Source organism: Lucilia sericata, unplaced genomic scaffold, assembly GCF_015586225.1.
Source record: "Lucilia sericata isolate MDLA Ls3-8-SP2 unplaced genomic scaffold, ASM1558622v1 Contig000421F_arrow, whole genome shotgun sequence".
Lineage (NCBI taxonomy): Eukaryota > Metazoa > Arthropoda > Insecta > Diptera > Calliphoridae > Lucilia > Lucilia sericata.
Genome location: NW_023994438.1, coordinates 126859 through 198947, shown reverse-complemented (window position 1 = coordinate 198947; position 72089 = coordinate 126859). Strand labels below are relative to the sequence as shown.

At 32.6% G+C, this 72089-nt stretch overlaps 1 protein-coding gene across 1 annotated transcript; it reads right to left on the bottom strand.

Annotated features, from left to right (window-relative positions):
* Positions 1-27874: 27874 nt before the first annotated feature.
* LOC119604723 (protein teashirt) lies at positions 27875-41389 on the bottom strand. The gene is made up of 2 exons (XM_037957526.1): positions 41218-41389; positions 27875-31316 (listed from the first exon to the last, which is right to left on the bottom strand). The coding sequence occupies exons 1-2, from the start codon at positions 41268-41270 to the stop codon at positions 28463-28465; spliced, it is 2907 nt and encodes a 968-aa protein (XP_037813454.1). The 5' UTR covers positions 41271-41389; the 3' UTR covers positions 27875-28462.
* Between the last annotated feature and the right edge of the window lie 30700 nt (positions 41390-72089).

Genomic DNA, 72089 nt, shown 5'->3' with positions numbered 1-72089 from the left:
ACTATAGACTAATCTATAGTCGGGACTATAAACTAATCTATAGTCAATACTATAGACTAATCTATAGTCAAGACTATAGACTAATCTATAGTCAAGACTATAGACTAATCTAGAGTCAAGACTATAGACTAATCTAGAGTCAAGACTATAGACTAATCTATAGTCAAGACTATAGACTAATCTATAGTCAAGACTATAGACTAATCTATAGTCAAGACTATAGACTAATCTATAGTCAAGACTATAGACTAATCTAGAGTCCAAACTATATACTAATCTAGAGTCGAGACTATAGACTAATCTATAGTCAAGACTATGGACTAATCTATAATCAAGACTATAGACTAATCTATAGTCAAGACTATAGACTATCCTGTAGGCAAGACTATAGACTAATCTATAGTCCAGACTACTATATACTACTCAATAGTCCAGATAATAGACTGCTCTATAATCTAGACTTTGGAATGCTCTATAGTCTAGACTGCAAACTACCCTATAGTCCAGACTATGAACTGCGATATATGAAACGCAACAACTATATTGAAAGTATGTACGATTTATTTACTACTATTCTCTAGTTATGCCGAGCAACACTTGACAACCCCATAGATTTCCTCCACCTGCATCTTATATACATAATATTTAAATAAAATTTTATTGTTTTCTTAACAAAATAAGCAAGAAGCAACAAATGAACTTTAACAAATTCAACTCCTAACAAAAGCAAAAATTTTAAAAGGATACCAAAATAAGTCTAAATATAAAAATTTACGACTTCGATCTATTTAAACTGAAATAAATGCGAAATATGTGGAAAATTTTCCCAAAAAAAAGAAAAAACAGTGAAAAGTAATAAAGTTTATTAAAAAAGCTAAACTGAAAAAGCAACAATAGAACTTACAAAAAAAATCACTAAAACAACCTTAATATAAAAATGCAACAAAAGAAAAAAACTAACAGCAAATACAAAACGATTAATGTAGCAGTAGCTGTATTTGAACTAAAAAATAAGAAATATCTAACAGCAACACAAGCCCATTAGACGGTGAAAAGATCTTTAGGTGCTGTGGCAGTAATGTGATATTAAACAAACAGAAGCGACCAAACTACAAAAAAAACGAAACATAACTATTTATGTTGCAGTTTCATATAAGCAAGTGTTGATTTAAATACTTGCAACATGGCCATAGAATCAATGCATTGAAAAAGACAGAAGAAGCGCAAGGATACAAGGAAAATGTTGAAGAACCAGGGTTAGACATAAGACTAAATAAATAACATGAACAAGAACGATGGCAACATAAACAAGGTATTAGCATGCAATATGGAATACTATTGGGAAGTTTATATAAAATGAAATTTATACAAATTTGTTGAAACCATTCATAGTATTTAGTGTTTGTATATGATGATAAAAAACCTGGCTGATAGGAAAACATTAACCTGTAACTAACTAACTAACTAACTAACTAACTAACTAACTAACGAATAATAACTAACTAAACTAACTAACTAAACTAACTAACTAACTAACTAAATAACTAACTAAACTAACTAACTAACTAACTAACTAACTAACTAACTAACTAACTAACTAACTAACTAACTAACTAACTAACTAACTAACTAACTAACTAACTAACTAACTAACTAACTAACTAATAACTAACTAACTAACTAACTAACTAACTAACTAACTAAAGCACTAACTAAATAACTACTAACTAAACTAACTAACTAACTAACTACTAACTAACTACTAACTAACTACTACTAACTAACTAACTAACTAACTAACTAACTAACTAACTAACTAACTACTAACTAACTAACTAACTAACTAACTAACTAACTAACTAACTAACTACTAACTAACTAACTAACTACTAACTAAAACTAACTAACTAACTACTAACTACTAACTAACTAACTAACTAACTAACTACTAACTAACTAACTAACTAACTAACTAACTAACTAACTAACTAACTACTAACTAACTACTACTAACTAACTAACTAACTAACTAACTAACTAACTACTAACTAACTACTAACTACTAACTAACTACTAACTAACTAACTAACTAACTTAACTAACTAACTACTAACTAACTAACTAACTACTAACTAACTAACTAACTACTAACTAACTACTAACTAACTAACTAACTAACTACCTAACTACTAACTAACTAACTAACTAACTAACTAACTAACTAACTAACTAACTAACTACTAACTAACTAACTAACTAACTAACTAACTAACTAACTAACTAACTAACTAACTAACTAACTAACTAACGACCAACTAACTAACTACTAACTAACTAACGAACTAACTAACTAACCTAACTAACTAACTAACTAACTAACTAACTAACTAACGACTAACGAACTAACTACTAACTAACTAACTAACTAACTAACTACAACTAACTAACTAACTAACTAACTACTAACTAACTAACTACTAACTAACTAACTAACTAACTAACTAACTAACTAACTACTAACTAACTTACTAACTAACTAACTAACTAACTAACTAACTAACTAACTAACTAACTAACTAACTAACTAACTAACTAACTAACTAACTAACTAACTAACTAACTAACTAACTAACTAACTAACTACTAACTAACTAACTAACTAAACTAACTAACTAACTAACTAACTACTAACTAACTAACTAACTAACTAACTAACTAACTAACTAACTAACTAACTAACTAACTAACTAACTAACTAACTAACTAACTAACTAACTAACTAACTAACTAACTAACTACTAACAACTAACTACTAACTAACTAACTAACTAACTAACTAACTAACTAACCACTAACTACTAACTAACTAAACTAACTAAAACTACTAACTAACTAACTAACTAACTAACTAACTACTAACTAAACTACTAACTAACTAACTAACTAACTACTACTAACTAACTAACTAACTAACTACTAACTAACTAACAACTAACTAACTAACTACTAACTAACTAACTAACTAACTAACTACTAACTTACTAACTAACTAACTAACTACTACTACTAACTAACTAACTACTACTAACTAACTAACTAACTAACTAACTAACTACTAACTATAACTAACTAACTAACTAACTAACTAACGAACTAACTAACTAACTAACTAACTAACTAACTACTACTACTAACTAACTAACTAACGAACAACTAACTAACTAACTAACTAACTAACTAACTAACTAACTAACTAACTAACTAACTAACTAACTAACTAACTAACTAACTAACTAACTAACTAACTAACCAACTAACTAACTAACTAGCCTCGTGCCAATACCTTCATAAAATTAATTGACGTAAAACTAATTCCCTGAAAAATGCTTTATATGCTGTCTAAATGCAAATATCGACCGATCTCCATAAAATTTCGTGGATTTATTTAAATATTTCTTCGGAATTTTATCGCAATATTTTTGTTTATTGGGAAGGGGACTTTTCATGAGGGCTAGGTTCGTTCGACTGTTACGTAATATGGCAGTTTCATCAGTGCTTATAAAAACTATTAAATTTAGTAGTGAGCTCAAAACGGGGGCTAAGTGAAATCATAGACCAAGTTTAACCTTTTGCATAGGCTTCTTCCTATTTTCGTCAAATTATCTTGAACATTGCGACCTGTACCTTGCGCGCAAGCTTAACATTGCTATCCAGCCACTAAGCCGGGCAGATAGGCTTATACTACGAAAATTGGTCTTTTTGTATCTAGTACCATTTTGGCCCTTTCAAAAATCATTGGTTTATAATCGGGAACACACGACCATTATTCTTCGCATATTATAATACAGATTTTCTCGCTTTATTTCTTACCATTTTAGACCTTTCTGGTAGCTTTTAATGTCCGATTTAGCCTTTTAATTCTGAAGCTTCTGACAACACTGTCTTCACAAAAGACGACAAGGATATCAAACAGAAATTATTAGAACATAAAATTTGTTCTACAGTATTAAGTGCCATAGATACAACCCCATTACCTCATCAAAGACTTTAAATCTGATATTTCTTTTGAACTAACTTTTCAACACAACAAGAAGAGTGTCAATGAACAAATAGCTTTAAATATAGTTCCTATGATAGGAATTCTATTTTACTCCGGTTGCCTTTCCTTCAATCATTTTAAAGATAATCATAAAATATTTTAAATCGCTTCTTATTTAGTAGCCGATACATCAATTCCTTCATACTACCAACTCTATTGATTAACTACATGTTCAAACGAAATGCATATTATTTTCCAGCACTTCTTACGAAATCTAATAAAACATAATTTTTCACGTTAACTCGTATTAATAATCCAGTTAAATCATCTAAATCGATATAGCTTTTCAAATGTTGCTACTTTGTACCTTCGCTGGAAAACAACTATCAATTTTGGAGTATGCGAACAACAACAGCAACAACAAAACGAGAACACAGTAGTAAATTATTTTGTGTAAAACAGTTTCAGAAACAATATTCGATCAAATCAGAAAAATCTCTAACAAAAATTCCAAAGCAAAAGGCTTTAACTTAGAAAACACCAAATAGTTTTCTATTGTAATTTTGTTGCCTTTTACGCTGGTAAGTTGCAACTAATTTAATTTGTTTGATACACCATCACAATACTGGAGCAAGTTGATGCTGCTCTTGCCGTTACGAGTACAATAAGTATACTCCACCTCCTTTTGAGGAAATGCACTCGCTAGTGTTCGCTCGCGTATTGAAGAACAATAATCACACATTTAATATTGAATCTAAAACTAAAATCAAACAACTGCAACGACAACAATAACAAAAAAATCTTAAATAAGTACTAAGTAAAATAATATTGTTTTGTAGTTGGAGAAGTTCGTTGTTGATTTGTGTTTTTTTTTTTTTTTTTTGCAGTTTTCTTCTAAAGTATATGTATTTGAGGATACAGCGCCGGTGCCTCAATTTGCTGTTCATATCAGTTTCATGGAACTATGGTCACGATTCTGTAATAATGTTTTCTTAAATATTGCCATTCAACTAGTGTATGGAGTAGTCGAAGTATTGAACTGACTATCTGTCTGTATGTCGATTTGACTGCCTGTTTGCTGCACTAAATAAACCAACATCTCAACATCTTTTTTCATTATTTTTTTTTTTCGCTTAACTGTAAACAGTGTTTGTAGGGAATATTTTTTGGGATCAATCTCCACAACAGCGTAGTCAATATTCTTGACTAAAGATCGGACTATAGAAAATCTATAGTCTGGACTATATATCATCCACAGTCAGGATTATAGATCATCTGCAGTACAGAGCATAGATCATCTGTAGTATAGAGTATAGATCAATCTATAATCTGGAATATAAATCAATCTATGGTCTGGGCTATATATTAGTCTATAATCTGGACTATATATCAGTCTCTAGTCTGGACTATAGACCAGTCTATAACCTGGACTACAGACCAGTCTATAACCTGGACTACAGATCAGTCTATAGCCTGGACTATAGATCAGTCTATAACTTGGACTATAGATCAGTCTATAGTCTTGACTATAGATCAGTCTCTAGTCTGGACTATAGACCAGTCTATAGTCTGGACTATAGATCAGTCTATAGCCTAGACTATAGATCAGTCCTTAGTCTTGAATATAATTCAGTCCCTAGTCTGGACTATAGATCAGTCTATAGTCTGGACTATAGATCAGTCTATAGTCTGGACTATAGATCAGTCTATAGTTTGGACTATATATCAGTCTATAGTCTGGAGTATAGATCATTCTATAGCCTGGACTATAAATCAGTCTATAGTCTTGACTATAGATCAGTCTATAGTCTGGACTATAGATCAGTCTATGGTATGGACTATAGATCAGTCTATAGTCTAGACTATAGATCAGTCTATAGTCTTCAATATAGTTCAGTCTCTAGTCTGGACTATAGATCAGTCTATAGTCTGGACTACAGATCTGTCTATAGTCTGGACTATAGATCTGTATATAGTCTGGACTATAGATCTGTATATATTCTGGACTATAAATCAGTCTATAGACTTGACTATAGATCAGTCTATAGTCTGGACTATAGATCAGTCTATAGTATGGACTATAGATCAGTCTATAGTCTAGACTATAGATCAGTCTATAGTCTTGAATATAGTTCAGTCTATAGTCTGGACTATAGATCAGTTTATAGTCTGTACTACAGATCTGTCTATAGTCTGGACTATAGATCTGTATGTATTCTGGACTATAAATCAGTCTATAGACTTGACTATAGATCAGTCTATAGTCTGGACTATAGATCAGTCTATAGTATGGACTATAGATCAGTCTATAGTCTTGAATATTGTTCAGTCTATAGTCTGGACTATAGATCAGTTTATAGTCTGTACTACAGATCTGTCTATAGTCTGGACTATAGATCTGTATATAGTCTTGACTATAGATCTGTATATAGTCTGGTCTATAAATCAGTCTATAGTCTGGTCTATAAATCAGTCTATAGTCTGGACTATAGATCAGTCTATAGTCTGGACTATAGATCAGTCTATAGTCTAGACTACATTTAATTCTATATTCTATACTATATATCTATAGTCTGCACTATAGATAAGTCTATAGTCTGGATTATAGATAAATCTATAGTCTGGACTATAGATCTGTCTATAGTCGGGACTATAGATCTGTCTATAGTCTGGACTATAGATCTGTATAAGTCTGGACTATAGATCTGTATATAGTCTGGACTATAAATCAGTCTATGGTCTGGAATATAGATCAGTCTACAGCATGGACTATAGACCAGTCTATTATCTGGACTATATATTAGTCTCTAGTCTGGACTATAGATCAGTCTATAGCCTGGACTATAAATCAGTCTATAGTATTGACTATAGATCAGTCTATAGTATGGTCTATATATCAGTCTATAGTCTAGACTATAGATCAGTCTATAGTCTTGAATATAGTTCAGTCTATAGTTTAGACTATAGATCAGCCTATAGTCTGGAGTATAGATCATTCTATAGCCTGGACAAAAGACCAGTCTATAGCCCGGTCTATAGTATGCGCTATAGATAAGTCTATAGTCCAGACTATAGATCTGTCTACATTATGGACTATAGATCTGTCTATAGTCTGGATTATAGATCAGTCTATAGTCTGGACTATAGAACAGTCTATAGTCTGGACTATAGATCAGTGTATAGTCTGGGCTATAGATCAGTCTATAGTCTGGGCTATAAATCAGTCTATAGTCTGGACTACATATAATTCTATAGTCTATACTATATATCTATAGTCTGGACTATACATCAGTCTATAGTCTGGACTATAGATCAGTCTATAGTCTGGACTATAGATCAGTCTATAGTCTAAACTATAGATCAGTCTATAGTCTGGACGACAGATCAGTCTATAGTCTGGACTATAGATTAGTCTATAGTCTGGACTATAAATCAGTCTATAGGCTGGACTATATATCAGTCTATAGTCTGGACAATAGATCAGTCTATAGACTATAGATCAGTCTATAATCTGGACTACAGATCAGTCTATAGTCTGGAATATAGTTCAGTCTATAGTCCAGACTATAGATCATTCTATATTCTGGACTATAGATCAGTATATAAACTGTACTATAGAGCAATCCGTAGTCTGCACTAAAGATAGTTTTATAGTCTTTACTTTAGATCAGTCTATAGTCTAATCTGTGGACTATGGATTGCCGATCAGTCTATTGCTTGCACTATAGAGGGCAGTCTATAGTCTGCAGTCTATATAGATCTGTTCGGGCTATAGCTAAGCTATAATCTGCACTATAAGTCACTTTTTTCTGTACAAATTTTTCGCCTACCAAACCACTGTTATTGAGTATCTTATAAACATACACAATTTATGCGCCATACTCTTGTACATGTTGCCAAAGAAAATTGCATTTAAAGTAAGAAAAAAAAAACATAATAAAATATAAAACTCTTCTCATTTTTGTTAAGTTGGAAATAAATAAAAACAACTACAACAACTATAATAATGTTGGAAAAAAAAGAAATACAGAAACATTCATTTCTGGTGTAAGATTTGTTTAACGGATAAAAATAAAATTGTTCATTTAAAGTAGCTGCTGTTCGATTGGTGTTATTGCTTCTGTTGATAATGTTCAATAGGAAATTTTCTTATTGATGTTGTTGCTGCTGTTGTTGTTCCAGCAACATCAGCAATATTACAGCAACAATAGCAACAACATTATTTCAATTGCCCACCCCCCTTCTTACTTAACACCAACATTATGATTATTTATGAGATCAGTAGCTTTGAATAGTTGTGGTCAATTTTTATTAAAGATTTTTTTTTTTTGTTTTTGGTTTTTTTCTTGATTGAACATAGTCGGGGGGAACGTTTAATTAAAAAAATTAAGTATTTTTGCTGGTATGTCAATCATTTCTTTGTGGTTGTGAGGAAAAGATTATTACAAAGGAAATATGAAAGAATTTTAGGAATTTTCTCAAGAGGAGTTTGAGTGAGGTTACGAAAAACTAACCTTTGTTTTGATTTTTAATCAGTAAATCATTTTCTTGTGATATTTTATATACTCTTCTGAATGATCATACATATGCATCGGATACAAATACTCTTACAAATACTTTTCTTATCAAATAACCTTTCATATCTGATCGATATGATGATGGCTCTCTCGTGATAGCAGTAGGCTTACCACAACCATTTATTCATATCATTTAAATTTCACAAAGTCATAAATTTACTGGCTTATGATCACATAGTGACAGTTTTGGTAGATCGAAAATTTGAATAAGAAAAAAACCAGAGAAAACAATAACAAAAGAATTGTGATTTTTTTTTCTTAAATATTCATGTCATCATGGTCGTTTGGTTACGTTTACAATGAACTGATATTTGTCTCGTTTAAATAACATTGAATGTACAACATCAACGGGTAACTCTGATGCAACATGTAGTCCTGATACACACACACACTTTCAACTATAGAAAGGACTTCTTTTCACAAGCAAAATCGAAAACAATAGTATCATTTTTATTGTTCATTGTCATATATCACCACATTTTCTTATAAGCAAATGTATGTATTTATGTATGTTTGTATGTCTTCGTAAATGTGTGATAGTTTGTGATGTCGACGTTTAACATTAAACCCCTTCTTCTTATTATAAATATGTCTGTCCGTCCGTCTGTCTGTCCGTCCGTCCGTCTCTGTGATTGTCTGTTAAGTCTTGTTACGGGCATCTTGAACAACACAACCCATTGATCGTTATTGTCAACGCGACCCTGGTTTTGTGTGAAAGATTTTTTGTATCTTTCAACTGACACAAAAGACAAGTATTGCACGATCTTTTTTCTCTTCGTTTATTTTTCACCACTTTTTTTTTTGAATTGTGTGTACGTATTTGCAACATTTTGTTGTTTTTTAAGTTTTTTTTTTTTTCGTTAGGTTTTTGAGTGATTTATTTAGTTTGTTGCAATTCTTGAAATTATTTGCAAAACTCTCTTAAAACCTTTATTTAAAGGTATTTTTCCTGATTCCTTGTGGAATATTCATGTAGTTTTTTTTTTGTTTGCATCTTTTGAAACACACATGAAATTTATTTTGATATTGACATTGTTGTTTGCATATCTTAACACATTTTTAAATTCTTTGAAATTTATAATAAAAATTTAACCAAAGTTTGGTTTAGATCGAATAAGCTCGAGTTGTTTAAAGTTTTAGTTTGAAAGATTTATTTATATGATGATGGGTTTTTAGAAATTTAGTAATAAAATCAAATGTATATGTTTGGGGTTTCCACATTCATCGGTATTGACAAGTGATTTATCAGTATTAGCAAAAGTGATATGTTTAGATTTGTAGAGAATTTCAAATAGGAATGAGTAACGCAGAATATTTTATACAAAAAAGCGGATTCTTAGTCATGTCGAAAAAAATTTGGTTTATTTGTTTGAAAGCAGTTGGAAAAATTTAAATAGATTGATTGTTCTTTTGCAAAAACAAGTTCAGTCTTAAATAAGTTTAAAATAAAGCTTAATATAGATTCTAGGTACAAACAAATTTATTATTTTTAAAATATATATGTTTGATTCAGCCGAAATATCCAGCGATCATTGATTACTGCTTAGTGGTTTATATATTAGTTCTTTTAGCAAAGATCTACAATTACACCTAAGCTTATGCTCAATCAATATTAAGTGACAATAAACGAAATGTGAAGTTATTGCTGCTGGATTTAAAAAACAGACCTTAACTTCCAAAGGAAAGGGTCAGAATTCAGTACTACTCCTACTTGGGATCATCACATTTGCGCTTATTATAATACGATACAACCAACCGGTCGTTCTCATTTCCATATAGGGTTTCGATATTAAGCAAATGAATTTTAATAAAATTTATAGCTGAATGATATTTAGAATAACCACCAAACAATCAATCAACCTTATAAGCTTACCAAAGTCTTTGGTAAAGAATGGTATATAAAGGTCCAGGTGTACTTCATTGGTTATGTGAAGCAATCCCGGAAAAAGGGGTGCTACGAATGCTTTCCTTGTTAACTAACTAACTAACTAACTAACTAACTAACTAACTAACTAACTAACTTAAACTAACTAACTAACTAACTAACCTACTAACCTAACCTAACTAACTAACTAACTAACCTAACTAACTAACGAAACTGAACTAACTAACTAACTAACTAACTAACTAACTAACTAACTACTAACTAACTAACTAACTAACTAACTAACTAACTAACTAACTAACTACTCTAACTAACTACTAACTACTAAACTAACTACTAACTAACTAACTACTAACTAACTAACTAACTAACTACTACTAACTACTAACTAACTACTAACTACTAACACTAACTAACTAACTAACTAACTAACTAACTAACTAACTAACTAAACTAACTAACTAACTAACTAACTAACTAACTAACTAACTAACTAACTAACTACTAACTAACTAACTACTAACTAAACTAACTAACTAACTAACTAACTAACTAACTAACTACTAACTAACTACTAACTAACTAACTAACTAACTAACTAACTAACTAACTAACTACTAACTAACTAACTAACTAACTAACTAACTAACTAACACTAACTACTAACTAACTAACTAACTACTAACTAACTAACTAACTAACTAACTACTAACTAACTAACTAACTAACTAACTCACTAACTAACTACTAACTAACTAACTAACTAACTAACTAACTAACTAACTACTAACTAACTAACTAACTAACTAACTACTAACTAACTAACTAACTAACTAACTAACTAACTAACTAACTACTAACTAACTAACTAACTAACTAACTAACTAACTAACTAACTAACTAACTAACTAACTAACTAACTAACTAACTACTAACTACTAACTAACTACTAACTAACTAACTAACTAACTAACTACTAACTAACTAACTAACTACTAACTAACTAACTAACTAACTACTAACTAACTAACTACTAACTAACTACTAACTAACTAACTAACTAACTAACTAACTACTAACTAACTAACTAACTAACTAACTAACTAACTAACTACTAACTAACTAACTAACTAACTAACTAACTAACTAACTAACTAACTAACTAACTAACTAACTAACTAACTAACTAACTAACTAACTAACTAACTAACTACTAACTAACTAACTAACTAACTAACTAACTAACTAACTAACTAACTAACTAACTAACTAACTAACTAACTAACTCAACTAACTAAACTAACTAACTAACTACTAACTAACTAACTAACTAACTAACTAAACTAACTAACTAACTAACTAACTACTAACTAACTAACTAACCTACTAACTAACTAACTAACTAACTACTAACCTAACTAACTAACTAACTAACACTAACTAACTAACTAACTAACTAACTAACTAACTAACTAACTAACTAACTAACTAACTAACTGACTGACTGACTGACTGAACTAACTAACGGGTGGCCGGTTGCCCGAAGGTCAGTTGATTTAGGTTCCTTCGGGGTTCACGTGGTGGCTGTGGTTTAAAATTCGCGGAAAGATTAAGTTGCGGAGTGACTGTGGACTAAGCCCTGGTAATGAGTTGGTGCTAAATGTATATAATAAGGCGGAACTAATCCGCCCGTACACCTAGTGTGTGCAGATTTGAATAGTGATGGATGAAAGGTATCTTATACAAGTGATACCATTGAATTTTCCTTCCTTGTCCAGAGTAAACTCCGTTTATACCAGATTTACCACAGTGCGTCCTCTGTATGAACTCTGTAAGAACTTATTTGATGGATTTTTACTTCGGTCTACCGGTTATGTATCTAGGTACTGTTGCCGACTCAAAAAAGGCCATCTCATCTGCGTGGTTGTAAACGCAAGTGATGTTTCTGCATCTCGAAATTTAAGTAACGAGACAGCAATGGTCACAGAATGGATAGCTCAAGTACTGGAGCAAAGTGCATGTATAATGGACCGGATGTTCCTTATACGTAAATTGACACCTGCGTGTGAGAAGCACAATTGTGTGGAATCGTTTTATGGGTCGATTAATCCATGTCCGTCTAGCTGGCAGTCAGTATAAAGCTTTTGCCCAAGGTTCAGGTAGCAATTTTCAAAATAATTGAATGAAATTTGCTCCAGGGCCAAATCCTATTGAAAATGGTTAAAATCGGTCCATTTTTGCACCTAGCCCCCATACAACAGCACCCCCGAAAGAGGCTTTTGAGCTCATAATTGTATTAAATATACTTGTATGCCGATAAAAAGTGGCAAAACTTAACTTCATACAAGTCTTGATGACTTTGCTAAATTACAGAAAGATTGGATCTCATTTGACCCTAGCTCCCATACAAAGTCCTCTTCCGGAAATGACTTAAATGTCCAAAATTTAGTTATCGCAATGTTGTTTTAATTTAAATTTTCGTATTACATTATTACCACCATCAGTGGTGATAGAGGGTATATATAACTTTGTCATTCCGTGTGTAACACCAAGAAATATTCATCTGAGACACAACAAAGTATATATATTCCGGGTCCTTATGAAATTCTGAGTCGATTTAGCTATGTCCGTCTGTCCGTCCGTCCGTCCGTCCGTCTGTCTGTCTGTCTGTCTGTCTGTGTAAAACACGCTCACGTTAAAACGAAGCAATATAATTTAACCAAATTCACCCAAAATATTCATTATTATCCGGTACAGTTTGGTATTGAAAATGAGCAAAATCGGTTCACATCGGGAAAAGTTATGAATCAAAATTTAAAACAACCTCGAAAAAAATAAGCATTTTTTACACATTCTAATGTAATTTTCTCCAAAACTATGCAAGATAATTCCATGAAAATCACCATACATTCGTTTCTACATAAGATCTTGAACCGTGCAGATAATTTCCAGAATCGGTTCACAATTTCATATACCTCCCATACAAAAGTACATATTCCCGGAAAACGGGTTTTTCGTTAATAACTGCCATCACAATCTAGATATCTTCACAAAATTTTACATATTAAAATCTTATGTCAATAGAATTCTTTCAGAGAAAAATTTTCTGGATCGGTCCATAATTGGACATAGCTCCCATACAAGGTCCCCTCCCGAAAATCACTTAAACGCGCATAACTCATTACTAAATTAAGATATCCATATAAAATTTGGTATAAGTATTGCCCATATGCATAGAAATATAACTGTGAAAGTTTTTTCCGATCGGTCCATAATTGGTCATAGCTCCCATACAAGGTCCCCTCCCGAAAATCACTTAAACGCGTATAACTCATTACTAAATTAAGATATGCATATAAAGTTTGGCAGAAATATTGCTCATATACAGAGAAATATTACTGTGAAATTGTTTTCCTATCGATCCATAATTGATCATAGCTCCCATACATGGTCCCTTTCAGAAAAACACTTAAAGGAACATAACTCATTACCAAATAATGATATTAATAAATATTATTTTTGTTCATAGATATTATTTTGTAATGCAAGAAACACTTAATGTTATTTCAAAATTTTTTCACGATCGGTCCATCCTTGGTCATAGCTCCCATACAAGGTTCCTTCCCGAAAATCACTTAAACGCACATAACCCATTACCAAATCTTGATATCCATACATTTAGCAAAAATATTGCTCTTATATACATAAATAACACTATAAAATTGTTTTACGATCGGTCCATATTTGGTCATAGCTCTCATAGTAGGTCCCCTCCAGAAAATCACTTAAATGCACAATATTCATTATATAAATACAAAATTTTGAAATTTTGTCTTTTTATACATAATTGGTCATAGCTCCCATACAAGGTCCTTTTACGAAAATCTCTCACATTTCTCATTACCAAATAAAGCCATTGATACAACATTTGGCACAAATAATAGTTTTGTATACAAAAATTATATTTCAAGATTTTTTCTCGATAGGTTCATAACATGGTTGCGGTGGGTCCCATGCAAGTGTCCCTTCAGAAAATCACTTGAACACACATTACTTATTACTAAATTACGATATAGATACAAAATTTTACTGAAATATAGTTTTTATGTACAGAAATTTTGCTTAAAGAATTTTTACGATCGGTCTATATTTGGTCATATCTCTCATACTAGGTCCTGCCCCTAAAAGCGCTTTAACCGTATTTAACTATTTGCATTATGAATTTGTGTAGAACAAAATTATATATATGTATGTATTTTGAAAATCCTTAAATCTTTCACACACATGCATACATGCAAATACTAAATATCGCTAAAGCATATCTTATGGCGCTATAAAAATTTAAAAGAAAGTGGCGTTTCTAATGTTCAATAAATCTTGGAATTGTAATAGATTTAAGCTGTTTAAATCTTGGGATTTTTCTATTTAAGACATGAGAAAACTTATTTCTACAAATATTTTATTAATTAATACAAAAGTTGCTGGTGGAGGGTATTTAAGATTCGGCTCAGCACTCTAACTTGTTTTTGTCTTCTTTCTTTATGAAACATGCATTGTTTTGATAGAAAACAGGGATGTTTTCTGTATTTTATATGGCAACACTGCAAATTTTGAAACGAAAATCATTTATAATGTGCGTGTGGTCTATATTTCATTAATAAATTTTATTAAAACCCCGACAAAATCTTAAAAAATTATACATAAATTTATCAATTTTCTATATAAAACACTTCGACAAAATAATTTTCTCAAATTGATCTACACCTTTAATCTAAATTATTTTTGAAAATTTAATGCACCATAGAATATGCATTCAATTTAAAAATATTTTTCGCATATAGAAACACGAATAATTTCAGTTTTTGCAAATCACGATTTTTCAATAATAAAACCAAATTTTTGGCGAATGTTCATTCCATCTTGCTTCCGTTTATGACATTCAACATTCAATATGTTTTCAGAGTTTTTTCCCTCTTGCTAACCAAATCGCGATATCAGGGTACTTAAACAAATTTATTGTATTCAATGCGCATGTGCAGCAGGCATCTATAGCAACCAGCAACAGCAACAACAATATCTCGTTGAACATAGATTATGTGAAGTTTTCGTGTTTTTGTCATTTTATCCATTATTACTACTAAATATAATTCTATAGGAAAATTTTGTTGTTGTTGTTGTTGCTGATATTGTTGTTATTTTCAGTTTTGTATAACGTTCATACATGTTCTTTTTCATGCCTGTGTCTGTTAACTTATTGCCAAGTAATATTATGAAAATTATTGCTAATGTTGCCAACTCTTATGGCCCAGGAAAAAAAAACATAACGTTGCAACAACGAGCTGGAAAAAAATTAAACTAAATGTATATGAGTTTTTAAAAGAACACAAAGTGCATGCAACAAGTTGTTGTAGATAGAGCAACAGAAAATAGAGAAGAAAAAAACAAAGTAGCAAACATTATCATGCCTCAAAAATCTTTAGTAATTTGACGACTTTTGGCTAAAAAGGCGTTTAAGTATTTCATTTTTACAAAATTTCAATTTATTAGCAAAAACAAAGTTGCCACATTTGGGAAATCTATAACTTGCTTAATTCCCCCACATTTAAGGAAAGGAAAAATTCCAAAACTTTTTTGAAACTTAACTTCCAAACCAACATCTGGCAATCCCTATACAGCTCACCTCATTATCATACACTCTTACTCTTGCAGTCTCATCTTTCTCCTCTCTACAACAACTCAACATTTGCAAAAAATTTCATCCTGTGATCATTAACCAGAGAAAAAAAAACGAATATTTTTGCGCGCTCAATGTTCAAATGACAAAACTGTCAATTGAAATTGTTTAAAAGCAGATGCAACAAACCAACAACACCCAACACATTGAGGCAACATTTTTAAACACATTTTAAATTAAAACGAAAAACGATATAATGCATTCTTTAAGAGAGAAAAGGAAGCTGATATTTAGAGAGAAAAAGAGATACAAAAAAAAAAATTCAAATAAAAATGAGACAGGTTAAACCCTTTTTAGCACATATTTCACATTGACCGTAGAGACAAACATATAAACGAACATAATGAACAACACAACCATGATTGTTCAACCAAAAACCGATCAAATTGATCATGAAAGATGTGTGTACGACAAAAAAAAATACAACAACGAAAATAAAAACTAAAGAAAAATGGTAGAGTTGATATTGATGATCATGATGGTTGGGTTGATCATGGTGGTGGTGGTAGTAAATTTAGGTATTTTTTGAGTGTGTTGCGTTCAGTGTTGCCTTCTTGTTAAGAAATGTTAACAGAAAAACGTCAATTTAAGAAAGAGCGGAAATCATACAGATTGTTGATTTCAACAGATCAAAATTATAGAGAATAAGGTGGAATCGATGTGGAATGATTTGATCATTAAAACTTTGGTATATCCAAAATTGAATATCCAAGGGAATGGTGTGTCAATAATGGTCAAAATGTATCGTCATTGGATTTGCATCGGAATGGCACATGCCATTGATTGTTAACATACCAACACCTTTGTATATGAACCGAAAGTTTCCCAAAAGTAGAGACCTTCTAAAGTCTCACCTGTGTCGAGATGTAACGAGAGTTTACACTGACGACTGCAAAGAGAGTGGAAGAGTGGTTGGTGGTTTTTTCATTAACGCAGTGGAGATTTTATCATCCTCTTTAACTATTGTAAATTTATTTAGATTAAAATATCAGACAGCAAATCTGTTATTAGTAATCTATTGGGTTCATTTAAGTTAATCATAGAATGCCGGACATTGTAGGATTATGCAAATGTTGCTTCCTAGGTTTAGCAAGTGTCAATAATGGTCCGAAGTTGGATAAAGGAATCGACGTCTTTACTGGGAACTTTCTTACAAATTGTAAGTTACTCCTTCAAAATTAACTTTATGAAGAAGACCAAAGTCATGTGGTTCAATGAAACTACCTCGAAGTCTCAAGTCGCCGAGAGCAGATGTTGTGATCAGTAATTGAAGGACACTCATGCCAATTGATTAGGTCCTGTAATACAATGAATAACGCAGGAGGTCTAACTGACTGACTGAGGAGGAAGATGGGACAGTTTTCCATCTACTATATTATTGCCCGACATTTACAGAATAAAAAGACCATTACTTTGGAACTAACTTTCTGAATTTCATTAAAATTCTCAGTACATACTCCTGTGACCACTAAGGTATCAATATGGGATCAGTTGATCAAGTAGTTAATTTCCATTGAATCCAATATTATCTAAGATTATCTAAGAGTAGTGAATCTGTTACGAAACAAGATGTTGAGGATCTGATCAATTATCCAGGAACGTCACGATAAAGGGTGCGAAACCATCTCGCGGTCAATCTGGCTTTTATATGAAGCTCTCAGAAGAAGATTACTTATTAGCTTCCGTATAGAGCAGAGAAGAACTCTACGTGTGGAATACAATGAACGGGAAGATGAGACAGTGTCCCGTCCACTAAGCTATTGTCCGACACTTACTGAATATAAAGAGCATCACTTTGGTACCCACTTTCTGTCAGGTATTTTGGAGCTATCTGGGATGAAACTGAATCATCTGCTAAATTTTATTAATAAAACCGGGTGGCTTTATTCTGGAAGCAGCGAGTAAACATTCCTACAACCACTATTACAATGAGATCAGAAATTAAATCGACCCAAGTAAACTGCTGACGGATTGGTTCTTGTTACCTAACGTAACCTACTTTCTTCCAATAATAGCGAATCTGTTACAATCATAAGAAGTTGATCCTAACATCAATGTCAAAACGGAGCTCCTCGGTGTCCCTTCGACTCTTATTCCAGCGTTCAAGAAGATTACAAGCTTCTCAAAGCCACGGTGATTTGACGACAAATTAAGGCTTCCAAATGCGATGGAAATTTCAATAGAAATTAAATCAATTTAAAACATGCCCTTTGGAAATGATAAATTGGTTCTCATTTCTTCCATAAGAATCATAAAGAAGTTGGGATTGTCAAAGAACTTTAATACCTGAACTTCCATATATTCCGAATAAAAGAAATTTCTAACGAAAGCGCGAGTAATAAAAGACACTAGAATATCACGGTTTGGGTTTAATAGACCTAGACCAATTCACTTGTTACAAATATCTAAAAGAAGTTTGTTCTCAATATAAACCAAGTAGTATACGAACTTAATTGCTGATTTCTATATCTTTTTAAGGCCGTAATTTGACCCTGATGTATTCAACACCATATTAAAAGGCTTTTAGGATTGATATTAATCTTTATTAAGATTATATCCATGATAGACATCACTTGAGAGTATATCTAGTTCTAAGTTCTTTAGACGCCTCAGTCGAAGTTCATTTTTATCGTTCTTTATTGGAGTGTAATTCTCAGCCAAAGTCATCTGCTATTGGAGTATGATTCGAAAGTGGAAAGCATTAAAGGGAGTGCTAAAACGCACGTTCTGTGAAGAACCTTATCGAGATAAACACTAATCCTACATTTAATAGGGAATTCAGATTTAAAACGATTAGCATCTAAAAGATGCAAGGTTTCAAGTGTCTCAGTTTTCACGGAGCAGTTTTATAGCTCACGACTGATCAGAGTTTCAATTTGAAAGAGTCCCCTATTTGTCGAAAGACTTGCCCTCTTTTGGTTATTGATGAAGTGTCTTTGGGTATTGGAACGGATTTTAACTATTTGGTTGATACCATCTAAGATCGTTTCGGATCGATTATTGATGCAGAAATATATAATGAATAAAGTTGAATATATTTTTCTTTAAAACACAGTATAGCCCTTTTCCCAAAATATTGTGTGATTTTTCATTAAAACGATTGTAAGATGAATGTGTAGCGCACCAACCATAAGTCCAAACACTATCATGATATCTGGCAGTTTCCACAGCAACAGTTAAAAGTGCATGGTATAAACACATAATCGTTTAAAAGCAAAAATTAAATAAACGTAGTTGCAGTCCGTTGCTGCCGTTTGATCAGTTGCTATTTGCTACCTTTACGCCATTAATGTGAAGAGTGGAAGTGGAAAACAAAAAGAAAATTATTATTATGGTGGACAACATGTTATGGCCAAAACAAAAGCTTATAGGTTTTTGTTTCAGCAAGTCACGTTTTCTTTTTGCAACAAAAACAAACTACTATACATAAAAGCGGGCTCTAAAAACCCAAGAACATCAATATCATTTACAAGTCATTTCAACCAATACTAAGTATGTGTGTATGTATTGTCGTATAAGCAGAATCTTGTTTATGAAAATGTTCAATGTTTCATATATGTATATGAAATTGATGTTAAAGTCATCATTTTCATCATAACGATTTCGTTTTTCTTATAAAGACACAATACATTTTTCTAGTTTTCTAAACCCTCTTTAAGTTATCACGAAAACCCTTTCTTTACCACTAGCAACAATACAAACTATTACACAATTGTCGGCAATTTAAACACAACAACATTGATATAGCAGCAACAGCAATAACAACATTAACAAACACATTAGTAGGCATCATCAACAGGCTGAATTGCTTATTACGAACATTACACCATATCAAATACATACATGCATACACACACACGATTACACTTTTACTCATAGATACAAATAACGTACTTGTTTTAGTTATTAATCGGTACTGAGTAATTTGTGTACTTTAGTACTATTTTTAATTTCATGAAAAGTACTTTTTTTCCTTTGGGGAACTAAGACACTACCGGGCTTGTTGAGCGCTCCTTTTCAAAGAAAATGTTGGTGGAAAGACATAATCGCCTAATGTTCAAATTCTCAGTTTCCTAGATGTAGTTCCTTAGCATTTTCCCATCAGTGTTTCTAAAGGATATAATGCCTGAAATAACATCGCTTCCAAATTAGATTTTGAGGAAAACTTCGCAAGAATTATCTTCTTTCGTCTGAATGCGGTCATAGGCCAATTTAGTGTAGAGGTGTTATTCAGCTGATATTGCCCCAATTTGCTTCCTTCATTCTGCTCTCGTTATGTTTACCCTTTAGGATTGTATTGATCTGCATTAATTTTCTCAATCTCCGTTCTCTTTATATCAGCTGCATTCGCTCTTTCCGATTAGATCTAAGTGGACCGGCATTGCTGGAAAAGTATTCGGTTACTATCCAATATTCAGCTGATATTGTCCCAATTTGCTTCCTTCATCCTGCTCTAGTTATGTTTACCCTTAAGGATTGTATTGATCTGCATTAACTTTCTCAATCTTCGTTCTCTTTATATCAGGTACATTCGCTGTTTCCGATTAGCTGTAAGTGGACTGGTACTGCTGGAAAAATATGCGGTTACAATCCAATAAGTTCTTATTCAGTTGATATTGCCCCAATTTCCTTCACTATTCCACTGGATATTGTAATGAGCGAAGTCTGTCTAAAGAGGGAAAAAATTACACTCCTACATGTGCATATGGATTACCTATATAATATCTCTATCTACTTGTGAGATCTCTGGACCCTTTACAATGTTTATTCTCATGTCATAGGTTTTCTAAATATCTCAACATTATCATTCCAGATCTTTAAATCTCGTTTGTATGTTGAAGATTTTGGAAAAAATCAATAAAGAACATTCTACTACGAGACTCAAGCCAGAGGCTCAAAGGAAGTTGAAAGCATCATTCGGGCTATTGCAATCAGTATGAAGAAGCTCGCAATCCAGCAGAATCTGGTTCCTGAGAGAGATCTTTTTCAGCAACAGGGATCTCGGGAACATAAACTTAATCAATAAGGAAACGGCCAATCACGATGATGACCGAATGGAGAATTATCAAGGCTTTTCAAGTCATGGTTGACCCAAGACGACCTGAAGATACACTATACTCCAATAACATAAACAATTCAATCTTGGAAAGAGGCTGAAATAAGATCATCTAACCGAGTAAGTTAGAGATGATTTGTGCAAGCCGTCATATGCTTGCAAGATCGGTAATGGAGAAACCTATATATGAGTACGTCCATAACTTTAACAATTCAATCTTGGGAAGGGGCAATCCAGCAGAATCAGATCCCTGAGAGAGAGATTTTGTTCAGCAACAGGGATCTCGGGAACATAAACTTAATCAATAAGGAAACGGTCAATCACAATGATGTCCGAATGGTGAATTATCAAGGCTCTTCAAACCATGGTCGACACAAGAACACCTAAAGACGCGCGATACTCCAATAACTTAAACAATTCAATTTTGGAAAGAGGCTGAATTAAGATCATCTAACCGAGTAAGGTGGAGATGATTTGTCCAAGCCACCATATGCTTGCAAAAACGGTTATGGAGAAACCTATAAATGAGTACGTCCATAACTTAAACAATTCAATCTTGTGAAGGGGAAATCCAACAGAATCAGATCCCTGAGAGAGAGGGATCTTTTTCAGCAACAGGGATCTCGGGAACATGAACTTAATCTATAAGAAAACGGTCAATTACGATGATGTCCGAATGGTCAAACGATCCGAATGATGTCCGCAAGGCTTTTCAAGTCATTGTCGACACAAGAACACCTAAAGAGGTACTCAATCTTGGAAAGGGGCTGAAATAAGATCATCTAACCGAGTAAGGTAGAGATGATTTGTGCAAGCCGCCATATGCTTGCAAGATCGGTAATGGAGAAACCAATCTATGAGTACGTCAATAATTTAAACAATTCAATCAGATCCCTGAGAGAGATCTTGTTCAGCAAGAGGGATCTCAGGAACATAAACTTAATCAATAAGGAAAAAGGCTGAATTAAGGTCATTTAACCGAGTAAACTTAAGATGATTTGTCCAAGCCACCATATGCATGCAAGATCGGTAATGAACAAACCAAACTATGAGTACGTTAAAAATACCTCCAACTTTAAGTTCGATGTTGGACTATTGACATAGACCAGTGCTTTAATTTAACCCAAAAAAGGTTTAAAGTGGTAAATCCCGATCCACATATTTACAGCGTAGTGTTTAGGCAATGTTAAGCTATTTCAAAATTTTACACATTGAGATTATGAGGTATCAATTGACATTGGTTCTAACACCAAACAACAAATCACGTTGACTATTCCCTTTCCTCTTCAAAATCTTAATATAACTACAATTTCCAAAATTAATTACCCTTTAAAAAAGGTACCCTAACTCAAATATAAGTACCCAATTAACATCTCCAACTAAAGACAAACACACACCAACACAACATTAGCTTACACATGATTCATAATGTGCGCCACCTTACAAAAAACAAGCAACCACATGGTTGCCAGAACAACATTAATTTAGTCTCCCTCTATCTCTCACTCCGCCTGCCAAACAGACAATTTAACTGACGAACTAACGGCCTCCCTACACTGCGCGCCAAATAAACAGCTTCAAAAAAAAATGAGAAAAAAAGCGGAGACTTACAAACATAAAACGCCTAAGTTTAGTTTTAGGGAACAGGTATGTAAGTGTTGTTGTGTTGTAGCTGTTGTTGTTTGTTTAATATTATTGTTGTTATTATGTATTTGCAATTTAAACTTATTTTACAGGTTTTTCATTTAGCTGTTGTGTTGTCGTAACTTTTTTACACTTTACCGTCGGCAAATTGCATTCTTGCCCGAGCTTTAATATCACAAAAAACAAGTTTGCCTTTTTCAGGTATTTTGTGCTAAAGTTTGGTTGTTGCTGTTGCTGTTGTGGCTCTTTTGCAGTTTCGTTTTCTTTTAAAAATGTTAAAAACTGTTGCGCTAAAATATTTAGATTATTCAATTAAATTGATTAAAATTGAATTTTTCTTAAAATTAAATTCAGCGATAAAAAATAAACCACAGAATAGTAGTAGTTTGACGTTGCCCCAATTGAATGGTGGATCTCACACAGCGCCTTTTTTGTTACATTGATGTGCCCCAGACAGAATGGAAAAGTTTATGTTAAATTTAGCAAAACATCAATTTTAATTGGTTGGACATGATGTATGGACGAGTGTGTATGTGTTTAGAAGAGTTCAAAGGAATTTTGAATCAAGAAGGTACAATTTTTGTTTAATGAGATCTTAAAAAGTATTTTAGCTAGATCATAGTGGACTTTCATAACTAGAGAAGGATTTTTTAAAACAATCAAGGAGTTTTATACTACCCGACCGACGACGATTCTATTAGGTCCCTTACAAGATCGATATGAGCTTGAAGCACGATCAATACAGCAGATCTGTACTTTAGAATGATAATCATAACCTCAGCAATATAGAATGTACAGCAAGCCTTTTTTGCCAATTTTAGAAGAGGATTCAGTAGTGGGAATAAGACACTTGTCTAAAGGTCTGAAGCAAAACAAGAGCCCAATAAAAACCTAGAAGATTCAATGTCGGTCAATAGTCATTACTTCAGTCATTTGTCTGTGGATCGATTCTTATATAAATATACCAAAAGATAACGGCCAATCGCTGAACTGAAAACAACATTGCCTTAACTCAACGGTGATATATTGAGCTTTTTCATGAGTCGGCGGACAAAAACGTTGCTTTATTTCCTTTGAGAGCTTTTCTGATAGCTGTGTCCAAGGGAAGCAGAAAGTATTGTTTATTCCTTTTAAATTGAAATGAGCTGAGGATCTTCAAAGATCTGGGATGATTACCCCATAGACCCTTGATGTTATGAATTCTTATTACAAAGATGTAGAATCTGGATATAGACAGATTTCATTCTTCCAATTCCTTAGATCCTAGTAAGATCTAAGAAGTATATCAAAGGAAAGTTTTAGTGGTTACTGAAGGAGATCTGGTGTTGAAAAAATAAGACTTTTAATGTCGTATCTGTGTAGAAATGAAGTCAACAAAACGATATTTTCAAAATATGATTTTGTGATGATCACTCTTAACACAATGAATATAGTAAATTTTGAAGGATATTTCTATCCGATTAATCGATATTGGCGATTGATGAACGATGCCTTAGAAAAATATGTTCGATCGCTTCTGAGAAATGAGTAACGTGAACATAATAGGATTCAATTTCAAACCTTTGATTCATTATGTGGATCACCAAGATATTAGGTCTTTGGAGACTAGAACTCCTTCTGGGCAATGTATTTGGGCTAGATAAATAGCTTGTGGAAGGGAAAAGTGTTTGTAGAAGGAAACTAGAACTCATACGGTGCAATGTGGTTTTTGAATTAGAGAAATAGGTTGTGGAAGAAAGCGGTGTTTCTAGACATTGCGCTGATCAATTGACCTCAAATTAGTGTGTCCATGATGAATAAAGCGGTTGCACGAAGGTTAGAACTTTGTTTGAGAACATTTTCCCTGCCTTACATTATGCAATCCACTGATTTGTAGACCTCAAATGCATGTATTCTTGATGAAACAGGATTATTTCATATAAATCTGTGAGAATCGGCCATAAATTCCCTTATTTTTATACGAACAAATTCGAATGTGATATTTTTGGAAAATTGTGAAAAAAAACTACGAATCGCGCGGTAAAATATGAAATGAGTGTGGGATATCCTACTATTTCTTATAGATATTTTCGCCTTCTTCTTGCTTATTGGATATAGTTGGATATCCAACTGTATTTATGGGTGGCAAGTCATGAAACCAGAAAAGGTCTTAGTGTCCATGGACATAACGTCCATTTTCAAAAGTGGCATGATGACCATGGACTTTATGACTTTTTTAAAACATACAGGTATTGGAAAAGTTGTTTAAGGTTTAAGAAATCGATGCTGAATAGAATTGCTCCTAGCTTTGGGGTATGTTATATTTAGGATTCTCTTAACAAAGTGTGCTTGATAGATGCGCTTTGGCCGGGCGCAGAGTTTTTAAATTCTGGTGTAGTTCTAATACTGGTTTCGCTATATTAAGACTTTCCACGATAAATTTGAAATCTATGGACTTTATGCCACTTTTCTCATGGACATTGTGACACTTGGAATGTGTTCTTTTGAAATAAGGCAATTACGTTCAGAAATTGGTACAACGTCATTGTTAAGCGAATTGCTCAGGTTTTCTCATAGCTTGAGTCAAAGGGATTTTCCGTTAAGTGAATAAAAAGGAATCTGATTATATTTAGGATTCACTTAAGAATGTGTGCTTTATAGATGGGCTCTGGCCGGGCGCAGAATTTTTAAATTCTGGTGTATTTCTAATACTGCTTTCACTATATTTTTTCATAGACATTGTGACACTTGGAATGTGTTCTTCTGAAATAAGGGAAGTTGGGTTTTGGTTTTGTTTGGGACAACGTCATGGTTGAGCGAATCGCTCAGGTTTCCATTAAGTGAATAAAAAGGAATCTGAAATGGAGTAGTTAGATAGGGTTGGAAGTATTGACCAGATGAGATATATAGTACGAGAACTTTGCGAGAACCATGAATTCCTTCTATAAAACGATTCTCTAGTAAGTTCAATATAATTCGAAATAATTAATTACCGACATCTGGCCACTCGTTTCAACGGCAAATGGATTTCCGACCCGGAACGACCCGATTTTCAATCTCAAACTCAGCAACAGCTGGTTTGACAATCTTTGGTCGAAGTTTTATTCCCCAGGGAAAAACGTCCAATCACAGCCAATCTGTTGCAAAAACAACAACATTATCTATCTAGTTAGAGATTGGTACATGGTCTTGGTTAAACGTATTGTTTATGAATTACCTCATTGCCTCTAGCACCAAAAAGGTTTCTTTTCTTTGCATAAAAAGGATTCTCGAAAGAAGAGATAGATAGGTTTTACTTGGAAGATCAAGAAAAGAAATAGAGCAGTTCTCCTACTTGTTCTTCTACTTGCACCTGGGACCAAAGCTGGAAAAAAACATGGAAAATAAAAAGATAAAAGTTACGGTGCAGGTCCTAAATAACCCAGTACCGGCGGCAAGTGTTTATCCACTCGCGAGTCACGTGTCGTCGTCATCCTGCAATCGTGAGCAAAATACTACTACGGAGGTGGGTACCTTGGCCTCCGTGGCGGACAATGCGTCAAGTGTACAGCATGCCATTGGCAAAAATATAGGGGTGAAAGAGAAGGATGTACTCGGAGAGAGCTCTAAGCTACCTCAGCCTTTAAACATAGGTGAGGGTTCCGACTCTGAATCCTCAGATGATAATAAGAACACCATTAAAGCAAATCCCAAGAAGGATGAAGTAGAGCAAATGGTGAAAGAGGTGAGTGATAGCATAGCTAAACTACCTATTACTAAGAAAATACTATCTGGAGCACAGAGGAGGAAATTGAAAAAAATGCTGCAGGATATCATAGTTTAGTCAATCCCATGGCACTCCTAAGGAAAAATCGTACTCTCTCACAATATCTGAGGCAAGAGGATCAGGTCGAAGAATTGACAACTGAGAATAAGCCTAGGAAGAAAAAGAGCTCCCCGTCTTTTCATACACAGCCGAAGCCAAGCCATACTTCACTCAAGTCAGAATCCTGCGAGTAAGGTTGACAACGCCAAGCCAGATATTTCGAAGACGAACACGTCGGCGAAACCAACCTCGAAGGTAAGGGTATCTCAAAAGAAGCCCCAAAAAACGAGGAAGGAGAAGCTAGACGGTAGAAAAGGAAAAGAGCCGCCATCTTACGCCAAAGTTGCAAGAACAAGACACCGGGACGATCTCTGCTATGCAGTTTACGCTGCCGGTAATCCGACAGGCAAAATTCCAATAGACCAGTAGAGTAAGGTAGAAGTTCTGGTGAACAATATGATAATGGACCACGCAATCGCTTCAAAGGGCAAACAACCAATAGAGAGCGTAAGCTGTGAGTCCAGCATGACCGTGATGTTGATGAGGTTGGCATCTCACCAATGTGTTAGCACCCTAGTAGTAGTGAGTTACACAAATATTTAATATCTCTTTATCTGAAACATTTGGTAGCCCTGAAAAGGGCTGTATTTTTTTAGTTTTTTTTTTCTTTTTTTTTTAATTTTTTTGTTTTTAATTGTTTTTTTTAGATCCATAAAATTGTAGATTTAATTTTTTTTTTTTTCATTAGAACATCCAATTAGATTGTGGCAAGATTATTTTCATTTTGTATGATCGTATAACTGATTAATTTAGGCATCCAAATTCTTATAAATTTAAAGGTATATAACAGCAAACAAAGGCACAAGTTGAGTTATTCAGCAAACGGTAGTTTTTCATAAAATGCTAAAAAGAGAAAGAGAGAGAGGGAGAAAACTAAAATTAGTAAACAGTTTAAAAAGGAAAACAAACATATTCGCGAAAAAAAATTAAAGAAATCTAAATGATAATTACCTTGTGTCTTTGAAGCTTAAAGCTTAAGTGGTTTTAAGTCTTGTTGTGGGTTTCTAACTATATTGAAATAGCTTTATTTGATTCTTTCTTTTCAGTTGTCATGCTTAACGAAAGCCTTTGTCAAACCATAAAGACGGTTTTCAATATCCAGTCTCTTTTCTTAATTGTTTTTTGTAAAGTACGCTTTTTCCTAATACCTCCTTTTGAAAAGCTCTCTCCTTTAACTAGCTCTCTTATGCTTACTCGTATGCATTATTTGGCACTTTTACGAGTTTCTCTTTCCGTAGTCGTTAACTTTGCTTCGGTGGCGTTGCAGCAAAGTTCTTTCGCTTTCAGAACTTTCCGGTTTTTACTCTCTCGGAAGTTGTTTAACACTCTTTATTATAAAGCAAGCGAGCTTTATGTAGTTGGTGTTTCGAAATTTTATTATTATTATTAAATTTTTGGTGAATGGCGGCGAGAATTTATTTTTATTTTAAGTTGAGTTTAAAATTGTTTTTTTTTTAGTTAAAAATCATAAATTATTTTAAGACACACGCTTGTCTTGCTGGCTGCTAAAGAGCGTTTATTTTGTTTGTAATAAAACAGAAATCATAATTTCGCGGCTCAATCTCCGGCTAGTGAGACGCGAGACGAATACCAACGAAATTATATAGCAAAAACAAAAAATATGTTTTCTCACTGTTTCCATAATAGAAATGAAATAAAAAACGAAATAAGACGAGAGCGTTTTTAAGCGGTTTTCTCTTTCTTAATGCAGAATTGACGTAAAGCGGCTAACGAATTGGATGTGGTGAGATTTTCGGGAGAATCGATTTTATTACTGAGCACAGCGGTATTTTGGGGCTGAGGACGATTACTGATGGTGGAGGAGTTGGTAGTGCTGCCCAACGAATCGAACATGGAGGAGAGGGCATTGAGTGAATCACTGGGATATTTCTTTTCGCCACCATCGTAGGATTTAATGCTGGAAGCTGGTGATTTGGGTGTCATGGAACGATGACTATCGGTGGGGCTGCGTGGCGGCATTACACGTGGTTGTGGACTGTGTGCCTTGGGTGATTGAACATTGCATTCTTTGGTGTTGTTGTTGTTATTGTTGGCATAGTCATTGCCATTAGTGGTTACATCACGTTCTCCACTGCCTGCTCTAGGGCTATTGCCTTCATTTTGCTCTTGCTCATCCTCTAATTCAGCTTTAATTTCCATTTTAATATTAGTCATTTGCTCTTCACGTTGTTGTTGTTGCTGCTGCTGCTGCATTATGGGTGAATGAGTCTTTTCCATTTCTGGTTCTTTCTTAATCTCTACATCATAATCCATTTTATGGGGATTTTCCTCCATTTCTGGTTTATCCGGAGTAGGATTTTCCATTTTCCTAGAATCATTGTGGGTCTCAGCACTACATTCACTGGCACTACGCTCACTGCTGGTGTAGCGATAATGCTGGTAATAGGGATCATTGGTGTCGATCAATGGCTTATTGTAGTCTACATTTTCATCGATACCCAAACGTTTGAGTATGCTAGAAGCCACAGGCGAGGTATTTTTGGTGGACGAATTGGAAGGACTGGTCGCTGGCAGGGCAGCATGTCTAGTGGGTGTATCGAAACTAGTGGTAAACATTTGTTCTATGGCACTTAAGACTGAGGAAGAACCCTGAGCTGTTTTGGTGGCACCATTTTTGGGAGATTCCATTAATTCGGGCGATTTTGTTTTGCTGAGTTGAGCCAAGGCATTCATATTGTTTTTGGCAGCTTCATCGGACTTAATGCCCGATATATATTGACGCATACGTTCGGCAAAGAGAGCCGCTTCGGTTTTATCCGAACCAGGTCCCATGCCGGGACGTTGCTGCATTTTTAATTCCATTTCAGAGTCCACTTGATCCTGGGCACCTTTCATTTCTAAAAGCTTTCTAACGGGCAACGATTTCTCACGCTTTTTGGGAGCTGGTCTTTTGCGATTACCCGCTGTACCCATAGATTGCATTAAAGGTTCAGCATAATGATTGTTTTTGGCCATATGATTACTCAAATCACCCAGAGAATTAAAAGCTTTATCACACACCTTACAGGTGAGCACAGCACTGAGAGTGCGGCTTTCCTCCGAGCTTAAACTGTTTTGTCCCTCTTTATTTTCTCCTGTATTGGAGGATGATTTCATTGAGATCGTTTGCTCTTGTGAGAGTATATTGGTATAATGCTGAGTCTCCTGCATGTGTTTGGTCATTTCATTTAACGAACGGAAGCTTTCACCACAGCGCATACATTTCAAAATTTGCATGGCCTGTTCGACACCCTTGCCCAGCCAAACATTTTGTCCTCTTACCAGTTTACGTGGCAAAGGTGTGGGTGGATCACCACGATATTGGAATGCATTTTTGGCTGCCTGAGAAGGTCCCGAATTATTGGATTTATTCGATTGTTGTCGATGATGTTGAGGACCTGCCGGAGCTGGATTTTGCTGTACCTGAGGTCTTTCATTAGCTGTGGGCAAATTGCCGAATGGCGGTACATTTACACCACAATGTTTGCTGTCTTTCATGTGGGTAGTCAAAGCTTCTAGGGTAGCAAAACTTTGTTTACACCACACACAGCGGAATACTGAACTGGCTACACCCTTATTCTGCCAATGAGATTGCCATATGTTGTGGCGTGTCTTGGTGATGCCCTCATTCGAGGCAGGCAGAGGATTATTGGCCACTGGAGCTGGTGGTTGGGGATTTATGGGTTGTGTTGCTGCTGTTGGGTTATTGTGTTGTTGATTCATGGCATTGCGGCTAGATTTCTCTTTGCGCGGTCCTTTTACTATATCGGACATTTTCTCTAAAGGATCTACCACTAAATCACTTTTACCATTCCAATCGGGAAATTGCCCAGATCTAAAGATATTGGCGGCAGCTACTGCGGCCAAATAAGGATTAACTCCTGGCATTAAAGGATTAGGAGGAACTTGTGTAGCGGCTGGTGGTTGAGCCACCAAAGGAGGACTGTCGGATTTGAAGATTTTCTTAACCTGTATTTGACCGATGCTGGAATCAGGCTCCGATTCATCATCTGCTGAACGTTTGCGGGTGCCCACTGATAAATCCAAAGGATTATTGGCATCATTGGCCTCTTCTTCTTCCTCCTCCTCCTCAGAGCCAGCAGGTTCAGCAGAACCCGAACGGGCAAACATATTAGTACGAAAATCTAAAGCTTCCGAATGATTACTAGAAGCGGTGGGTGAAGCTTGAGGTGGTAGTTTAAAAGAGGCGGCCGCTTCTGTGGGTAGAGGTAAGGGTAAACGAGGTCCAGCGGCGGCTGCCGCTGCGGCAGCACCCAAAGGAAAACCATATTGTTGGGCAGCTGCAGCCACCATATGCAGATAAGCCTCCATGGAGGGTGGTTGACCGGGCAAATTTGGAATGCTGGGAAAAGCTGCACTGGGTGAGTTGGGCAGGGGTAAAATACCTGCTGGTGGATGATTTATGGAATTCTCACGATGTTCTTTGCCATTTTCCGATGAATTCGATTCGTGTGAAGGACAGCGCTCACTGGAATTGGCCGATTCTGTAGAACGAGGCCTTGCTGTGGGTAAAGCCCTAAAAAGAAGAAGAAAATAAACAATGATTAAATATTTATTTATAAGATTTAAATCGTAAAACAAAATAATATAATAAATCTTAAAAGCTAAATATTTCACTCCTACTCTTAAAAATGGTTCATTAAAAAAAAACTAAACTAAAAAATTAAAAAAAAAAAATAAATTTATAATAAAAAATTGAGCCCATTAAGTTTTGAAAAATGTTTTCTATCATCACTAAATGATTTCAACTAATCTTAAAAATAGCTCACAATATGTCAACGTTTTTATTTGTTATGCAAATCAAGCGAAACGAAATGTTAAATAAAAAACACTACAATAACAACAATAACTATATAATTTTATAAAGTATAAAACAACAACAAAACAAAATTTTATTAATCTTCTTTTTTTATGTGTTTTAGTTTTTTTTTTTTTTTAAATTTTTATAAAAAATTTTAGAAAAAAACGTGTGGCTGACAAGACCCACAGTGCTTCTAAAAGTATTAAAAGAAAACAAAAATTTTAAGTTTTCTAAGGTCTCTTGAAAACTTGTAAACTTTCAATATGATTTTGTTTTATTAGTTTAATGAGAGCTTTTTTTCTTTGTGCGGACCCACTGTGTTTGTGTGAGTAGGTAATTAAAAATTATTAAACAATAGAAATAAATTTATAAAAGATCAAGTTAACAATCAATAAATATGGCACACAAAAGCAAACAAACAAATATTTTCGTTTTTGAACTGAACAAATTATTGTTTAAGGCGAACAAAACGAAACAATGACAATAAATAATTTTTAGTACAATTTATTTAAATTTGTTTAAATATGCTTTTCTTTTGTTTATACCATAAAATAGTTTTATATTAAAACGTTTTGCTTTCGTCAATTTTTTAAATACCTTGAAAATTTTAAAGCTTTTTATAAAAAGCTTTTTTCTTCATTTGTTTGAGAAGGTTTGTTGAGGAATATTTGTGGAATGTTGTGTTCACACTAGAGGTGAAAACTTAGAATTCTTAGAACAAGTTTAAAAAATTTAAAGCTTGAAAATTTGAAAGCTTTTTTCTTCATTTGTTTGAGAAGGTTTATTGAGGAATACTTATGGAATGCTGTGTTCACACTAGAGGTGAAAACTTAGGAGTTCTTAGAACAAAATTGAGAATGAGGCATGAGGTATTCTCAATAGAGGTGAAATATTCGTAAAGTTATTGAACTATATTAAAAGCTTTTAGATAAAATTTAAAACAAGTTGTAAAAGTTGGTTATAATTGCTACAAAAACCTCACAATTTTAATAATATCGTAAATATATCACTATTTATCACTTAATTATATCAGACATTTGTAAACTCCAGATTTCATAATAATAACATTTTATATGAATTCAATTAAAAAAATTTTATAAAAAAAATTACATTACAAAAACATGTGTTAATGAAAGCTACTCTACTGTATAAGAGAGATAATTTTTTTTAAATGAAATCAAGTTCAAACAAGTATAATAAATTCTAAAAATTCTAAATTGGAATGTGTAAATTAAATGAAATCTGTTTTTTTCATAAATATTTTATTATCAATACGCATCCATAAATATTTAATAAAATATATTGTTGAATATAGATAATAAATAAGTATTTATCTATATATTTGAAAAATAAATATAGAAAATTAATTGTAATAAATAGTATTCTATTATAATTAGTACTCTATATGAAGTAATTAAAGCTTTAAATAGGAGCTTTGGTTTGGCTATACTAAAGCTTGAAAGGATAGATCTTGTATAACCGTTTAAAACATCTAAACATAAGAATCTAAAAAGGAAAATGAAAATTTTTTGAATCCTGTTAATGTTAAGCTTGAAAGCTTTTTATATGGCAACACTAAAGCTTGTTAAAGGGAAAGCTTAAAGCAGTAAATAGATCTTTACAAGTTTCTGAAGGAATAAAAACTTAAAAAGCAGAGTATTTACAATAGAGGGAATCTTGTTAATATTAAAGCTTCCAATCTGATAAGAAAGTTAGTAAAAAGCTTTATTTTGGCAACGTTAAAGTACGGCAAAGCGAAGCCTAAGAAAGCAATGAAAAGATCTTAACAAGTTTTCTTAAGGACTAAAAGCTTTAAAAGCAATTTAAAGCTAACGAAGTGGATAGTTTTTAAATTTAAGGCTGCAAAACTAAATGAAAAGATCTTTAAAAGCTTTTTAATAGAAAATTTAAACTTAAAATAACAATGGAAAGAACTTTACAAGCTTTCAGAGACATCAAATCATTTGAATGTCAATCTAGAAGAAGCAACTTCCAAATAATTTGAATCTTATTAGTATTAAAGCTGCAAAACTTACGAGCATAACTTCAAAAGCTTTCAAAGGAATTAAATCATCCAAATTCAAATCTTTAAAAGTTAAAAAGCTCTCTCATGACAACACTAGAAGCAGCAATTTCCAAATAATTTGTAACTTGTTAGTATTAAAGCTGCAAAATTAATGGGAATAACTTCAAAAGCTTTCAAAGGTAACAAATCTTCAAAAGCTACAAAGCTTTTTCATGACAACACCAAAGCTTGGCAAAGACAAACTTATAATAATAATAAAAATGCCTTTAAAAGCTTTCAGAGGAATCAAATCATTAGAATTGAAAATTTAAAATATTTCGAATTTTGGTAATCTAACTGCTGAAATGACCATATTAAGAACAAAAGAAAGCTTTTAAGGGCAAGAACTAGCAAACCCTTTTCTATGAAATCAAACTATAACAATTCAAAGTGTAAAAGCAATACAAATAACAAGTAAAGCTTTTCAAGAAATCAAAGCTGATGAAAAGCTTTAAAAGCTAATTCTACACATATTGATTAGGAGTTATATAAGTACCAATAAACAATCCTTTAATTAAAACATTTTGAAACGTTATCTTTGAAACTTTAACCTAAAGCTTTTCTCTTTCTTAAGCTATATTTTAGTAAAAGTAAAAATTTCCTGTATTTATACTTTCTATGTAAATAACAAGGAAAGCTTTCTAAGGAATCAAACTTCATATTAGATTCAAACATGAAAAAGCTGTAATAATAAAGTTGCAAAATCAATAAGAATTATATGCTAGTAAAGCTTTTTAAGGCAACAAAGCTTTAATATAAAGTAAAGCTTTAAAAGCTTTTAGTAAATATATTTATGTTAAGCTGTTTAGGGACCAATAAGCAGCCATTTTTCTATACTTTTATACAAAATATTTTGGCTCATATGACCAAAAAGACCACGCCCCCTTTTCCTCTCTAACTCTTGGAAAAAGCTTTTATAGAAACTCTATTTTAAAGTTGCAATTTTCTGTTGTTTTTTCATATTTTTCAATTTTGTCTTTTTTCTTGTTTTGCTGTCTTTAACGTTTTCTTATTAATAAATCATTTTGGAAATTTTGTTGTTGCTAAATATCATATGTCTCGTTATTACTACTCGTTAGTATTTAATATTTAAAAACTAAATACAACAACTAAATAATATGCTATTAATAAATTTATTGGTTATAAGGTCAGACGAAAAAAAATATAAGATTTTTATACAGAAAACATATCAAATGTACATATTAGAGCGAAAAAATAAAATTCCAAAACTCCTATAGATAGATATTTATTGATTTAATGGTTAATAAATTAAACAACTAAATCATAAATTATAAAGTGCAAAAAAAAGCGTTTACTTATAAAGAAAACATATTCAAAATAGTTGGACAAAAACGACTATTAGGAGCTCTATAGTAATGCAACAGAGTTTTAAGCAAATGTCTTAGGTTATGGGTGTGGAAATAAGTGGGCGTGGTTGATATGGGTGGGCGAATTATATAATTTTAGCTGGAATGTAAAACATTGTACTTTTGTGAAACTAAATTTGGACTAAAACGACTATTATGAGGTCTATAGTAATGCAACAGAGTTTTAAACAAATGCCTTAGGTGATGGGCGTGGAAATAAGTGGGCGTGGCTGATATGTGTGAGCGAATTAAGTCATTTGAACTACAGTGCATACCATTGTACTTTTGTGAAACTAAATTTGGACTAAAACGACTGTTATGAACCCTATAGTAATGAAAAGAGTTGCGAGCATGTGTTATTAGGTTATGGGTGTGGAAATAAGTGGGCGTGGTTGATATGGGAGGGCGAATTAAGTCATTTGATCTGGAATGTAAACCATTGTACTTTTGTGAAACTAAATTCGGATATAGGAAGAACCTTTAATGATCTGATTAAGATCGTTAGAAATCAAGGGTTTCGAAACTTTGGGGTATATAGATCTCTTATATAATATCAACTAATGATTATATATTAAAATATAATACAAAATAATGAGAACAAAACTACTGTTATGAGCCCTATAGTAATGAAAAGAGTTGCAAGCAAATGTGGGCGAGAAAATAAAGAGGCGTGGCGGATTGAGAAGGCGAATTAAATCATTTTAGCTGGAATATAAACCATTGTACTTTTGTGAAACTGAATCCGGAACTTTATTAATACAAATAACGCCCAGGGTAAACCCTTGATGATCTGATTATGATCTTTAGAAATCAGGGGTTTCGAAACTCTGGGCTATATACAACTCTAATATAATATCAACTAATGATTATATATTAAAATCAGAACAAAACAACTGTTATGAGCCCTATAGTAACCAAAAGAGTTGCAAGCAAATGTGGGCGTGGAAATAAGTGGGCGTGGTTGATATGGTTGGGCGAATTAAGTCATTTTAGCTGGAATGTAAACTATTGAACTTTTGTGAAACTAAATTCGGAACATTATCTATACAAATAAAGCCCAGGGAAAGCCTTTAATAATCTGATTAAGATCGTTAGAAATCAGGGGTTTCAAAACTCTGGAGTATATAGAACTCTAATCAAATAGCAACTAATGAGTATTTAGCTTTTTTTGTTGATCCTTATGAATCATTTGCTCTCGTTATTATCTTTCAAATCCCGATTTGTATTATAATTTATAATAAAATAACGATTAATCGATTTCTAAATAAAAAATAAATTCTCTATAAATAAACTGACTCCCAAATAAGAAAAAACTACACAGATATGAGTAAACGATTTGAGAAAAAACAAACCAACAACAAAATACATTTTTCAAAACCCACCCTATAATTATTTCAAATTATTTTCAACTGACAATATGGCGTACAATTTCATTATTATTATTATTTTAATGTTGTTATTTCTTTTGATGGTATGAAAAAATAAAATATAAAGAATATTTATAATGATGACGCTGATGATGGTGGTGGTGGTGGTTATAGATCAAAAAATATATATATATGACAGTTTTTATATGATGACGATGTCTGTTTGTTTGTCTGTCTGTATGGCAATGGCAAAGATGATGATGATCTATATGACCATAATAAAACTGTCATTTATTTAGTAGAAATATAATGATTTGTTTATGAGAGGGACTCAAAAGCTTCCTATCTAAATGATGTATAGTTAAATTGAAATAATTATAATAAATAATGAACATTTTTAAATATGTTTATTAATTAAAGCTTTATAATAAAAAAAAATATTAAAGAAAACAAAAAAAAAAAAATGTCCTAAATTGTAAGATAAGACTAATAGTATGTAGAGGAAAGTTTGGGGTGTTTGAAAGAAAAGTACTAGGTACCAGATTAAGAAAGATAACTATTAATAGATTATATTGCCAAGAGCTTTAAAGCTCATTAGTAAAAAAACCAGTTCAATGACCTGTTTAAAAGCTAACCATTACAATTACAGCCGGTAAGTAACCCTTTAGAACCAGTTACTGCACTAGTTCTTGCTTAATTTCCTTTCCCTCTTTTCTACTTATTTTTCCTACAACTTTTTGCTTTGTTTTAAACAATTTTATTACTTTTGTAGATATAAATTTAATATATATTACTATTTAATTTGTTAACAATATATTTATATCATATTTTCCACCATTTACTAATTAAATTGCATAAATTATTGTTTTTCCTTGTTTTACTTTAAGTATTTTCTTTCATTCGCCTCGTTTGGCGGTGTGAAGAAGTGCAATTAATAAATTTTTCAAGAATTTGTCTTAGCGTGTGAATATGTTTAAAACAATGCATATAATAGAATATAATTAAATTCACTTAATAAATATTTATAAAACAAAAACAAAAAACATACAAAATTACAAATTATAATGACACTTATGTGTGTTAAACATGAAAATAAACAAAATGTTATTTTTTGGGGGAAAAAAGTATTCAAAAACAAATTTTAAGATATTAGAAAGGATTTTATAGTAACTGGACTAACCAATAGGCCCCATGGTAGTTGGCAGTGGAATTGTATTAGTTAAACCTTTCAGCTTTAGGGCCCCAACTAACAGCCAATGATAGCGTGCTGCTACTTTAATCTGGTGGTTTGCAGGCTTATTATCGCCTTAGATTTAGGTGATATATCATTTTACTGCAACAGATTTATAGTTTTAATCTATCTTCTTTGTTTTGCTTTACAAACTAATTCTACAATTAGAACTTATCGGTTTTAAAAGCTTTAACACTACTGTTAACTGTTGTAATCTTTTTTAACTTTTCATAAGTGATAAATTTTTAATACATTGCCAACGTTTTAACATAATTTTACGCCTGTTAAATAATTAATCTATTATACTTAAACTTAAGCTAATAACTTAGCAACTATTTTCAAGCATAAAAAGTCTCAAAGTCCAAATTTTATAAGCAAAATCAGTTATAGGTCAAATGATTCCTTACTTGTCCCAAATTTCTTTGATTCATTTCAACACAAATTTAGTAAAATATATGAATCAATCAACATGTGTCACTTTTTGTCATAACCTTCAATTATTTATACGGAATCATGGGTTTGGGAACTTATATGTTTCCCTGAAGCAAATTTTTATCTCCCTTAAACTTTAGAGAATGATTATAGAGTATTAATCGCTTGACAAGTTCAGTAAAACCCGAGATAAACTTGTACTTCAACTTAGCCTATGATTTCCATTCCACCGAGAGAATGTTTACAGTTGCAATTTCCGTATAAATATCCAGTCAAATTTTTCAAAAGTTTTGGAAAAGTTTTTCAGATGCATCAGCAGAAACAGGGTAAGCCAGATAAGAGAGTGAATCTATTTTCTCTTTATAAATGAAATACTTCTTTTAAGTATCTAGACCCGGTGCTACTTTAAACTGTTATTTGTATCACATTATCTTCATTCTGCCTTCTTCACTTCTTCCTTCAATTATCTTTTAGAACTTTATCTAGTTGTGATTAAGTTGGACCCAATCAGCGTTTGATCCAACCATCGAAAATGTGTATATTGTATTATGTTTTAGTATCTTAATTCCCTTAAAAACTGTAAACTTTGCTTTAAACTTTAGTCTTGAGTTCCATGGGACAAATAAATTCTTTCTCCTCCATTTCATTGTTCCTGTCATCTTGTCCCACCTCTTCTTTGAAATTTCTTCTAGAACTTTATCTAGTTAAATTTTTGGACTTTACTCGCTTCAAACTTTCTTAAAGTGCGTTTTGTCACTTTAGATTCCATGGAACTAATAATAACTGCAAACTTTGTTAAAATAGGTTTTGTCACTTTAGGGTCCATAGAACTAGGTACTAACTTCTTTGTTGTAGTATGTTTCGTTACTTCAAGTTTCTTAGCTTTATGGATTGAATTGAAATCGTCTGCTTCTTGGTTTTAAGACCCCCGAACCTTTTTATTTTAAACTTCTTATCGCTTCATTTACAATTATCGTAAGGCCGATTACATATTACTTCTTATGTCTTATAGGTTTCATCCGATCATACCTCAAGATCTGTTTTTCTAGGTTTTATCTAAATGACCAAAATATTATTCTAATCTGAATATCAATTAGGAAACAGACTCGTTATTTTGATTTCTGAACTTCTTAATCAATTTATAATGCTTTTCCTTACCGATTACCTTTTTTCTGCACTTTATAACAAGACCCAAGAAGTGAATGCCAGTAATCGTAACTATATCTTTTCGGATCATTTATTTGCAAGATTAATTAATTCTTAATGGCTTTTCTTGCACATAATTGAATACTACTTGGTCCGATTTCCGGAATTTTCCGGATATCACTTTTCTGATTTGCTTCTTAACTCATATCTTATCGATTTTTTACAAATATCTGCTAACAATAACAAACAATTCGGATGTGATATATGGGGACCTGTGAAACCCCTTGATACGGTTTTAAGAGTTTTATCATTGTCTAGTAAAAATTCGTTCTAAAATAGGTGTAAATTCTCAAGGCTGCTACTGTTTCCCAGCTAATTTATAATCTTAGCCGACATTATGGGTAATGTTAATACTGGTTGACCTAAGTTACCTGCAGAATGTCGAAGATCATGTGACCAATATATAACCCACTTCTATCACAAGCCTAGTTTAATATTCCTAATGGTCACTGGCCTTTATGGCTATATATCAGAAGATGGAATCGTTCATGAATCGATTTCTGCAGACGTTGATCTGTCTTAATGGAAGTCACAAGAGGAACCACTGTACGGCCCTAGCGGAACATAGGTTTAGCAGCAGCTAGATAACCATTTTCTGCACGACTTAACGGATTTCTTAGAGATTTACATGGAAAAGATAAACTCCTTTATTCATGATACAAACTGGTTTGTATGGGATCCACAGTATTTAGCTCAAAGTGTACTAAATACGCTGACCTATTCTCTTTACTCATATTCACAAAGGAATCAATATGATGGCGCTGAGAGTGTTAGTCCAGTGATGTAGACACTTGAACAACCTGCTCAACTAACTCAAGACGATATTATACATATATGTGCATGGATTTTCTTTTTAAACCCCAGAATTGCTTCTTTTCTATATTCTATAGATATTTTTGAGTAAAGACTTTGCTATACTTGATACTGATTACTAAACAAGCCACTGTGGGACAGAGAATGGAGTAGTGTAGTTGTATTTTGAGTTTAAACGAATTCTTAGAACTTCAAGTACACATTTTTGATTTATGTTTACTTTTGTGCTTTAACTCTAGAAGTGATTAAACCCCTTCTCTTTACTGTTATCGCAAAGGAATCAGTATGATGGACCTTTATAAGACGATATTATAGATATTGATTTTCTTTTAATCAGATCAGATTCTGTAAATTATATACAATTGATTCTCTTTTGTAATCTATAGATACTTTTGAGTAATGACTTTGCTATACTTGATACTGATTACTAAACTAGCCACCGTGGGACAGAGAATGAAGTAGTTTGGATTTACTATGAAAGTTTACTTCCTTGGGTAAGAATTTTGACTTTAGTTTTTCTGCATTAAAACTTTTTTATTGCGGGGAAATGCTAGAACTCTGGTTACTGCTCCAGCAACGTTTAGGTAGTGGATGGTGTGGTGGGGGTTTGTTTGCAGAAATTTGAGTAGTGTTGCCTTATTTTGAGATTGAACGATGTTTGGCAACTTCAAAGCCCAGTTTTGACTTAATTTTATTTTCCTTATTCCAGGACGTGATTTAACTCTAGTTACTGTTCTAGCCACTGTTAGACAGATAATGGAAAGGTGGGGTTATCATTTTAAAATGTCTTCCCCATTGGACTCCTAAAGGTTCCAATTTTCACATTAAGAGTTTCCAAACTTTAAGAATTTGGAGAAGATTGGATGTTAAAGTGTTAGAAGATCTCTTTAAGGTTTGAGTTCGCTTTCAAATGGATTTAACTTCTTGATAGCCTTGACTCATTTGAAATTTAATCACTTTACAAAATTTCAAACTGAAAGTAAACAGGTAACTCTGGGTTTGATTAAGGCATATCACTAGTAGCCTGGTATCATAGTTTTTAAATTTGTTACAACTGTTTTTAAGAAATACTTAACTTAAACTAAAGTAAAACTTAAACTGCGTTTAACTCTAGGTTTATACAAATTTAACTTACCCAGCATTTAAGGCCTGACGATAGATTTCTAACATTAAAGCTTCGTGCAACATTTTGTTTATGTTTTTATAATTTTTAGGATTTAATTGTTGTTGTAACACTTAACACTTTATTTTTTTAAGATTAAAAATTATTAATTTTTTATTAATTTTAAGAGATTTTTTTTCTTTAAACAAATATGGGTTTTAGCAGAAAAAACTTGTTTTAGTTTAGTTAGACAAGATTTTCTTTTTTTTTAATTTTTAATTTAATAATAAATTATTGTTTAATATTTTGTTTATAATATATTATTTTGCACTATGTACGCGTATAATTTTTGTTGTAATTTTAATTTTAGTCGTATAATTTGTTGTATTTTTTAGTTTAGAAAATATTTAAATATATTTTTTTTTTTTTTTGTTTTATTTAAGGAAAATTTTATAAATTTAAAGTTGGTTTGTTGGTTGTTAATTTTATTAATAATTGCAGTGAATCGTATACATTAGGTTATTTATGTATTATAAATTTAAAGGTAGTGGAGATTTGTTTTTTTTTTTAATTTTTAATAATTTTTTTTTAATTATTAAAAAAGATGAGCAATTTTTTTTAAGGTTTTTTGTTTGTTTATGTAGTTTTGCACTTTTATGTTTTGTTTTTTTAAATTTAATAAATATTTTGTTAAATTTAAATAAGTTTTATTTGTAGTTGTTTTACGTATACTTGGTTAACAAAATTTTTGTGGAGTTTTTGTTGTGATTTTGAGGTTATTTTTTTAAATTTAATAGTTTTTCTTTTTTATTAAGTTATCATCAGTCTTGATTTTTGTTTTTTTTTTAAGTAAATTTTTCCATTTTTCTTAGATTTTTTGTAGTAATAGTAGTTGTTGTTGTTTATGTGGATTTGGCTGCCAAATTTATTTATTGTTTAAACATTTGACTAGATATGAATCCATTTTGTGTGTTTTTTATTATTAAACTTTAATAAATTAAAAATATATTTTAATAAATTTATCACATCAACACTTTTTTGTTTTGTTTAATGCTCTCAAAAAAAAAAAGAATATTTGTTTCTTTTTTTTAAATATAAATTGCCGTTAAATTACAGGAATTTTAAATATTTTTTTTTGTGTGTTTTATTTTGCCGTTATATTAAAGTAACCGTCGTTAACCGTTTGAGAGTCAAACAGCGAATGTCGTCACTTAATCACAGAAATTGTACAATGCTGTGCTGCCTGTGTTATTATATTGTGCTGCTGACGTTGACGTCGGCTCAGGCTGACGTATTGAAATGTTTGTGTTTTGAATGTGTGCTATATGAATGGTATCAAACTCAACTGTCATGTGTTGTACTCAAACGGCCAACAACAAGCAGCAAAAACACACAAATGTTTGTTTGTTTGGCTGGATAGACAGACGAATGGATGGATAGATGGATGGATGGATGGTTGGTTGCTTGGTTGGTTGGATGAGTAGCAGAAAGAAAGAAGCAACAACAATAACAAATACTTGTGCTTTAAGAAGCAAACGAAGAATAAGCATCAACAAAGCAGCAGCAGCCAAACATCACTACCATACGTCTCGTGTATGTATCTTTTTTGATGAGTAAATGATGATAATAATAAGAGTGATGCTTTGAGTATTTGCTCTGCTTTTGCTTACTCGTCAATTTTCTGCCTTTGTTGTTGTTGTTGTTCTTTTCCTCAATGTTTATCACCAACAACAAAACTCTTGCTTATGCAGACTGTTAAATGTTGTATGTTTTGTTTTTCTTCTTTTCAACTCTTCTTACTCTTTGTGTTTTGATGACACTGAGCTGTCTCCCGTTACGTTTGTGAGTGCGTGTGTTGGTGAGTGAAAGAAAAGAGCATTTAAGCACGCGTTTTTTTGCTTGTTAGTTGTAAAGAGCTTAAATTTGTTTTGTTGTTGTGTGTTTTGAGGGGGAGTTGGGGTTTTCAGCCCAGTGTCAATATAATTTTTAACATTTCTTTGACAAAAGCTAAACTTAAGTTAGTTATCAATCAAAATATTGTTAGGAAAAGAGTAAATAACAAAATTCTAGGGAAATTTAAATGAGTCACTGGACCTTTGGGATTTTGTAAATTTCTTAAGAACAAATTTTAAAACAAATTTTTAACAAATTTTTGTTTTTTAGTAAAAAATTTATTAAGAAATTTTAATAATTTTGTTAAAATTTTAAAAATTTTTAGGGGTTTTCTTGAAGATTTAAAGTTTTTCGTTGATTTTTTTTTTAATAATTTTTAAATCTTTTTTGTGTTTTAAAGATTTTCTTTAAAATTTAACACTTTTTGCCGATTAATTTTAATTTTAGAGTAAATTCAGAAAGTGTTTTTAGGCAAAATTTCAAAAAAATTTCAGAATTTTTTAAATTTTTTAAAAAATTTTTCCAATTTTTAAAAAATTTTGGAATTTTTTTTACATTTTTTCTTTATTTTGTGTTAAATTTAGCAAAAGTTTTTCTTTAAATTTATAAATTTTGAAAAAAATTTCCTATTTGGTTCATAAATTTTTATAATATAGGATAAAAATATGAAATTTTTAAGTTTTTTATGATTTAAAAAAAAAAATTCATAATTTTAACGTTTTTAACAAATTTTTAACATTTTTTAGATTTTTAAAAATTTTTTAAATTATTAAAATTTTTTAGATATTTTTGGAAAAAAAGTTTTATTTTTGATTTTTTTCCAGTTTTTTTAATTTTATTTGCCATTCACGTGTTTGTTTTTCTTTTTGAAATTTACGTTACTTTTTTCGTTATCTTCCGTCTTTCGATATTTACGCTTTTTCTTAAATTTTCTCAAATTTCTGTTTAGTTTTCAGCGTTTTTATCACTTTTACATCCGCCTGGTTAAACGTACGCGTGATGTCTGCTTATTAGTACTTGTTTTGCCAAAGCTTGTTGAAACAAGTTTATGCACGTTTTGCGTTCAATTACACTCACAAAATGAAAACAAACACTTAACTGCGCTTACTCCACAAATTGAAAGAAAGAAAGAAAGAAAGCCCCAAACGAAAAAAAAACTCTTTAAAATAAAAATTTTACTTCATAAACCTTTGCTACTTGTCATAATTACATTTATCACTCTTGCTCAGCTCTCTTCTATAAGCATAAACACTCTTATCACTCTGCTAAACAATTTCTAATAAAAAGCTTTAAAAGTTTTTTTTTTAAAGAAATTTCTTTCTAAAATCAAATTAACGGCGGCATTTATATTGAAATTTAAATCATAACCATTAAACCGCATTGAAATTTTATAAAATTATCCACAATCGCACGTTTAAAAGGTAAAATGCTAACTAAACCACAAATCAGCTGTAAATTTGGTTGAAAAAACATACTTTTTTAGTAAATAAAAGCAAACAGAAACACTCTCTCTCTCTCACTTTCAAAACATACCCCTTAAAAATCTTATTAGAATTTCCTAAATTTCAACAAAGAACTCTTAAATTCCTATAAATCTCAAAGCTAAAGCTAATTTCCCCTTTATTTAGTAAATAAATTCTCTGTTTCTCTTTTAATAACAAAAACTAACAGGTTTTTTAACGCTCTCTTTTTAAAAATTTCCCTTTGCTTTATAAAATAAACAAAAATTTCCTTTATTAAACTCTTTTCTAAAAGGAGAGTTTTTTTGCTTCTTCTCATTAATGTTCTCTTTCTCATTTCATTTCATTCCGTTTCATTTTGTTGTTTACTTTTTGTTAGCACTTTGTTGTTGTTTAGCTTGTTTTGTGTTTTCTTTGATATGAAATTGACGAACTGCTGTTAGAGTATTATGGTATTGATGCTCATTTAAATGTATTAAAAAAAGATTTAAGTTAGACAAGGACAGCCTTACCAAAACATGAATATATTGTTCTCTTTTCAACATCAATCAAATGTTTAACAAAAGCAAAGCCCCTTTTTTGTCTGATGATGAACTCTTCAGCAAAAACAAAAACAACAGAAAATTAAATGAATTTATCAAACTGACAGTTAAAGGAAAATTCAAAAAAAAAACTTGTTAAACAAATTTTAATTATTGTTTAAACAAATTTATTTTGTATTGGATTCCCTCCTCATCTCCACTTTAAAAAACTTGTTGTTGTTGTTTTCTTTTTAAATTTATTTTTATTTTATTTCTTTAATTCATCATCTCCAACTCTTACAAATTAAGATTTATGACAGTTTTAAAATCGTCAACAACAACAGCAAACAAATCAACTAAAATCCCTCCATATATAACAAATAAAAACAACAATAACAATTCAACAAATATGTATTGGCTTGCGCTCTTTTATTTAAGCTATAGCTTTCCTTGTCTTTCTTTATGTTATCTCTTTTCTTTATTAAATAAATTCCCATATGACAATAAGCTCTCCTTCAACAAAATGCAGAAATCTCTCTTTCTCTTCTTAGTTGAGTTGTATTTGTTTTGTTTTTTGGTAAACAAATGTCATTTGCAAAAACAGAAAAAAAAACAAGTAAGAAATTATAGTCGGGCGAGGCCGACTATATAATACCCTACACCTTTGACAAAAATATAATGTGATTTAGTTGCCATAATAAAGCATTTAAGTTGAATTGTACCTTGCATTAGATATACATACTTAAGCCGTTTATTGTTGAATAAAATTGTGGACATTTAAGTGAAATTTTGATGGGGGCTTTTCATAGGGGCTAGGGTCATATGAGAACCTATTATTATGGATTTCGTGGGGGTCATCAAGTCCTGTATACAACTTGGTTATTGCAGCTTTTTGTCGAGATATGAGTATATTAAACATAATTATGAACTTAAAAGCCCTATTCGGCGGGTTCAGTTGTATGGGGGCTAGGTGAAATAATGGACCGATGTAAACCATTTTCAACAGACTTCATCTACGGTACCAAAAGATCAAATTTCATTGAATTATCTCCAAAATTGCGACCTGTAGTTTGATTACAACTTTTAAAAGCCCTATTCGGGGGTTCAGTTGTATGGGGGCTAGGTGAAATAATGGACCGATGGTAACCATTTTCAGTAGGCTTCGTCTACGGTACCATAAAAGATCATGTGCCAAATTTCATTGAATTATCTCCAAAATTGCGACCTGTAGTTTGATTACAAGGATTACAAGCCCTTTTGGGGGGTTCAGTTGTATGGGGGCTAGGTGAACTAATGGACCGATCTTAACCATTTTCAATAGGCTTCGTCCCTGGCGCAATAGAAGATCATGTACCAAATTTCATTGAATTATCTTCAAAATTGCGACCTGTAGTTTGATTACAAGGTTTACATGGACGGACGGACAGACGGACGGACAGACGGACGGACGGACGGACGGACATAGCTAAATCGACTCAGAAAATGATTCTGAGCCGATTGGTATACTTTAAGGTGGGTATAGGACCAATATTATTGTGCGTTACAAACATCAGCACAAACCCAATATACCCTCCCCACTAAAGTGGTGTAGGGTATAAATAACAACACAAATATACACTTCCTCTCACTCACAATCAGGAAAATTTACTAAACAGGAGATTTTATTGTTGTTGTTTATATTTTGTGTTTTTTTTTTTGTTTTCTTACTCATCATGTTTTTGTGTTGTGTGCTCATCAAAAATAAAAACGCACAAGTGTTTGTTGGCTGCTGCCAGAGTTGGCAGATGTGGCCATTTCTTGCCAAAACTGGCGATTTTTTAATGAGTTTACAGACGTAATATTGCGTTGGACTAATTCCGACCATCATTGGTTTCTAGTTGTTCTGCATCATTGGTTTCTAGTTGTTCTGCATATTGCCTCTTAGATCTACAGGGCTTAAACTAGCGGAGACCCCAGTGTCTTCGTCACAGTTAATCATGAGTAGAAGAGATGAATCGTGTATTATTTGAGTAGACGTCAGTTGTTCGTAAAGTTGTGATACCAATGCTCAAAACTAAGGTAGAGTTCCATGCCCACTTTTGTTTAACTTCGACCTCTCTAAACTCTCCGCACCTTTAAAGGAATGGATGTAATTTCTGATGCTACCATGGCGATGAGTCTCAACGTTGAGGAACTAAATGATCTAATGAACGGTTATCTCAAAGAAAACTATCAGTTCTTTACAGCGCGGAACCTACAACTAACACCACCTGGACGTTGGAACTAAAATTACAACTATGCCAACGCTTAAAATCTTATAGAGCTAAACAAGGTGTACCTCAAGGTGGAGTTCTAGCTCTTACTTCACCTTCTCAATCAGTAATATCATGGTCTTCATTGCGCGTAACTTGAAATACTCTTCATCACCCGGACGAAGATAATTTATGGCGTCCTAGGCTATAGAGCGAAAATTCCGACTACAATCGCTCAAAACCTCGTAGAGTTAAACAAAGTAGAGATGAAGTTCCCGGTTGTGGTATCATATGCAGAGAACTGTATTATCATTGCGACGGGCCTCCACGTTGATGAATCATGAGATGATGTGATGATAAATTCAACCAAATACATCATTTCATCAATTTGCGAAACCTGCAACTATCTCCGACGAAGTCATCGGCAGTCATCGTCATCGCCACCTGGATGAAAGAAGTAAATCTTACTCTATGCCAGGCAACCATCCACAAAAACTTCAGGGCATACTTTTGACAACCTCTTTTCATCCTCAATTTACTTTAATCAGGCACAAATTTCGGAGTAGAAACAAGGTGATTAAAGCGCTAGGCAAAAGCAATTGAAGACATTGTTAAAGAAAGTTCGTCAGCTGCCAAACTGTGGCCATAAGGACTTCAACAGGCTGCTTAAAATTTGCCTCAGAACATCACCTACAGGAGGAAATGATAAATAGGATGAGTCATTCCAACTCAAACAACATAAAGTTGATACTTTTCCGAGACATTTTCGAATATTTTTTCAAGTATACGCGAAAAAATAAGTAATTATGTGACAGTGTGGTTCCGTGGATTAGTGTTCTAGTCTGTTAGAACGGAAGTCATGGGTTCGATCACACATAGACCGAGCCGTTCCTACCAAATGTCCATATCGTGATAAAATATACGAAGTTATGTAAAGGATCCCCAAGATCAATCCTCGTATACATCAGCTTTGAACGACATTTATAGAGACGACATCACTAGCGTGGTCGCAGGATTACGCAAACATTAGCAGAAAATCTGTCTCTGAAAACCAGAGTAGGTTAGGTACGTTACAGCTCGACTTGGGTGCAAAATATCCCATTGTGCTTGTCTGTTAAAGAATATGAAAGAGATATATGTAGAGGGGAAGAAGTATAGAGAAGTAGTAACAACCAGTAAAGAATGAATGAGAAGATCAACAGAAGCAATCAAGTAGGAAAATGCAAACAAGAAGAACGATCCGAAGAAAGATTTTAGATGTGAAGCGTTAAGTCTCTGTTAAGTATGATTTTATCATCGAACCCAGTTGGATGCATTCGAATAGAGCAATCGAACGCATCAATTGAACAATCGATAGATCAGAAGAAAGGCCCCTTTCCAATGTTTGTTCACGATCCATTCCCAGAGCAGGACAATTACATAGAAGATGCTTTATCGTCTTCCAATTTTCCTTATGACAGCTCCTACAGAACTCATTATATGGAAGGTCTAAACGTCTAGTATGATTGTCAAATCTACAGTGAACAAAGCACCTAACTAAGACCTTTAAAGACGTATAATATAGAATGTTCAGATCATATCATCATATCCATTCTAGACTATAAATACCTACAATATTTCGACATAACCGGATTAATAATTACTGGTCCTGTATAGAGCGAGCCGTCCCTAAAGAATGCACACTTTGTATTCAAGGTTCCCATGGTACCCAAAACATATGCAACTGCTCATTGTCGAATGGTATAATGGATGTACACCGTTGAAATTTTACAATTATTACGTCCGGACATCGAACCCGCCGATTTTGGTTACATACATGTATATATGTGGAGTATACATTACTATATCGGATCCATGAAGTATATACGAAGACTTAAATTGAGTTAAAAAGCCAAAAAAAAGGCGCAATAGTAAAATTTTTAGGCCTGGACTTCGTACCCGCCGATTTTGGCTACAAATATGTCTGGAGTATATACTTTATTACATTAAATGGAAATTTTTCTTTGGCGAATTTTAAATCTTACTGATACACAATTTGGCGAAGGATATTGAAATTAATACGGCAACTCTGGTTGCTGCTGCTACAGGACTATAAAAATGAGTGTATGTGCGTGCGTGTGTGTGTGTACGTTAAAATATTCCTTGATGTCAATTTGAGTTGCCGTCGGTTGTTGTTGTATTTTTTTATTATTTCACTGCAAATCGTTCATTGTCGTCATTGTTGTCCTCTCGTTAAATGTATGTATGTTGCTGTTGTTGGCTGTATGAGTTCGGGGCATGTTGCTGCTTAATTTTGTTGTATTGTGTGAGTGATATTTTTTTTTTTTTGTAATTTGACGTTTTTCGTTGCTGTTTCTTTGTATGGTGAGGTGTGTTTTAAAGTTGTTTTTTACTTTGTTGGTATATTATGTATAGTGTTTATATTTTACTGCTCAAAAATAAGGATACATTTCTCGCTCTCTCTCTCGTTTATATCAAGGGTTTGATGAGTTCTTGCTTTTTTTTGTTGCTCTTCATGTCACTAAACGTTGTTGTTATATATTCGTTGTTATTGTTAAGGTTTCATCTCTTCAAAAATTATATAAACTTTACAATTAAATGAGCATGTTTATGTTTTTTATATCTTCTACTATAACAAAGTTTAGAGGTGTGAAAAATGCCTTCCACCCCAACTCCTTGCTGCCTGCTTAGACAGCATATCCTTATATTATATACCCTTTTTTATTGTCTCGCTGTTTATAGCTCAGCTGTCAAAGAAAAAAAAAAAAACTTCACTGTCTACAAATAATCAATCGATTTTTTTTGTTATTTAAATCGTTTTTAAAAGCTTTTCTTTTAACATTTAAAAATACTTTGTTTTTTTTATTTACAACTTTAAACTAATTTGAATTTAATATGAATCGTTATTTATCAATTGGTTTTTTATATATTTTTTTATTACCCTGAGTTGTCAACAAGTTGTGCTGTATGAGTCATGATGCTTGTGTGTCTGATGTGAGAAATTAAAGAAATTTCAATTAAGATTGATTTTCCCGGAATTGAAACTTGTTTGTTCTGTATGTTAATATGACTGGATTTAGTAGTAAATCAATTTCATTTTATTAATCAAAGTACACCTTTGTAATGTGTTAATAAATAGTTAATTTGTATGTGTAATTACATATTTTATATGTCTGACTTACACTCGAGAAATATAGATGGACATTCGGCTAAATTAAGATAGTTTATATATTCACAGTATTAATTTGAAGTTAGAGTCACGGAGCGTTCAGTTGGGTTTATCACTCATCTTATTTTTCGATGAAAAACATTTTCTGATATGACTCAAAACGACATTTACAGGAAACTTGTCATAAAACTGACCGATAACTGGAAAATTAACCGAACTGATTTTAGTGTTTCCATCTGAAAGTGAAAAGCAATCAATGTTAAAAATTTCACAGAAAAATTTAATCAACAACACACTTAGAACAGCACGAAGACAGCGTTTTACGTAGTTCCAAGTTTTACAACCGTACAGGACCCTAGATTTTGAATAATGCAACTCTAGTACGCAAAGTTAGAGAGGGTGATGTCCAAATAGCTGGTAGGCGGCCAAATGCTTGACACATCCCTGATGGACCCCTATTCAAACTCTCACCATCCCATTTAACATTTGACATCTTTTATGCCGCAAGAGGCGTATGAGTTTGGGAGCGATTCTCCTACATTCCAGTTTAGTTTATCGAACACATTCTCGAAGCCTATGAAGCATAGATATAGTGTTGGGCGTCACTCAACCGATTGTTCCCCAATAAAATGTAGACTGTTCGACCATATAGAGTTGTGAGGTCTGAATCCAACCTGTTTCTGCATTAGGCAATTAGTTATTAGGGAGGAGGAAATGATGATCTTACACCTTTTCTGAAATATTTATTATTACACCCTCAGTCAGCTCATTATTCAGATTCTCGTTATCTGAGGAAGTCCGAATTTTTGGCAGTATTACTCCAGCATTCTTATATGGATCGACTTCAAAAGCTCAGCATAGTTACCATCAAGACCCGGAGATTTGTTTCCCTTAAAACTGCTAATTGAATCCGGCTATGTTGGGATATGTGGGGACAATATATACATAGGTCATCCGTGTGCTAACTTATTAGGTTTAGTAAGATCCCCTTTTTCCGGGATGTTTATTCAGAATCTCCTTTTTCAAGAAAGTCTGAATTATTGGCAGTATTACTCCAACAGTCGTATATGGATCGAACTTCAAAAGTTTAGCAGAGATTCCAACAACACCTGGAGATTTAAGACTGCTAGTTGATTCCGAGATCTACTTTATGGTGGGACCTGTGGAGACGATATATGTGTCATTGACATGTAACTCACATACACACTGAATCCCTAGCGGACTGTTATTACACGAGAGTGACTATAGGTGACCTCCCATAACTCAACCAATCATAATTTTCCTCAGGAATCTATACATATCGCCTGTACAAACTCTATTAAGGTAAGATTTTGCATTTCCGTAGTCAGGTTACATCGGAGTTCCACTACTTACGCTGACGTTCCTTATGGCCGAGAATTCGAATGACAGGTTACATAAGCAACGACTTCAACCTTTTCCATTCCATTAGCTCACCCTTTTGGCAAGATCCAAATGGATTTCTTAGCACAACGGAATATAAAGCCACAACTCCAGAAACCTTCAACTTATGTACGTTTATAGGAGGCTTGATGTCCATGTTGCCGGTATGTCGGATAGCTGATGCACATCTCTGCGACTAAAAGACACTGATCGCTAGTCATATCTGCACCCCTATCACTACGAACATCTAAAAGAAAACCTTGCCATTTAGCACTTTTCGGCACTTAGACAATTTGATTATCCATTCTTTAGTAAACATGTTGTCTTATGGGTTCTTGTATAATGGAATAGAGATCAGATTGTTCAAAAAAGTTCACCATTTAAGGTCTTGCGACCAAGTGCGTGGGTTAATGTTATCAGGTCTAATATTTTATCTCTAACTTGGAATATAGGAACAGCGGGATCGATGAAGGTCATGTATAGAACTATAACCCAGATAGAGAAATCCTCAATATCTTTCAAAATCATCTAACATATAAAAACTTACATATTATTTTCATCTAAATCTTTATGACAATTACACACTTCCCATTTAAAGCTGCTAAGTAACAGTTCTTAAAATCAATACATTTTGCATTGGCACCCACATAAAACTCAATCTTCTTCCATTAAAAAGTACGATGACAAATATTGATATCATTATTTATGAGGGAAATTTTTTTCTCCCCCAAATCTTAATAAAAAAACTTAAATTATATGTTTATTCCGCATTTTATTGCCGAACATTATTTATAAATTAAAATTTAATTTTATGTATATTTTTTACGATTTACTTTTTTATTTTATTAAATCAATTAGCAAATACGTATAATTTAATGTGAAGTGATTTCCTCAAATATTACAAACATTTTAAGAGGAATTATACAAAAATAACAAACATAAAAAAATATTTATACTGGAATTAAATATTTGAAAACGAAAATAATGAAACAAATAAATACTTGAAGTACAATAACAACAAGAACAGCCTTAAAAAATAAACATAAATACAAATATTGACTCATAAATCTTTCACTTGTTGACTCAATATTTTTTAATTGGATTTCATTTTGAAACGCAACAACAACATACACGAGCAATTCAAAAGTTTTGGATTCTTTAGGAAATTAAAAAAAAAACACAACCAGAGCATTTGCTTTTAATTTCATATAAAACAATAAAAAAACATCCAATTGATTCTTTAGCCAATTGATGTATTTGTTTGTTAAGATTTGTTTTATTTTCTTTTTTCCGTATGGGGGGATTAACTTTTTACCCATACTATTAAAAAATACACATACTTTGGCATTCACACTCTCATAGATACAAATTTTAAATTGTAGAAAAGCACGCATTTGCCACAAATCAAAACATCTGTCATTCAGCAACTTAAAGACCTCTATTTGAACAAAATGAATAAAACAAAAGCAAAATAATTGAATGGATAAATAAATAAATATTGCATTGCAAGTATTAATGAATGATATATTACAGTGGGACAACAAATAACGAAAAGTGGAAAAAAATTTACGGAAAACTCAACATCCAGACTTTCTAACAATCGTTAAATCTATAGTCCAGTGTATAGTTTAGTCTATAGTGTAGTATATAGTCTAGTCTATAGTCTAGTCTATAGTCTAGTCTATAGTCTAGTCTATAGTCTAGTCTATAGTCTAGTCTATAGTGTAGTATATAGTCTAGTCTATAGTCTAGTATACAGTCAAGTCTATGGTCTAGTCTATGGTCTGGTCTATAGTCTAGTATACAGCTTAGTCTATAGTCTTGTCTATAACGTAGTCTGTAACCTAGTCTATAACCTAGTCTATAGTCTAGTCTATAGTCTAGTCTATAACCTAGTCTATAGTATGGTCTGCAGTCTAGTCTATAGTCTAGTCTATAGTCTAGTCTATAGTCTAGTCTATTGTCTAGTCTATAGTCTAGTCTATAGTCTAGTCTATAGTCTAGTCTATAGTCTAGTCTATAGTCTAGTCTATAGTCTAGTCTAGTCTATAGTCTAGTCTATAGTCTAGTCTATAGTCTAGTCTATAGTCTAGTCTATAGTCTAGTCTATAGTCTAGTCTATAGTCTAGTCTATAGTCTAGTCTATAGTCTGGACTATAGTCCAGTCTATAGTCTAGTCTAGTCTATAGTCTAGTCTATAGTCTAGTCTATAGTCTAGTCTATAGTCTATAGTCTAGTCTATAGTCTAGTCTATAGTCTAGTCTATAGTCTATAGTCTAGTCTATAGTCTAGTCTGGTCTATAGTCTAGTCTGGTCTATAGTCTAGTCTATAGTCTAGTCTATAGTCTAGTCTATAGTCTAGTCTATAGTCTAGTCTATAGTCTAGTCTATAGTCTAGTCTATAGTCTAGTCTATAGTCTAGTCTATAGTCTAGTCTATAGTCTAGTCTATAGTCTAGTCTATAGTCTAGTCTATAGTCTAGTCTATAGTCTAGTCTATAGTCTAGTCTATAGTCAAGTCTATAGTCTAGTCTATAGTCTAGTCTATAGTCTAGTCTATAGTCTAGTCTATAGTCTAGTCTATAGTCTAGTCTATAGTCTAGTCTATAGTCTAGTCTATAGTCTAGTCTATAGTCTAGTCTATAGTCTAGTCTATAGTCTAGTCTATAGTCTAGTCTATAGTCTAGTCTATAGTCTAGTCTATAGTCTAGTCTATAGTCTAGTCTATAGTCTAGTCTATAGTCTAGTCTATAGTCTAGTCTATAGTCTAGTCTATAGTCTAGTCTATAGTATAGTCTATAGTCTAGTCTATAGTCTAGTCTATAGTCTAGTCTATAGTCTAGTCTATAGTCTAGTCTATAGTCTTGTATATAGTCTAGTCTATAGTCTAGTCTATAGTCTAGTCTATAGTCTAGTCTATAGTCTAGTCTATAGTCTTAGTATATAGTCTAGTCTATAGTCTAGTCTATAGTCTAGTCTATAGTCTAGTCTATAGTCTAGTCTATAGTCTAGTCTATAGTCTAGTCTATAGTCTAGTCTATAGTCTAGTCTATAGTCCTAGTCTATAGTCTAGTCTATAGTCTAGTCTATAGTCTAGTCTATAGTCTAGTCTATAGTCTAGTCTATAGTCTAGTCTATAGTCTAGTCTATAGTCTAGTCTATAGTCTAGTCTATAGTCTAGTCTATAGTCTAGTCTATAGTCTAGTATATAGTCTAGTATATAGTCTAGTCTATAGTCTAGTCTATAGTCTAGTCTATAGTCTAGTCTATAGTCTAGTCTATAGTCTAGTCTATAGTCTAGTCTATAGTCTAGTCTATAAGTCTAGTCTATAGTCTAGTCTATAGTCTAGTCCTATAGTCTAGTCTGTAGTTAGTCTATAGTTAGTCTATAGTCTAGTCTAGTAGTCCTAGTCTATAGTCTACTCTATAGTCTACTCTATAGTCTAGTCTATAGTCCTAGTCTATAGTCTAGTCTATAGTCTAGTCTATAGTCCTAGTCTATAGTCTAGTCTATAGTCTAGTCTATAGTCTAGTCTATAGTCTAGTCTATAGTCTAGTCTATAGTCTAGTCTAGTCTAGTCTATAGTCTGGACTATAGTCTAGTCTATAGTCTAGTCTATAGTCTGGACTATAGTCTAGTCTATAGTCTAGTCTATAGTCTGGACTATAGTCTAGTCTATAGTCTAGTCTATAGTCTGGACTATAGTCTAGTTTATAGTGAATAGTGTAGTGACTGGATCTAACTACAGCCTGGACTATAGTAAAGTTTACTAAATGACTGGTTAATTACAAAAAAAAAAAAAAAAAAAATGGTATGCCCCACTGTGCACTGTTCTTTGTATGTAATACTTATACAATTTTCATATTTCTAGTACTATATTGTGAGTGTATGTGTGTGTCTATGTCACTGTTGATATACAAATTATCTGTTATATGGATTTTTTATTTCATTTTATATCTTGTAAAGAAATAAAACAATTTTATTGAAGTCACAGTCACACAGTTTGTTTATGTATGTATGCTCTCGTATATATTTAACAAAAAGATTAAGTTTTATTTTCTTTAAAGATCTCTAAGTGTTTTATGGTGATATATTTGTTATTCTATAAAACACAAAAAATGCTTATTTGTGATTGGATAATGTGATTTGTTGTACTTTAGTATTAACATGCCACATACCACATGCTATAAGTAGATGCTGTTGTAGCAAACACACATAAATATGTTTAGCAACGAACATAAATATATATTTGGAACATCAATCTTTAACGCAACCAACCCCCAAACTGTTTTTGTTGTTTTTGGTGCTTTTTCATTTTCTTTGGGGTTTTTTTTGCTTTGGGCGCCGTGGTGAGAGATTTCAATTTAAAATATAAAATTGACAGATTTATCAGGTATTAGCCGACATACTCGTTCATATATGTTTGTTAACACTACCACCAATTGATCGCCAAATATTTTAAAATGCTCAATTTCATTTAAAATTATTTTTTGGTTAGTTTTTTCTATTGTTCGTTGTTTATTTGTTTTTTGACTCTTATATGTTTTGGCTGGGTGTTGGATTTATCGGTATGGAAAGCAGACGTTAAAGGTTTTAAGGTTGAACATACATAAAATGTATTTAATCCTACTAAATTTTAAAAACATTTCAGTTCACCCTCGTATTTCAGTGTCTCAATTTCTTCGTACATATATATGCATATGTGTATGCTTTCAATTATTTGGCTAAAAGTTGCTACTGTGTATTTCGGAATGGATATAAATTATATGAGTAACAATTAATTTAAAACAAATTGTTTTTATTTTTCGCTATTGTTGTTCTTTTGTTCAGTTCCAATAGAATGTGATTAAACCCTGCACTATACTCGCACTTATCCATCTCCAAGCAACACATACTGTTCATTTTAAATGCGATTTTAATTTATGTTTCTAATAAAAATAAATAATTGTATTAATTGAATAATACCACACAGATTTGTAGGTGGTAAAAGATTTTAAAGAACCTTAATAAATAAATAATTCATTGATTTTGAAGTAAAAATTTATCATAAGAAATGAAAGAAATTGTTTTTGATTAGAAATGTTGAATTTTTGGCTTCGTGAATGATGTTTGAAATTTATGACTGTCGACAACCTACAGTCAATCTTTAGTCTGGTCTATAGCCAATCTATAGTCTGGGCTATAGACAATCTATAGACTGGACAACCTATTGTCTGGGCTATAGACATTCCATATTCTGGACTATAGACTATCTCTAGTCTGGACTACAGACAATCTATAGTTGGAAAGTCTATAGTCTTGGCTATAGACAACCTGACAACCTATTGTCTGGGCTATAGACAATCCATAGCCTGGACTATAGACAATCTATAATCTGGACTATAGACCATCTATCGTCTTGACTATAGACAACCTATTACCTGGACTATAGACAATCTATAGTCTGGACTATAAAAAATCTATAGTCTTTACTATAGACAATCTATAGTCTGGACCATAGACAATCTATAGTCTGGACTATAGACAATCTATAGTCTTTAATATAGACAATCTATAGTCTGGACTATACACAATCTATAGTCTGGACTATACACAATCTATAGTCTGGACTATAGACAAACTATAGTCTGAACTATAGACAATCTATAGTCTGGACTATAGACAATCTATAGTCTGGACTATAGACAATCTATAGTCTGGACTATAGACAATCTATAGTCTGGACTATAGACAATCTATAGTCTGGACTATAGACAATCTATAGTCTGGTCTATAGACAATCTATAGCCTGGACTATAGACAATCTATAGTCTGGACTATAGACAATCTATAGTCTGGACTATAGACAATCTATAGTCTGGACTATAGACAATCTATAGTCTGGACTATAGACAATCTATAGTCTGGACTATAGACAATCTATAGTCTGGACTATAGACAATCTATAGTCTGGACTATAGACAATCTATAGTCTGGACTATAGACAATCTATAGTCTGGACTATAGACAATCTATAGTCTGGACTATAGACAATCTATAGTCTGGACTATAGACAATCTATAGTCTGGACTATAGACAATCTATAGTCTGGACTATAGACAATCTATAGTCTGGACTATAGACAATCTATAGTCTGGACTGTAGACAATCTATAGTCTGGACTATAGACAATTTATAGTCTGGACTATAGACAATCTATAGTCTGGACTATAGACAATCTATAGTCTGGACTATAGACAATCTATAGTCTGGACTATAAACAATCTATAGTCTGGACTATAGACAATCTATAGTCTGGACTATAGACAATCTATAGTCTGGACTATAGACAATCTATAGTCTGGACTATAGACAATCTATAGTCTGGACTATAGACAATCTATAGTCTGGACTATAGACAATCTATAGTCTGGACTATAGACAATCTATAGTCTGGACTATAGACAATCTATAGTCTGGACTATAGACAATCTATAGTCTGGACTAGAGACAATCTATAGTCTGGACTATAGACAATCTATAGTCTGGACTATAGACAATCTATAGTCTGGACTATAGACAATCTATAGTCTGGACTATAGACAATGTATAGTCTGGACTATAGACAATCTATAGTCTGGACTATAGACAATCTATAGTCTGGACTATAGACAATCTATAGTCTGGACTATAGATAATCTATAGTTTGGACTAAAGACATTCTATAGTCAGGACCTTATACAATCTTTAGTCTGGACTTTAGACAATCTATAGTCTAGAATATAGACAATCTATATTCTGGTCAATTGCCGATCTTTAGTCTGGTCTATAGACGATCTATTGTCTGGTCTATAGACGATCTATTGTCTGGACTATATACAATCTATAATGTGGACTATAGACATTCTATAGTCAGGACGTTATACAATCTATAGTCTGGATTGTAAACAATCTATATTCTGGACCATTGCTAATCTTTATGAATGTACTTTATTGAATCAATATTCAGAATGACAGTCAAACTGTTATATGACCTGCAGTCACCTAACTTAAACCGTCACATTTCAAAATATTCAAAATTTAAATTTCCCTTTTTCGATTTAACAAAAGTGTCTCTGGAAGCTAAAAGTGCTTAATTAATTTCAAAAACCTTCTCCTCTTTAACCTCTTTTTACACTCAACCTTATGGTTTCTTACACCTTGAAGCGCCATCAAGTCTTTGATTAACTTATCAAATTTTTGTTTTGGGTGAATCCATGAAATGTTTCAACAAAGACTGTCATTGTACGTGCTAGTTTAGTTACTACATTCATAATACTATCAATCAAAATTTTATTTAAAATCACACACATATATTGAACTTAAACTTATGGTTAAATATAAATATTACGAATGTATGTATATTTATATCTGAAGAGATATGAGTTAAACAAATTAATTTAACTAAAAATTAACTGACTGACAAACTAAATTAAATGATTTCTTTGGCGTTACGTTCATAAAACTTATAGAAAAAGTGAAACACCACAACTAGAAATAAAAAATCATATAAAACTGATGGATTGATTGGATGAGTGAGTGATTGATCGTTTGTGGCCACAAAAAAAAAGTTATTGTTTTTTTTTTTTCAAATACACACAAGTGTATGAACATTTTAAATCAAGCTGCGTCATAACACTAGCGCAGCTATAAAAACAACAACAGCAAAATTTCAGTATTTGCTCGATACTTTATGATTGATGGATGGGTCTACTCCACTAACTAGTCAACTGCCATACGAATGGGCAAGACGTAACGGAATGTGCTAGAGAAGTTTTTTTTCTATTAGATACGTTTAAATAAAAATATACACTTGGCTTTTTACGAGGCAAACTATTTATGAGTGAAAAAAGTTGAAAGCAGTTAATTAAAAGAGTTGAATCCTCAGTTCAGAAATTATAACGTTCCTATAGATTATGGCTTTGAATATAGAATAGTCTATAGTCTGGACTATAGAATAGCCTATAGTCTGGACTATAGAATAGCCTATAGTCTGGACTATAGAATAGTTTATAGTCTGGACTATAGAATAGTCTATAGACTGGATTATATAATAGTCTATACTCTAGACTATAGAATAGTCTATAGTCTGGACTATAGAATAGTCTACAGACTGGACTATAGAATAGTCTATAGTCTGGACTGTAGAATAGTCTATAGTCTGGACTATAGAATAGTCTATACTCTGGAATATTGAATAGTCTATAGTCTGGGCTATAGAATAGCCTAAAGTCTGGACTATAGAATAGTCTATAGTCTGGAATATTGAATAGTCTATAGTCTGGGCTATAGAATAGCCTATAGTCTGGAATATAGAATAGTCTATAGTATGGACTATAGAATAGTCTATAGTCTGGACTGTAGAATAGTCTATAGTCTGGACTATAGAATAGTCTATACTCTGGAATATTGAATAGTCTATAGTCTGGGCTATAGAATAGCCTATAGTCTGGACTATAGAATAGTTTATAGTCTGGAATATTGAATAGTCTATAGTCTGGGCTATAGAATAGCCTATAGTCTGGAATATAGAATAGTCTATAGTATGGACTATAGAATAGTCTGGACTATAGAATAGTCTATAGTCTGGACTGTAGAATAGTCTATAGTCTGGACTATAGATTTGTCTAAAGACTGGACTATGGAATATTCTATAGACTGGACCATAGAATAGATTATAGTCTGGACTATAGAATAGCCGATAGACTGGACTATAGAATAGATTATAGTCTGGACTATAGAATAGCCGATAGACTGGACTATAGAATAGTCTATAGTCTGGACTACAGAATAGTCTAAAGTTTAGACTATAGAATAGTCTATAGTCTGGACTGTAGAATAGTCTAGAGACTGGACTATAGAATAGTCTATAGTCTGGACTATAGAATAGTCTATAGTCTGGAATATAGAATAGTCTATAGTCTGGACTATAGAATAGTCTATAGTCTGTACTATAGAATAGTCTATACTCTGGACTATAGAATAGTCTATAGTCTGGACTATAGAATAGTCTATAGTCTGGACTATAGAATAGTCTATAGTCTGGAATATTGAATAGTCTATAGTCTGGGCTATAGAATAGACTATAGTCTGGAATATAGAATAGTCTATAGTATGGACTATAGAATAGTCTGGACTATAGAATAGTCTATAGTCTGGACTGTAGAATAGTCTATAATCTGGACTATAGATTTGTCTAAAGACTGGACTATGGAATATTCTATAGACTGGACCATAGAATAGATTATAGTCTGGACTATAGAATAGCCGATAGACTGGACTATAGAATAGTCTATAGTCGGGACTATAGAATAGTCTAAAGACTGGACTATGGAATAGTCTATAGACCGGACTATAGAATAGACTATAGTCTGGACCATAGAATAGTCTAAAGAATGGACTTTAGAATAGTCTAAAGACTGGACTATGGAATAGTCTATAGACCGGATTATAGAATTGTCTATAGTCTGAACTATAGAATATTTTATAGTCTGGATTATAGAATAGTCTATAATCTGGATTATAGAATAGTCTATAATCTGGACTATAGAATAGTCTATAGTCTGGACTATAAAATAATCTATAGTCTGGATTATAGAATAGTCTATAATCTGAATTATAGAATAGTCTATAATCTGGACTATAGAATAGTCTATAGTCTGGACTATAAAATAGTCTATAGTATGGACTATAGAATAGTCTATAGTCTGGACTATAGAATAGTCTATAGTCTGGACTATAGAATAGTCTATAATCTGGACTATAGAATAGTCTATAGTCTGGACTATAAAATAGTCTATAGTGTGGAGTATAGAATAGTCTATAGTCTGGACTATAGAATAGTCTATGGTCAAGACTATAAAAAAGCCTATAGTCCGGACTATAGAATAGTCTTTAGTCTGGACTACAGAATAGTCTATAGTCTGGAGTATAGAATAATCTACATTCTTGACTATAGAATATTATTATAGTCCGGACTATAGAATAATCTATAGTCTGTACTATAGAATGATCTTTATAATTGTCCATAGTCTAGACTATAGAATAGTTTATAATCTGGACTATACAATAGTCTATAATCTGGACAGAGAATAGTCTATAGCGTATTGTTATTTATATATTCTCCATTTATCAAAATATTTCTTTAAATATTTAATTTTCCCACAAAGAAATCATTCTTTCATTCATTCAGTAATCGGTAGCTTGGTGTAAATTTACAAAACATAAACATTTACACGTAGTATTTATGAAGGTTTACCTGTTGTAAAAATAACACAAAAACACACCAAAAAGTGGGTCGTTTAATAAAAACAAAAAACATAAAACTAATAAATTGTTTAAATAATTTCATAAATATTTGATTGATTTCTTACAAAACGCCGTTTAAACATGAATGTCATTGATCATTGTTAAACTGTAGGGGAAAATTAAAAAGATAACGTTGTAAAAAAAATCATATTTAACAAATTATAAGTTGCTAATTTTGGTATATAATTTTGAATATTTATTAAGTTGTTTGATTTTTTTTTAATTTTGAAAAATTATACATCATTAATTTTAATGCAAAAATAATAAATTTGAACATTTATAATTGAGATTGATTTGCATTAAGAAAAAAAAAAAAAAAAACGGTCAAAAGGAATCAATCACTATTTAAGAGACATGTAATATTTCAAGACACGTTAAATTGTTAATAATAGGTTTGCGAATAATAATTGGGATTGTTTATCTATTTTTTGCTGGGGGAGAAATAATCGTGTAAGAAATTTATGCAAATTTGTTGTAAAAAGTTTTAGAAATTTTACAAAAACTTTTGGTAAAGAATGATTAGCTTATTAATTAATGATAAGTTTCTGACAACACCGTTTTGCCAATTATAATTTATATTTTTGTATATTTACAGTAAATGTTTAGTCAAATATTCGAGTTACAAAAAAACTTTCTGTTTAATCCTGACCACCGTATAGTCTATAGTCTGGATCATAAAATATAATATAGTCTATATTATAGAAGAGACTATAGTCTGCGTTATGGAATAGTCTATATTATGGGCTATAGAATAGAATACAATGTGGACTCCAGAATGGACACTTTAGTCTGGATTATCGAATAGATTTTATTCGGAAATTTTGAATAGTCTATATTCGGAACTATTGAATAGACTATAGTCTGGACTATTGAATTGATTATGGAATTTGGATAGATTATGGAATATTGAATAGATTATGGAATATTGAATAAACTGTAGTCTGTACAATTGAATAGACTGGACTATAGAATAGACTACAACATGACTCCATAACAGACAATAGACTAAAGTCTGGACTATAGAATAGACTATAGTTTGGACTATAGAATATATTATTGTCTCAACTATAGAATAGATTATAGTCTGGGCTATAGAATAGATTATATTGTAGACCATAGAATAGACTATAGTCTAGACCATAGAATAGACTATAGTCTAGACTATAGAATAGACTATGGTCTGTCTAGACTATAGAATAGACTATAGTCTGGACTATAGAATAGACTATATTCTGGACTATAGAATGGACTATAGTCTGGACTATAGAATAGACTATAGTCTGGACTATAGAATAGACTATAGTCTGGACTATAGAATAGACTATTGTCTGACCTATAGAATATATTATAGTCTGGAATATAGAATAGACTAAAGTCTGGACTATAGAATAGACTATAGTCTGGGGTATAGAATAGACTATAGTTTGGACTATAGAACAGACTATAGTTTGGACTATAGAATAGACTATTGTCTGACCTATAGAATATATTATAGTCTGGAATATAGAATAGACTAAAGTCTGGACTATAGAATATACTATATAATATGGTCTGGAATATAGAATCGGCTATAGACTAAACTATAGTCTGGACTATGGAACAGACTATAGAGTGGACTATGGAACAGACTATAGAATAGACTATAGTCTGGCATATAGAATAGAGTTTTGACTATTGTATAGACTATAGAATGGGCTTTGGAATAGACTATAGAATGGACTATAGAATAGACTATAATCAGCATTATAGAATAGACTATTGTATGTACTATAGAATAGACTATTGTCTGTACTATAGAATAGACTATGGTTTGTACTACAGAATAGACTATAGTCTGGACTATAGAACCGACTATAATCTGGACGATGGAATTGATTATTTTCTGGACTATATAATAGACTATAGTCTGGACTATATAATAGAGTATAGTCTGGAATATAGAAAATACTAAAGTCTGGACTATAGAATAGATTATAGTCTGGACTATAGAATAGACTATAATCTGGACTATAGAAAAGGCTATAGTCTGAAATATAGCATAGCTTATATATAATAGACTATAATCTGGACTATGAAATAGATTATAGTCTGGACTGCAGGACAGACTCTTGTCTGGACTATAGAACAAACTTTAGTCTGGACTATAGAATAGACTATAATCTGGACTATAGAATATACTATAATCTGGACTATAGTATAGCCTATAGTCTTAACTATAGAATAGACTATTGTCGGGACTATAGAATAGACTATTGTCGGGACTATAGAATAGTCTATAGTCTGGACAATAGAATAGACTATAGTATAGATTATAGAATAGACTATTGAATAGGTTATAGTCTGGACTGTAGAACAGACTATAGTCTGGAGTATATAATAAACTATATTGTGGACTATAGAATTGACTATAGTCTGGACTAATATACTACTGTCTGGACTATAGAATAGACTGCAGAATAGACTATGGTCTGGACTATAGAATATGATATCAATAGTCTAGTCTATTAGTTAAACTTTATTTCTTATACTAACAATGTATTCCTGATCTTTTACGTAATTTTTCAAACAAATTTGCAATAATTATAAATTAAATAATGTTAATAATATACAATACTCTCATTTAATTTCATAAATATATGTATTTCTTTTTTCATCTCTCAACCAAACATTAACCACAACATGTACATTGTACAACAACGTTGTACAACATTTTTTCAACGGCTACAAATTTGAGGGAATTAAACGGTTGAAAATGTTCTCAATAAAAAAACATCAAATTATGAGATCCACTAAAAAATACAGCGAGCCAGCAACATCAACAAATTATGTTTATTTTCATCGTTGTATTTTGAACAAAATGTTTCTGTTCAGAGTGGCTCAAAACTCAAAACAAAAGCCGTGTGAAATATGAACATTGAAAAGTTGTTATTTGTGTTTGTAAGCTACACCAAGAGGTTTCAGTTATTGTTTGCAACATACAGTTATGGTTTAACAACTCAAACATTAATATGAGAATCTACTAAATGTAGTTATAGGCAAAGAGCTCTCTTGCTTTCATATATGTTGTTATGGCGTTATTTTTTTACTCTCGTTAGATGCCTGGTTTAACTCTTTATCGATCATTTCTGTAGCGCTAGTGAAACAGAGAACGGATCTGCATATTTAGTGGGGTTGTAGTTTTATCTTAAAGTAGTGAGTAGTGTAGTGTGTATGAGTAGTGTATGAAATATTCGTCTTTTGCTTGACTATACTTTATATTTTTCATATCTCCCTTGCTGTTGCCCCTAAAATCATACAACACAAAATTGTTGTTCGAAAAAAATTATGAAAATTATCATCACCCAAAATGGTGAATGTTAAAGGACAACAAAAAAAAGAAAAAAAGTGTTGGACTGTTGGTGAAATTATGATTATGACAAAACATGAATTTCTGAAAGCCATTCTCATCATCAACAAGAGGAGAAAAAAAGGAGAAGTATTATTTAGTTGTTGTATCAGCTAGACCCACCAGCAACGACAGCAGCCTATTTGTTGGTAGGAGTTGGAAAACGCGAAAAAATATGACTCACTAGAAACGGTTATAATCGAATTACATGCAAATGAAGAGACAAATTTATGAGAACACGAATAAAAACCCTCAAAATAAACATGTATTTAGGAGTTTGTGTATGTGTTGGTTTTTATCATAATCATCATCGTAATTATTATCACACGGATACTGGTTATACACTTTACATGCTTAAATTTAACAAACCATCACTGTTCCAAACAACCATTATGTATGACACTCACTCGCCTGAGCTTTTGCTATTTGAATGGATAAGTGGAGTCAGTTGTTGTGATATTTTCACAGTGGTTAATAAGTATAAAACTTCAGACAGTCCCTAATTTTACTCACAGATGGATCACCATTTAGTTTTTGTATCAATAATCGTCGTATATCTTGAGTCTTCAATCATCTGGAAGTTCGTTTCACATGCAATGGTCTTCTCATCCACTGTGCCTTTTGATTATTTTCATTGCTGCAACACTGCGACTTGTAGTATAGTTTGTTGATGATTGTGTTTATTTTGGCGGGTGGGTGCATATATGTATGTGTAAATAAGTGTTGGCTGCTTTTGTTGTTAGTTTATATTTGTGACCAACTATATATAGCACAAACCGACAAACATTAACTATACAAATTATAAAACAAAATATTTTATATAAGCCACACAGCAACAACAATCAACAACAACAGGCAGCAGCAGCATCGTCATCATCATCAACAACATCAAATAAATATGAAAGCAAACTAAGCTAACTACTACAACAAAATATCTAGTTATATTTTAAACTTAAGCCACCCTCTACAATATTTTTATTTGCACACTAACACCCGCACCCGACTCTCGGTAAATGGCTTCCAAAAACTATAACTTTATTAACCACAAACTGCCAAACAAAATTATAGGCGTCAACCATTTAAGCTCTACGGATCAACATAGAAAAACAATTCAAAATACGATGAGAAAAAAAAAGCAACAAAACATTTTTAAAACTTGGCCGCGTAAATTATGCGCAGAGATTTTTGTTTTAAAAATAATGATTGCAATTGAATTTTTTGTTGCTGCTGCTGATGATGCTGCTGTTGTTGTCGTTGGTCACTTGTTCCCTCGTTCGCAATTTTCAAATGATTTTTATAGTTTTTGTGGGTTTTGTAGTGTTGCTGTCATATTGTTTAGTTATTTAGTTTAGGAGTATTTTCCTCTTGCAAAAGAAAAAACTTAAAATTGTTTGCATTTATTCCCAAGTGTTTTATAATATTTAGTCGTGTACAGTAATTTGTGACTGAGTTTATGACAATTTCACAAAATATTCTATCTAATTATAGCTAATTTTTATTTAAGGTAAAATACCAGAGTGGGAATACTGCAAACATAATAACTAAAACTAACTAACAAAAACGAATAACAACAACGAAAAACGAACAAACGAACGAACAACGAACGAACTAAGAAACGAAACTAAACGACAACTAACGAACGAAACGAAAACGAACGAACAACGAACGAACGAAACGAAAACGAACGAAAAAAGAACGAACGAACGAAAAGAACGAACGAAACGAACGAAACGAACATAACGAACGAACGAACGAACGAACACGAAAACGAACTAACGAAACTAAAGAACGAACAAAAACGAACGAACGAACGAACGAACGAACGAACGAAAGAACGAAACGAACGGAACGAAAGAACGAACGAATAACGAACGAACGAACGAACGAACGAAAACGACAAAGAACGAACGAACGAACGAACGAACGAACGAACGAACAACGAAACGAACGAAAGAACGAACGACGAACGAACGAACGAACGAAGACGAACGAAAACGAAGAACGAACGAACGAACGAACGAACGACCGAACGAACGAACAACGAACGAACGAACGACGAACGAACGAAACGAACGAAACAACGAACGAACGAACGGAACGAACGAACGAACGAACGAAAACGAAACGAAAGAACGAACGAACTAAAACGAACGAACGAACGAAACGAACGAACGAACGAAAGAACGAACGAACGAACGAAACGAACGAACGAAAGAACGAACGAACAAAAAAACGAACAACTAACAAGAACGAACGAACGAACAAACGAAACGAACGAACGAACGAACGAACGAAGAACGAACGACGAACGAACGAACGAACGGAACGAAACGAACGAACGAACGAACGAACGAACGAACGAACGAACGAACGAACGAACGAACGAACGAACGAACGAACGAACGAACGAACGAACACGAACGAACGAACGAACGAACGAAAACGAACGAACGAACGAACGGAACGAAACGAACGAACGAACGAACGAACGAACGAACGAACGAACGAACGAACGAACGAACGAACGACGAACGAACGAACGAACGAACGAACGAACGAACGAAAGAACGAAAACGAAAACGAACGAACGAAACGAACGAAACGAACGAAAGAACGAACGAACGAACGACGAACGAACGAACGAACGAAACGAACGAAGAAGAACGAGAAACGAACGAACGAAACAACGAACGAACGAAACTAACGAAACGAACGAACGAACGAACGAACGAACAACGAACGAAGAACGACGAACGACAACGAACGAACAACAAACTAAACGAACGAACGAACGAACGAACGAACGAACTAGAACGAACTAACTAACTAACGAACGAACTAACTAACGAACGAACGACTACGAACGAACACGAAAACTAACGAATAAACTAACACTACGAAAGAAACGAAACTAACTAACGAACGAACGAACGAACAAGAACGAACGAACGAACGAACGAACGAACTAACGAACGAAACGAACGAACGAACGAAACGAACGAACGAAAGAACGAACTAACGATAACTAACGAAACTAAAACGAACTAACTAACGTAACTAACTAACTAACTAAAACTAACTAACTAATAACTAACTAACTACGATCTAACTTACAAACTAACTAAACTATCTAACTTACTAACTAACTAGACTATTGACTATAGACTATACTATACTAGACTGGACTAGACTAGACTATACACTAGACTATACACTAGACTAGACTATAGACTAGACTATAGACCAGACTATAGACTAGACTATAAACTAGACTATAGACTAGACTATAGACTAGAATATAGACTAGACTAGACTATAGACTAGACTATAGCCTAGACTATAGACTAGACTATAGATAAGACTATAGAATAGACTATAGACTAGACTTTAGACTAGACTAGAGCTTCAAGACCCCAAATGAAAGTCCGCTTTTTTCCTCCAAAATGTTCAGATGAATATTTAAGTTCTTCGTACGAAATTTAAAGAATTTAGTTCCATTAGTTTTCCAGATAAACGAATTTTTGTCTTTAATTAATATGGATGGTGCCGCTCCCCTCATGGGTAGTCCGCCAATTTATTACCCAAAATGTTTAGATGGATGTTAAAATTTTTCGTGCAAAATTTGAAGATTCTAACTGTAATAGTTTCCAAGATAAACGTATTTTTGTATTTAATTTATATGGAAGGTGCCATGCCCCCTAATGATAGGCCGCCTACTTTTTGTCTTAAATGATTATATTGACACTAAAGTTGCTCCGACAAAATTTGAGGACTCTAACTGTTATATTATCTAAATATACGGATTTAATATTTTCTTAATATAGGCGTGGCTCCTCGCCCAATTGGAATTTCAAATAAAAAGTAACCTATTACCTATTCCAGACATACAGGAATACGCTGTGAAAATTTGAATAAAATCGGTATGTATGTATGTATGTATGTATGTATGTAGGTATGTATGTATGTATGTATGTATTTATGTATGTATGTATGTATGTATGTTATGTATGTATGGTATGTATGTATGTATGTATGTATGTATTGTATGTATGTATTATGTTGTATGTATGTATGTATGTATGTATGTCTTATTGTATTTTTAAGTATGTATGTATGTTATGTATGTTTTCTGTATTTTTATGTATGTTATTCTGTCGTATGTCTGTATGTATTGTATGTATGTATGTATGTATGTATGTATGTATGATGTATGTATGTATGTATGTATGTATGTATGTATGTATGTATGTATGTATGTATGATGTATGTATGTATGTATGTATGTATGTATGATGTATGTATGTAGTATGTATGTATGTATGTATGTAGGATGTATTGTATGTATATATGTATATATGTATGTATGTATGTATGTATGTATGTATGTATGTATGTATGTATGTATGTATGTATGTATGTATATGTATGTATTATGTATGTATGTATGTATGTATGTATGTATGTATGTGTTGTTGTATGTATGTATGTATGTATGTAGGTATGTATGTATGTATGTGTATGTATGTATGTAGTATGTATGTATGTATGTATGTATGTATGTAGGTATGTATGTATGATGTATGTATGTATGTATGTATGTATGTATGTATGTAGTATGTATGTATGTATGTATGTATGTATGTATGTATGTAGTATGTATGTATGTATGTATGTATGTATGTCTGTCTCTGTAATGTCTGTCTGTCTGTATGTCTGTCTGCTACCTTTCCCCCCCGGCTTGCCTTTAGTTTCCCATTCCTTGTCCTATGCGCTAGGAGCATCCGCAGTATCGACTTCTATAGCCTACTCAAAAGCCTTCACTCTTCTTCTTAGAAACGGCAATGCCCTGGCGCTTGATTAAATAAAAAATTCTCAATGAAATCAATGTTTTTATTGTTAAAAAAAGTTTAAACTTTCATTTGTATGACTTTTTAATAAATGACTGAAACAAGAGAAAAACATGAAAATTTATCAACAACTTAAGCATGTAGTTAATCCTGAGTGACAAACTTTAAACGACGACACACAGTCACTGGGTGACTGAGTGTCTTTCTTTTGTTAAATAAACAAATTACAAACGCAAAAATAAATACTAATTAATTATAAATAAAAGAAAATTAAAAAAATATAATAAAAATCTAGAAAAATAAAACATTAAATTAATGTCGGCATTGTTTTCTTTATAAACAAACTTTTGTTTTTTCTATTTAACAAATAAATTTATATTAAGTTACTCAATCAATTTAAAAATAAATAAATCAGTTTTTCTAAAACAAAATTGATGGGTATGTTATAAACAGAATTTTCAAATATTTTACGAACATAAATTTTCTAAAAACAATCGTATACGACAGCAGAAATCGGAAATGTTAATCCCAATGAACAATGAAAATTAATTATTTGTGGTGCATGATTTCAAAACGTAAATGAATCAAGAAGTTTTTACAGTTACTTACACATACATTCATATACTCATTGATATTTTGTAGCTATAGCCATCTATAGATGGACTGCCCTATTTATGGACAATTTTAGCTCCAACCGTTTAGAGTCTCGTTCAATAGACAGACGAACATAATTTGTCCGGTATTAGCAGACCTCAACATAAATAAGTGTCCTAGACCGAATGTCGAATTGCTTTACATGAACACCTGCCATGTTGGCCTATTTCACGGGGTTGAGCTTTTTTAACGACTCACTACCGTCCCATTGTGTTTGTTACAAGCAGGTGGCAATTTACGTATATGGTAGTTCCGGTCCAGTATACGCGCACTTTGCTCAAGTACTTGTGCTATCTAATCTCTGACCATTGCTGTCCCGTTGCTTAACTTCCGAGATGTAAAACCTCATTTTCGTTTACAACCACGCAGATGGGATGTTCTCTGTGGAGACGGCAACAGCACCTAGACCGGTAGACCGAAGTACGAAACCATCAAATAAGCAGAGACTTTGTTTTTACTCACAATGATACACTGTGGTAATTCTGGTATGAACAGAGTTTACTCTGAACAAACCTTGACAAGAAAGGAAGATACCATACACTCTTCTCATAAAAAAACAAGCAAGGCCCATATACCCCTACATTCATCCTGTATCATATACAATTAACACCAACTCATTTCCAACGCTTAGTTCCACAGTCACTCCTCTGTGGGATATCTGTTGTCTTCGGCAACAGCACCGAACTTATCCCGAAATATAGACTTTACCGCACATCAGTAATTTCATCGCCACATACTCTCCCCCCGAATTTGGGTTTAAACTAAAGCCACTATTTGGATCCCGAAGGAATCTCAACCAACTGACTAGCCAGGACAAGTCATGCGGGGAACTGGCCACCCGTAGTACCGGATTATGTGTTTCTCTGGTTAGACCTCACGTCAAATCATACCAAGGACTAGCCGAGGAGTGAAGTGACATCACCAGTTAATAGTCCCGGCAGGCTAAAGGTACTGGTAGCACCTCTTTACTGGAATTGCAATACACCAAGATGGGATCTATCATCAAGGAAACATGCCT

Excerpts from the sequence above, each read along its gene's own strand:
- LOC119604723 (XM_037957526.1), bottom strand. The coding sequence starts at position 41,270 with ATGTTGCACGAAGCTTTAATGTTAGAAATCTATCGTCAGGCCTTAAAT. Across the intron at positions 31,317-41,217 it reads CGTCAGGCCTTAAATGCTGG|GGCTTTACCCACAGCAAGGC; the intron begins GTAAGTTAAATT and ends TCTTCTTTTTAG.